Genomic DNA, 70,286 nt, shown 5'->3' on the forward strand with positions numbered 1-70,286 from the left:
TCCTTCCTGAGCCCCAGGGATGAGCACCTGCGAGCGCCGACAGGCCAGCGTTTGGCCGGCCCCCAGGAGCTGGAGGGTGGAGGCTCCATTACAGCTCGGGGTTTCCTCCGGGTGGTCCTCGTCCAGTCTGCCTGCCGCTCCTTCCGACCTGTCCCTCGTCTCCCCATGTCCAGCGATGCCTGCCTCCCTCTGTGCCCACCGCCCCTCCTGAACCCCTCCAGCTGCCTCCTCTGCAGGCCGAGCCACAGTGGGCTGTGCAGCACAGCTTCTGAGCCAGTCCAGCCGAAGTCCTGTGGAGGCGTCCTTGGCACCCACCTGGCCCTGGGGACGCTCTGGCGGGTGCGGCCCACCCTTCTCCCTGCCCCAGCCTGGCCTCTGGGAGTCCCTCTGACCCACCCCCCCCCGGCGGTGGTGACTGTCCCTCTGGCTGGAACGTGCTTCCCTCCTGCCTCCAGGAGCCGTCTGCTGCTGGATCAACCCGCAGCCCCGCGTCCACGCCTCAGGCCTGCCGGGGCGTCCACGCCGGCTCTCACCACAGTTTCTCTGAGCCTTTCTCGCAGGCCCACGTCTGTTTTTACTTGTCGGGCGACCCAGGCCAACCGAATGCCTGGGCACGTATTTCTTGAATGAAAACAGAGGCCAGGTCGCTCTGTGGTCGTGGCGGCTGGACAGAGGAGCACGGTGGTCCTGGCCCGGCTGCCGAGTCGCCGCCTGTGCTCGCCCTGTGTTCCCCTCACGAGGTTTGCGTTCTGCACACGTTCACCTCCGGGCACTGAGGTCAGACGCAAGCCAGCTCTCTACGTGGACACGGGAGATGTGACGGCACGATCTTACAAGACGCATACTTGAATATGATGCTGTTGACAAAAGGTCCAGTCTATGTGACAAGATGTAAAACAGTAGATTTTAAATTGAATGAAAACCTTAGCTGCTATTATCACATTCCAAATAACTGATAGAATAGTAAGCCAGCCGATCGGTTCTTTATTGTCTAGTTTTAGTCATGATATCAAAATGAAGACTTTTTTTTTTTTTTTGGTACCAGGGATTGAACTCGGGGGTACTCGCCCATTGAGCCACATCCCCAGTATTTTTCGTTCGGAGACAGGCTCTCTCTGAGTTGCTTAGGGTCTCACTAAGCTGCTGAGGCTGGCTTTGAACGCGGGCTCCTCCTACCTCGCTCCCCGAGTCACCGGGATTACAGGCGTGTGCTTGCCCGGCCCACTTTCTACACAGGCTGCCGTTACCCACTGACTTGTCCCTCCTAGCGAGGCTGTGATCGCTGGCCCTCTGCATCCACAGGACCTGCACCCATGGCAGAAGCTTCCGTGAGTCGAGAATATTCAGCATGACGATTGCTCCTGTGCTGAGCTCAGAGGCCTCTCCCTCTCACACCCTGCGCAGTGTAGTGTACGTCACTTCCACGGCGTCTGCATCGTCTGATGCTCTAGGTGGGCAGAGAAGAGCTGGACCCTGGGAGCGCGCGTAGCGTATGTGCCAGCGCCGTGCCCTCCTGCAGGAGGGTGGAGCATCTGCATGTTCTGGGAGCTGTGAGGCCCTGGACGCCGTCCTCCAGGCCTCCGAGGGCAGCCGTGCACTCCTGTAGCCAGAGAGCGGGCTCAGGGCTGGAGGAGCATGGAGGCCAAGCCCCTCCAGGAAACGTGCTGACTGCGTAAAGCCAGCAGACCGCACGCCACGATGGTCCTGACCCTGACTCGGCCCCTTTCAGGCATCCTCCGTCCTGAGTCCTTCCGATTAAATGCCGAAGTCTCCAACGAGCTAAGACCTTACATCTAGTAGTGTTGGATTTCTCTTCATTGTAGCTCTTGTAGGGGAGGGAATAACATTTTGGAAGATCGTATTTGTATTGATTTTTAGATATAAATGTAAAATAAGACCATGAGCAGAGGCCAGGTGATTTCCTGGAAGAATGCATCTCTATCTCACTTGGTAGACCCACACTTCATGTGCAGTCAGAGCATCACAGGAAGCAGGCCTTCAGGGCATTTGGCCGGTGCGCTGGGACGTAAGTTTGTCTAGCTAAGTCCTCAGCGGCCGTGGCATTTCATTTAGCACTTGGAAAAGCCGTCGACAGGTGATACAGTTCCCCAAGCTATCCTGACACTAGGACTGCTCTTTTTTCCAGTGATATGCCTCCTGAGTATAATCTGAAAGTTGTAAAACTTTGTTTCCTTTATTAATCAAGTCAGACACATTTCATGTCTGTTACGAACTGTGTGCACATAAAACCGCCCCTGGAGCTGGGCTGGCCTCCACGGTGGCTTGCTTTCTGGATGTCAGTTCTGATCCCACAGCATGGGAGGAACGCAGTCCCATAAAGGCAGCACAGTGACCTCCCTGGAGACACCAGCTGTGCAACCGAACGGTCTCCACTGTCCTTAAGCAGTTCACACACAGTAGCACTGAGACCCAGGAAGACGGAAAACACCATCATAATGTCTGTGGTAAGCCACCCGTGGGAATTTTATTTCCCACACAAATGTGGAAAGAGTTAGCAGTCAGCTGGAGATCTCAGTGGCCTTAGACGAAGACGAGAGGAGAAGGCCAGTTCCTGACCCGTCATCCTTCTCTGGTGGAAAAACTGGCCTTGAGTCCGTTCTCCCTCCAGAGCTTTCTGCATCCAAGGCAGGGGCAGCTACGCATCCTCTGGGAAGACACCACCCCGCCATCTTGCCGCTTCTCCTTTTCCTAGATTTAATTCGGGGTTTTCTGTGTTCCCCAGCTGAGTACGTCTCCCAGTGCAAGTTGTCTGTGCTGAGACTGGTAACAGCCTGCCGTGCGGTAGCTCCAAGCTGAGCTTTGGCCAGAGAAGTGAGTAATGTTGGATCTTTTCTAGTTTTCATGTTCTTGTTTTTAACCTCCCTGGCAAGGGTGAAGAGCTAATCTTCAGAGCAGTGATTTTCAACTCCCCATGTGGACAGTGTGGGCAGCATGTGAGCACACTTTACAGTCATCCCATGCTAGGTGGGCTGCTACCAGCATCTGTAAGTAGAGGCCAAGGAAGCCGCTCAGCATGCTGCAAGCACAGGTGGTCCACATCCAGGGATGCCCCTCAGCATGCTGCAAGCACAGGTGGTCCACATCCAGGGATGCCCCTCAGCATGCTGCAAGCACAGGTGGTCCACATCCAGGGTTCCCCTCAGCATGCTGCAAGCACAGGTGGTCCACATCCAGGGATGCCCCTCAGCATGCTGCAAGCACAGGTGGTCCACATCCAGGGATGCCCCTCAGCATGCTGCAAGCACAGGTGGTCCACATCCAGGGATGCCCCTCAGCATGCTGCAAGCACAGGTGGTCCACATCCAGGGATGCCCCTCAGCATGCTGCAAGCACAGGTGGTCCACATCCAGGGTTCCCCTCAGCATGCTGCAAGCACAGGTGGTCCACATCCAGGGTTCCCCTCAGCATGCTGCAAGCACAGGTGGTCCACATCCAGGGATGCCGCTCAGTTTGCTTCTGTGGTCCCCATAGTCACATGCTAAGCATCCTCTGCAGCACAGGGTGGTCCCCCGATGAACCCTACCTGTCTGATTCCAATGTAGTAGCGCCCAGGTGGAAAGATTGCTGTAGACAATACACTTTTTTTTCAGTCGTGTTTTATAAGCTTCCTACCTGAGATTTCTCACTTCATTTTATTCTTCAAAGTTTCTGTTAAGCAAAGCATATAAAGATTTCCACTCTTTCATATTGGAAGTCTCCAGGAGGGATGAGTCAAGAGTGGAAGTAACTCACGTGCTCTCTGCTTCAACCTCAGGAGCCTTCTGATTATGGTAACAGCATTGCCCCATGAGGCCACACTGGCAAGACCAGAGATTAAAGTGGAGCACTGTTGTCATTAACAAATCAAACTGGAAAAGGAACAGAGGTGACTGTTTTCAGCACACCCACCCCCACAACTATCATCACAGACACACAGTCCTGTCCACGTCTTCCTTGAATGGCTCTCTACTTCAGACCTGTGTCCCTAGGGCCGCACCCTGGCCATGGCCATGACCATAGATCGAGCACCTTGGGACTTGCTGACTCAGTCATGACCTGACCTCTAGGATGTGGTTGCATAGCAAGCCTGGGTGCACTTACGAAAGCACACTTCAGATCCCTTGTCCAGCTGGGCAGGTGGCCACGCCTGTGATCCCAGTCACTCTAGCTGAGGTAGGAGGGTCTCTACTTCAAGGCCAGCCTCAGCAACCTAGCAAGACCCTGTCTGAAAATAAAGAGGGCTGGGACGTAGCTCAGTGGTACAGCCTGTCCAACCCCAGCACCACAAAGCAGGGGCTCCCTGTCTGCTGTCCTCATTACATCTGTGACAAACAGGCACAGGAGGCAGGTGAGGGGCAGCTCAGCCAGTCGAGCCCCCACAGTGTCCCCAAGATGACTTGTGACCTGGCCCTCCTGCTGAGTCACCAACCATGGTCCCCACCAGTGGCTGACAGGGACATGAAGCTGCCCCTTCATGGCCCTGCTGCAGCCCCCCATCTCCCCTCTCAGCCTGGCCAGGACGACACCTCACCGTGAAGCCTCGTCTTCCCGGACCCCGGCAGTCAGGGCTGGAGATGCTCCGGATCTCCAGAGAGCAGGCCCCCGTCCCAGGGCCCCTTCTCCACTGAGGCCCTGCACCTGGATCTCTCTCCACAGCCACGGCACCTGCCCGCAGGCTACTGCTTAGTCCTGCCTCTTCTTGGGCAGCGAGGCGGCAAGCGTGGCCCCTGGACCACGTCAGCCTTGGGCCTGTTTCTACAAGGCCCGCAGACTAAGAGTGGGCTTACATTCTTAAATGTGGGAAGCCAAAGGGAGAATAATATTCAAACCACAGGAGAATCACGTGAAATTCAGACTTCAGCCTGCATCAGTGAGCTTCTGCTTACCTGTCACCCACGGCTGTGGCTCCAAGTGACCTCTGGGCGGAGCATGGCCTATGGCCATGCAGACGTGTGCTATGTTTGATCCTGTGCAGGACAGTCTTCCGGCTCCTGCTCTAGGTTGCAAGCTCATTAGGACAAGCTTTTTATCTGATTTGCTGCAGTATAAAATAAAATAGGAGCAACCGTGTTGAGTATATAAATGTACCAATGTCAGGGCCGAAGCCAGGGTTTAGACCAACAGCTGGGTGGACCTGAAGTCCAGGTGTGATGACCATACTCTCAAACACTGTGGTTTCCTTGAAGATGCTTCTGTGTATAGGCATGTCAAAATCTTATGCTTTTAGTTTTTTCCCCTTAGATGGTACATTATATAAAAATTGTGCAGGTTAGACAGATAATCAAACTAGAAACTGCTGTTCTCTTTTCTCAAGTCCTAAGTAATGAGCCCAGCTGCTTAAAGGTGAAAAACACACACTTCTTTCTTAGTGGATGTATGTTTCCATCAAACGTAGCAGCTTTATGAAATTCTTTTAAAACAGTAACTACATTAAAAAATAATAATGGCAAAAACCTCATCTCGACACACAGTCCTTTGAAGCAGGCTTCACGGGGAGAATCAGTGCCGTTAGCAAAGCGGGGTCCACGTGCACGATCCTCGGACGGTAGTGTTCCTCATCCCACCGCATCCTCACAAACCTCCCCAAATGCAGTGGGGCCCCAGTGGGTTTCTTAGTATCTGAAGCAGGAAATGCCACGCACATGACATGGAGAGCTGATCTGCGGAGGCTGTCGTGGAGAAAGGTTGTGCGGGGAGCCTGCTGCCTCGGGCCTGTGGCAGGAAGGTCATCTCTGCTGGGCACGGTGTCCAATGCGTACTGGTTCAATTTGTCCCAGGTGACGCGGACACAGGTGTGCCATCGTCCTGGAGGGGCGCCGGTGGAACTCCGTGCTGGCAGGAATGTTCTTGGATTCCAGCAGATTCACATGGGCAACACGTGTGCCCTGAGAAGTGACATTCGCCTTTGTCCTCTCTGCTCCGTGATTTCACTAAGTGGAAATCTAGCCACTGGCTCAGGGAACACACCTCCAAGGAGGCCCAGGAGCCGATCGCCGCACAGTGGTTTGGGGAAGAGAGGCGTGGTCTGCAGTTTCTTCCTGCCTCTCCCAAGGAGCGCGGACGGGGCTCCCCAGGGGCCTCCTTCTGTCCCTCCAGCCACTGAAGAAAGCTAGGACGCTCTGCAGAGGCGTGAGCTGCTGAAGACGCTGCCTATGCTGGGAGACGGCGGCACTCCACGGGTCTCTGTGTGCGCAGTGTACGTTCACTTCAGACGATCTGAGGTTCTTGCCTTTTAAGGTCCGTGGATGGGTCTGCAGAGCGGGGGCACTTTCACCTACGGACAGCCTTTTACTGAGTCTCGAGTAAGCCTACCGATTCCAGTATTTCATAACCAAGTTCTGTCATGTCATTGGCAAAAGAAATAAAGCACGTTGGGTTTTTTATGGCTTTTTTCAGTCACATGGGTAAATCCTTTAAAACACAAGGTGTTTCAAGAAGGTCTCTTACCTGCAGTTCATGCCAGTTTATGAAAGTGCTGTGTCAACCTCTGGACAGCGGTGTTTGGACGCTGCGTTTGTAAGACTCTACGTGGGTTTGTCTTGGGTTGATTCTTCCCTTACTTGTTGGCCGTCTTCAAGTGTAAGTGGAACCCTGATCGCCTTTCCTTGGTTCAGTGGTTTTGCAGTAGACGTGTCTCCCTCTGCTCGGCTGCAGTCCTGCAGAAGTGTGAGAAGACAGGCTGGCCCCGCTGGGAACGCCCGCGTTCCCCACTGCAGACCTCTGTACCGGCGTGGACGGACTGCGCTTGTGAAGGAGCAGCCAGGAGACAGTGTTCGGTAGTTACCCCGCCTCCACAACCATGGAGGACCAATTCCACAGGGCAGGGCTATCTATGGTGGTGACGTCACTGCATTCCATTCTTGCACAAGGACCATACGTTGGTGATACCCACGTGTTTGCTAGATTTTGTTTGCACTTGGCTGGCTCGTCCACCAGAATTTTTACTATTAAGTAAACTGTTCATTCTGCTGGGGACAGAAAATAACATTTTTGTTATCAAGGCTATCATTGTTCTCTAGGTATAGTACCCATCGCTACAATTCACTCCCAGTTACAGGCAGTCCTTCCTCTTTTATACTATGTTTAGAATTTTCATCAAGTCATGAAAAGCAGAATTACCATACTAGGTTCATATCTGGCTTACAGGAACTAGGTTTTTTCTTTGACAGAGAAGGTTTTTTGTTTCTTTTTTTTTTTTTTCTGAAGGAATTTATTGACTTAGACAAGTCTGACAAAAACTCATCAATCAAGGTGGCTTTTTATTTTCGGTACTTTTACAAAGCTAAGTATTGTTCAAATCTGACTATATTACCCATCAATGTGGAATAAATATGAGAAAACATTTTAGATCCATTTTATAGGCACTTAAATAAAACTAGAAGTTTGTTTCTGGTCATCTGGGCATGGCTGACCTTAGAAGTTGATTGTGTCCTATGATTGAAGTCTGTCAGAACTTGACATCTCTTGATAAGAAGTGAATGCCAAATTGCTAAGTAAGCTATTATTATTTAACATTTTCCAGGAAGAAATACAGATATTTGCTCTGAGCTATTTGAGGTCTTAGATTTGTATATAATTTAGTTCATTACTGATACAAAAAAAAAAAAAAAGACTGGGTTAACAGCCAAACTTGCAGATTTTTAGACATAAGCATGTAAAATGACTCACTTTAAACGTGCCAATTAATCAAAGGATGTGACCATATGGCAAAATTGATGCCTGTGTTTGGGTCACTACTTTTCTGCAAACCAATGCACCCGAGATCTTGCACCCAAAGAGGGTCAAGCAACAAAGACACTGCCCGCCTTGGGTTCGTCTCCAGGGAGCCAGCAACTTCCAGGGGGTCCGCGGTGCACCTGAGGAATAGCTCAGAGCTGCACTGTGGCTTCCGAGTGGGCCTCCCACCTAGTTCAGAGGTGAGCCTGGCGGGGCCTCCGTGGAGACGCCCTTCAGGTTATCATCCTGTTCCTTGCCTGGAGGACAGCAGGTAGGTGACTTCTCTGCATTTTTACAGAGTCTATTCAAGATGCCCAGGGAGTTGAGGATGGCTGTCCTGTCAGCTGTGGGTGCACAGTGGCACCGTGTCTGCACTCCCAAGAGCCCTTTGAGACCAACCTCTGAGAGCACCGAGCTGCCCGCGGGACCCGGCAGAGGGGCCAGTACGCAGGCAGACTTCAGACCCGCCCAGGCCCGGAAGCTCTAAGCCGCACACCCGTCCTCCCGTGCCCTTGGAGAAGAGGAACCCCTCACACCTTGAGCAAGGGCTCACCCTCCCAGGCTCCCCCGACCATTCGCAAAATTCTCTCCTTCCACCAACAAATCCGTTTCTCTACTCCGCGTGGACGGTCTCCGTGTGTATTCCCATCCCATGGAGCACGGCTTCAAGGCCAGCCCAGTTAAGCCAGCCCAGACTCTCAGGGCTGGTCATCACCGGGAAGTCCACTCGGGGTGGCGACGGAACACGATCGCAGGCTGACCTCGCTTTGAGAACTCTAAAGGTAACCCGTCGCGTCCTGTGCCCACGTGCCCTGGGAAGGGCCAGCCTGGGAACCTGGCAGTGTCAGAGCCTGCTCTTCCAGGCGGGGATCTGATGTGCCCAGCATCCGCACCCTGCTGCCGTCCCAGAATGTGCCCGGGAACTGGTGAAGAGCACGAGCCGCCGACATCTGGAACAAGTGGGTGGGATGTTTGTGACTGTTTCTAGTTGAGTTCAAGTACCTGACTTACCTGAGGAGACGGTTGGCCTGGGGTGGTACTTTAAAACATGGGACTGCTCTGGGGTTGGACTTGGACTACTTGCTTTCTGTCGCCACTCTCGTCCCGGGCAGGCCACTGGCCCTGCGCACATCAGAGGCGCTGGCCAGAGCTGGAGGAGGGCAGCTGCACCCCAGCACAGGCGCGTGGTTCCCACGGTGCCAGAACAAGGTGACTGGGCCCTAGACTGATGGAGGAAGGGCCCAGCCCGACCTGCCCTACTGGGCTGCTCCCCTCATTTGAATTTTTGCCTGTGGGCTCAGAGTTCGTCTCGGTTGGAGAATTGGCTCCTGGAAGCGGACGGCCTGACCAAGCGTGCCTGTCTCGTGGGCGTGCGGTCCGGACTGCAGAATGCTTCTGTGCACGGTTTCTGGGGCTATTAGGGACTCAGTGGTCAAGGATGGATCCAGTGCTACTCTGGTGACCGACTCTCCATGTCGGGGCCCTCGAGACGGCCAAGCAGTCTCAAACCACGTACCTAAAGCACGCAGATTCTCTAGGGCGTGGGAAGCCGAGGCCCGTAGGTCTGATCTGGGACGCCTCATTTTGTAGCTGGAGATGAGTTGGAGCCCAGGCCTGCCATTCGTTTGTGAATTATCTCTGGCTGCTTTTGTACAAGAACAAAATGACGGACCAGCTGCGACAGGGCGTACGGCCCACAAAGGCTGGAAGGGCCCTTTGCAGGGAGTTTGCTGGTCCTTGTCCTGCAGGACGGAAGTGGGTGACCTTGAAGGTGCTCCTCGGGAGGGCGAGAGAGCGGGTGCTGAGACCTGGAGGCCAGCGGGCCTGAGTCGGGGCCTCCAGAGCTCTGCACTCACCTGCAAGGGGGGCGGCCACATGGGCAGCCTGTCGCAGCCCGAGCTCTGTGGCGGAACAGAGCGCCCCAGATCGGGCCCCTACAGAGAAGCCTACTGCGGCTCGTGGTTCCAGGGGCTGCACCGTCCCAGGCCACAGCCACGGTCCTGGCGAGGGACAGGGAGCTGCGCAAACAGCCCCGCTCACAAAAGTGCTAACCCAGTCCTGGCGGGGGCTGGCCAGGGATGCCTGAATCCCTCAGCCACCTCCAGCGTCCCAGGGGCTCCTCCCAACACCACAGAGATCCCAGCCTGCGTTTTCACAAGGACGAGCCACATCCCAAACCCAGCACAGCAGTCAGGGAAACACGTGCCCTTAACGAGCCGTGTGGTCACTTCGTATGAAAAGAACCAGGCGCCCTTCCTCACCCTGGGGCTTCAGGAGAGGAGGGAGCCACAGGGTGGAGCTCTGGGCCAGCCACCCTCCCCGGATCAATGTCCAGGAGGTGCAGACAATTCCAAGTGACAACCAACCAGTCAACGGGCAAAAGAAGAAACACACGTGCCCAAAAACACATGCAGCTCTAGCAATCAGAAAAACGCAAATGGAACCCACATCAAGGCTGCAGCTCACTCCAACAGACGGCAATGACTGGGACACAATCATAACCGAAGCTGGTGAGGCTGTGGGGAGGTTCACTCATGCACTGCTGGTGCTGCAAATCAAGCAGTCACTCTGGAAAGCAGCATGGAGCTTCCTCAGAAGCCTAGGAATGGGACCACTACACCACCCAGCTGTCCCTCTCCTTGGTAGTTACACAAGGGAATGAAAATCAGCATACTGTAGCGACAGAGCCACATCCACGTTGGCAGCAGTGCATCTCACAACAGCCAAGCTACAGACCAACCTGGGTGCCCATCAGCAGATGAGCAGATCAAGGAACGCGGCACGTATACACCAGGGAGCGCTATGCAGCCATGAAGAAGAATGAAGAGATGGCATCTGCTGGTAAATGGATGGAACTGGAGAACAGTGTGCCAAGCGAAAGAAGCCAGACCCAGGATGTTCTCTATCATACGCAGGAGCCAGAGCAGAGTCATGAGAAAAGGTGTTACCATGAAACAGAAGCGGGATCAGCGGAGGAGAGGTGGGTGGGGAGGAGGGTGAGGGGGACTGTGGAGTGAAATCGACCAAAGTATGTGGACGCACCACAGCAAACCTCACTTCCGTGTGTCTCTATAAAGCACTCATTAAAAAATAAACAGCAAATAGGAAGAAGACCAGTGGATCAGAGGAGGGAACTGGGAGGGGAGGAGGGAGGGGAGGAGGAGGGGAGAAGGGGAAGAAGGCAGGAGGGGAGGAAGGCAGGAAGGGAGGAGGGAGGGGGAGAGGGGAGGAGGGAAGGGAGGCAGGAGGGGAGGAGGGGGGAAGGGGAGTGGGGAGGGAGACAGGAGGGGAGGAGGGGAAGGAGGGGAGGAGGGAGGGGAGGAGGAGGGGAGAAGGGGAAGAAGGCAGGAGGGGAGGAAGTCAGCAAGGGAGGAGGGAGGGGAGGAGGGAGGGGAGGAGGAGGGGAGAAGGGGAAGAAGGCAGGAGGGGAGGAAGGCAGGAAGGGAGGGAGTCAGCAAGGGAGGAGGGAGGGGAGGAGGAGGGGGAGGGAGGAGGCGGCCTGGGGTCTGAGGTGGAGCCAGTCACCTCCCAGGCAGGCACACGTGTGTCCAGATGGACCACTGTCGTCGGCACCATGATGCACTCACAAAAGCATCTTTAAAGACCTGGGGCTCCGTTTAAGTGGATGCAGGCCATGGAAGCTGAGGACACATTGCTCCACGCTTCCGACCTCAGGCAGGACTTCAGGAAAGTGAAGATGGGCTTGGAGGCAGCTCAGGAGCACAGCCTGTGACCTTGGCGTCCAGTCTGCAGAGTGCTGGAAACCCTGGTAGGCGGCCGTCTCAGGGACCGGGAGTGCGTGGGAGGGGACGCCCTGCTGGGAAGGACGCCCAGCGTGGGTTCCTGACCTGGGGCAGAGGCTGCAAGGTGCACGGATGCAGCACCCCATCCCGCAGCCGCGCGGGGGGAAGCCAGCCATCCAAGTCACAAAGCAATCTTGTAAACAAACTCTGAACAAAAGCGCCTGTAAATAATTGATGGACGGTTACTGAAGCGTGTGGGGCAGCCGCGGCTGTATTGATTTTTGGCTGTGAACAAAGCAGGCCCAGGAGCCTCCCTTCAGTCCTCCCTCCTGCTCCGCAGCATCAATATTCAAAAGACCACTAACCTGCGGGGAATGTCAAGTGAGCCAACGTGGACGCTTGCACTTCGTCTCTGCGCTCTGTGGAAAAGTGCTCTGACCCTTCCTTTCACTATCGGCTTTGATTCTCTTAATGAGGAGTTAGCAGAGTAGCTCAGGACAGGATTATTAATTGAATGACTGTAATTAATGATCAAGACATGGACGCAAGTAGGTGAACTCTGCCCTCTACTTCCGAACGGGGACCTGCTCTCGGGGGTTCAGCTTCTGTCTCTGAACTTCCCAGACCACTTTGAATTTCCTCCTCACTTTGCTTTGCCACATGTGCAGAGCTGAACCTTCAGTGTTTTGTGGCCCATTCACAGACGTCATGGGAGATCCCAGAAATCCCCTCAATGGATGTTTCAGCATCGCAGTAACTGAAACGCGAAACCATGGGAAGTGATGGCAGGTTCTCTCCCACGGAGCGACAGTGTGGAGTGCTCTGTCAGCTCATGGGGCGCAGGCAGAAACGGGCATCAGGACCATGCTTTGGAACGTTTAAATATTTACGAGAACCGTGTGTCTGACAGGACTAAAACTGATTCTTAATGGCAGAGTAAGGGAACTACAGACCACCCTCTCTCAACTTGAGAAAAAGTTAGGGACAACTCTTGAAACTGCCCGTCAGAAAATTGGTACCTGAAGCTGCCGAGTGCTATTCTTTCCTGATTCTCAACCATACACAGACCCGGGGGCCGCATCTTTTGACTGTGCTATGTGATGTTCCCAGAGCCAAGCACCGCGCCCGTGAGAGCCAGCGTGCAGGGCTCTGCAGGGCCCATGTCCCTCGGGCCCAGTCAGGAGGGGCCTGTGTGTTGTAGGACTGTTCCCTTCTGATTAGGCAAAGCGTGACCCAGGAGACCCCCAGGCTGGGCCGTCTTCCTGTGGTTTAGACACAGCTGTGTGGGTTTCAATCTTCCCTCCTGGAATATCAACTATAAAAGGCGGCAAAAGCGAGGGGACCAGCTTGGACCTGGAGCCGGGCCTGGAACACAGATCCACCCAAGAGGAAGACATGAATACAAACCGACAGACGTGACTACATAAAAAACTGGACCTGGTGCGTAACAAACCCACACAGATCCAACTAAAGGTCACACTGAGAATAGTGCTCGCGGCCTGCGTGGCAGTCAGCATGTTAATACCCTGTACACAAAGCTCTTACAAACCAGCAGCCTGCGATGAGCACCTCAGTAGGAAAGGAAGTGATGATTCACTAAAGAAATACAAAAAGGCCAACGGCTTGCAATTTTTAAACAGTAGCTGAGATTGAATAGTCTTTCATGTATTCATCTGTCCAGTATTAAAAAGAAAAACCATTTAACAAGAATCGCAGAGATGCAGCTGTACAGGAGCACGTCCTGACTTGAGATTTCCACTTGTGGGAATTTACCCTAAGAAACCAAGAGGCCAGTGGCATAAGTCAGAATATGACTCGGTATTGTCCATAAAAAATTTAGAAATCCTGGGTAAGCATCAAAAGGATGTACTGCCACTTGTGGGTAAAGTTCATGTTTTACTCCTGCTGACCACAATAAAAATCTTTGGGTAAAACACGAAAGTCACCCAGCAGAGGACAAGTGAGGACCTTTGTGTCTTTTATACCCTCGGCCTGGGTGCTTGAGACCCCTGCAGCCGGGCAACGTCAGAAGACGCCGGCAGGAATAAGCCCAGGGAAACTGCTTTCTCTTGCCCAGAGAACTGGGAACAGTGCACCCCAACAGTGCAGAGACCACTGGTGGACACCTGCCTGCTCTCGGGGTGGATGCCACGAAAGCGGGGGCACCACCCTGCTAGGCATCCCCTGCTCCTGGGTGGAGACTGTCTCTACATGTGGGAGGAGCCAGGGTGCCACCCTGTCACAGGAACACGGAGGTGTGCCACCCCCGGGGACAGAACCGACTCCAGGCACAAGGGCAGGACTGTGACTCCACAGCCCCTTCAGGAAGAGTGGCTCCTCCCCGGCTGTGACTGTGCCTGAGACCCTGGGTGACCCTCACCCAGCCACACGGAGGAGTCACTGCGGTGGAACCTGGTCGTCTACGCAGCACACAAGTGGAGATGAGGAGATCTGAGGGTTTACAGACTGAACGTCATTGGACCACGACCCCGCAGAGCCAGCCAGACGTGCATTTGAAACCTAAAATAGACTACATTATTCAGAAGGTCCAGAACACAGTCCAAACTCGTCACCTCAAGAGACAGGACCATTCCACTCAAATCAGAACATGTGATTGACAGATACACCAAGATGACACCGAGGTTATGGCTTTCAAATATTTAAAAACAGCTACTATAAAGATACTCCAACAAGTAATCATGAATCCTCTTGAAACAAAAAGCAGACTATCTCAGCAACAAAATATAAGATCTAGAGAAGATCTGAAATTTTATATCTGAAAAAAAAAATTTAAATACCCTCATTGGATAGCAGAAGTGAAATGAGATAGGAAAGAACCAGTCAACTTGAAGATAGATGAATGGACAGCATCCAGTGCAGATAACAGGAAGAAAAGCAGATTGAAACACAATGAACTGAGTCCAAAGGACTCAGGAGGCCATGACAAGATCTGACCTTCATTTCCCTTGGATCCCAGGAGGAGAGGAAATAGAATATAGGCCCCAATGCTTTGTTTTTTTGAAAAAGAGGCTGAAAACTTCCCAAATTCAGCAAGAGACATGACCCTACCATTTTGAGAGTGCACGTAGGAACTTTAGTTTCATTCATGGGGAATCGATGCCAGGAGTGCAGTGGGCATGACTGTCGGTCATGTTTGCCCTTGGGGAAAGCTGTCTGGGTGTCCAGAGGCGCTCTCCATTCCACACTCCCAGCGGCCACGCTCGAGAGGTCCAGTCGCTCTGCCTCTCACTGGGGTTGTGTGGCTGATTCTTGTTATTCACGATCGTTAGGTTCTGTAATGCCACAAACACTGAACCAGGACCCTGAATCGGGCTCCCGGGGAGAGAGGGCTCAGCCTCTAGTGACACACCCCATTCTCACCAGCCAGAGCCCATGTGGTCCTGTCAGAGCTGCATTACTGTCTGAAGGCACCTTATTTAGTACACGATTCTTGATTCACTGACCCTGGACTCAGCCGAGAGCCCTGGACTCACGCCTGAACCAGGCCTTCGACGCCCACATCTCCTCACACGCCCTCTCTCTATCACTCATGCCAGCCAGTTCCTAGCACTTCCCCCTGCCCTGCCTCCCTCGGAGGAGAGCTCTCGCCTGGTTTCCCCAACTCCTGCTCCTGCTTCCCGACCCAAACCCGGTGCTCCGTCTGTGGCCCTGTGGGGCAGGGCATGCCCGCCTCTCTCAGGAAGTGAAGTAATAAATTCCTCCTCCAGGCACTTCCCTCCCTGTGTGGCTGCTTAGGCACCTCTGTCAGTCACGGTCCCTCTGTTGTGAATGAGACAGGCCAAATGACCCTCTTCACACCGCCCCTCCTTGAGATGGACTCCGCAGGACCTTCACCTTCCGGCTGGTCTCCTGACTTAGACAGCGGCGCTCCTCCAGAGCGCGGGACAATCCCACTAGCTAGAAATGGCGTCATGCTGACTATCACAGCTCTGAGGCGGTTGTTTCTGTCTTGCGGTTCTGAGAATGCACAGGTCAGAACATTTGGAAGGAGGTTTGTGTAGCCATGAGAACGCTCTGCTTCCTCTGACCTCCCACACTGCAGATTTTGAAGCAAGCCTGAGGCTACCTTTGCTCCACGTCAGACGTCGCTAGAGAGGCGGCTCACAGGTCCTGAGCACCCACGATGCATGGACACCACAGAACAGGTCCCTGCATTTTGGAAAAACCCAACAGCCTCTTGAAGACTCAGCTCCCGCGCTGGCCCTGCCCTCTGGTCATGCTCCTACCTGCTCTCCCAACACCTGCAATCTTCAGAGAAAGGTCAGTAAACTGCAGCCATCCAAGGCCTTAGAGGAGTGGGAAAAAAATTATTTTCAGAGAAAAATAAAACCTCCTCAGGGTGGTGAGTAGAAACCAAAACGGGATTTGGAACCTTATGCTACCATAAGATCTGTGATCCCTTAAGACTGTCCAGAACTGGGAATAGGGTTCGTAGAAAGCGAATAGATTTAATGAGAATTACTTAACTAAGAATTTGATGTTAATTGATTCCAGCCTCAAGACATGATATGAAGTGTCGTCAGCAGGACTGTTCACAAGAGGAGGGACGTGTCCTACGGTTTAATGGAACAGCTGCCAAGAGGCTGCCTCAGTGGACACGGGAGCCCCGGGAGGCTCAGGTGGGAAGAGGCTGATACCAGGGGCGGAGGAGGGTCCGGCACAGCTGGGACCAATTCTTCTCTGTGCAGCTGGGGCGGTCAGGACCCCCGTTCTGCGATCTGATCTCCCAGACTGCAGGATTTTCTGCCTTGATCCAAAGGAAGCACTAGCGAAAGGGGCCCCTCAGACAGCCCACCACCCCTGCCGGGCAGAGAGGACCACCAGCCCTCTGATCTCTGAGGAGACAGGAAGCCACCGCGTTTTCCCGCTCGGCGTCCCTCACGCCTCTCTCCAGAGACCCCCTCAGGGTCCTGTCTCCACGGTCTTGTCAGAGGCGGCGTCATTGTCCTGAGCCATAGCCGGTCAGTTTAAGGAACTTCGGAATGAAACAGAGAGAAAGGGCAAAGCACAAACCACGCCCTGTGCCGCGGCCTCCCGAGGCCGGCCAGCGCCAGGTGCTCACTGGACCACAGGGAGGCTTGGCGGTGAGATGCCGCGGACGCAGGCAGACGCACCATCGGGGACATTCTGGGCTTTCAGGGAACATGGAAAGGCCCGTCAGCTTGTGGGTCTCGGTTCAGAGGCAGGAAGGTCAGGAAGCAGGAAGCACTTCCCTCCCGCTCCGATCCCTGGCGCAGTGGCCCCGGCCGGATCCGTGTCTGGAGCTGCCTCCGAGTCGGAAGGACGCAGCGGGCGCCACGCTCAGAGGCTCTGCTGGCCGGGAGGTCGGATGCACCACCCCCTCCATCTTCCCGCAGGTCCACCCCCAGCCACGTCTGGCGTGCGGTTGCCCAGAGGGGCCCCGGTGCGGAGGACCAGCCGGTCAGAACCTCCAGCATCTGGCGGAGAGGCAGTGGTTCTCAGAAGCTGGCTTCTCGACGACGGGGAGTGGCTGGCGGTGGCGTGCTGTGTGTCTGAGCGCTTCCTCCCGGTCCTGGTCCTTTCCCTGGGACGTCTTCCTTTCAGTCTTTTTTAATCACAGAAGTTGCAGAGGACAGAGGGATCCCACGCCTCTCCCTCCACCGCGCTGGTCACATCTGAGCAGACGTGGCCTGTCCCTCAGGAGTGGTTTGGACAGCGGGCGGCTCTGTGGCTGGACCACCCTGGTGAACCCAGAGCCCCTCCGCGCCCGGCCCTCCTTGGCAGAGGCGCTGCGCGTCCCCAGGCCTGCTGCTTCCCGGGCCCTCTTCCGTGACATGTCTGCCTCCGTGCGGCCGGGGGCTCTCCCTCCTTGGGATTTTGGGGAGAGCGCTGACTTTGCCTTCCCCACGCCCTTGTTTGCTCCTGCCGCCCTTCACTCGTCCTTCCTGCGTGCGCTGGGCCGGGTCAGCTCCTTCGCCGAGACCTCGGTCGCTCAGCTGCTGGGCTCTGACCGCCCTCTCAGCACTGCCGGCTGCTCCCACACCTGTTATGCTGGGTTCATCTTCACTTACCTGCAGCCGTCTTCCGATTTCTCTCGAGACGTTCTTCTTCGACCTCGTGTTTATTTCGGACTCTGACGCCCGCGCACTTGTGAATTCCCCACATCTCTCCCTGTTGAGTTTCCGGTTTCATTCCACTGTGGTCAGGAAGCACGCTTTGGATGAGGGGACTTCAGTGAGACTGTGCTTCCCAACACACGGGCTCCACCAGAGGTTGTCCCAGGAGCCCCGGGGAGGTCTGCTCTGCTGCTGTGGATGCACGGCCTGCAGGTGCAGGCGGGATGCTGCTCCATATGCCTCCCAGCCTCTGGGTTCTCATTCATTAGTCTAGTGGCTGATTGACAGTCGGCGCTGACGCGCGGCTTGATGTGGAATCACCTCTCCCACTTTGGTTTCATCCATTTGTGCTTTGTGTATTTTGAGTCTCTTGGTAGTCCGCTGTGTCCACTCCTGAGAAACATCCTTCCCTATTTCATTCGGGTGTGACCTAAATATAGCTACAGCAATATTCTAAATTTATTTCACATTTATGTCTTTAAAAAGTTAATTTACTAACTGCTATTCTATACCAGAGTCCATACGCCATTAGGGGTAAGGGACGAAGTGATAAATACCTCAGGCTCTGTGGGCCATTGCTCCCTGTCAACCATGGAACTCTGCGGAGACAGCACAGAGACACCATGTAACAAAAGCACATAACAGCATTCAGTAAAACGTGATTTACAGAAGCAGGCAGTGGACTGGACACATGCACCAGGTCCTGCTCTCCAGGAACATTTTTCTTCAGGGGATTTATTAACAGGTTCTTTTATCAATGTTATTCTCCGTGTTCTTTGGGGCTATTTCCTCTGCATAACTTCAACATGTAACTGGATTTTACGAACTTTGCTTTGATTATAGGGACTCTAACAGAGCAACTCATGATGAGTTTATTTGCAAGAAGCAATTCTTTGTTCAATGCTATTAGTTCTTAAGTATGAACCCAGGGCCCTCGACCACTGAGCCACATCCCTAACCCTTTTTAGGATCTTGCTAAGTTGCCGGGGCTGGTCCCATACTTTCCATCCTCCTGCCTCAGCCTCATATGTTGCTAAGATTACAGAGAGATGCCACTGTGCCCAGCCATTTCACCTTCTTGACCAGTCACGTCATGGCAACCTGAATGTTGACATGTGGCATACAACAAACCCAAGACCACATAATATTCTCATCCCACAGCAAACAAGCCACACCTGTGTTGGGCCAGTCCCTGCACATCAGTTAGGGACGACCACACTGGCCCACGCCACCCTGGGCTGAGACTGCATGAGACTGGTAGAGAACCTGAGGCGAGGACCCAGCCTTCCGTGTCCCAAGGATACTCCGGAGACATCCGAGGTGCAGGCCCGGGAAACTGCCCGTCGCAACCCCAGGCGTGACAGCAGGAAGCAGCACTAACTGGTTGCTGGCTGCTTGGTGGCACTAAGCCGTCTGTGGCGGTCTGAACGAATAAGTAACCGAGTCCCCGTTGCAGGGCCGTGGGATGACAGAGTGCCCTGAGGGTTCTGCCACCCTCCGCGTCAGCGGGGGCCGCAGGAAGCCTTCCTGCTCAGGGAGGGCAGAGGAGCGGCAGCGAGGGGTTTATGGCTGTGTCTTTGTCCCAGGGCACGCCCCTCTCGAGCCTGGAACTGCTGCCACAGACTCCTTGGCAGGGAACAGAGGGGCGGTTATCTCAGCTGAACAGGCGCAGAAACGATGGCCCAGGGTGGCTTAGTGACATGCCGGTGAGCCCGGGGGCCTCCGCTCTGGAGCCCCTCTCAGGACAGAACCTGGACCCCTTGCCAAGCCGCCCGCATTACCAGCCGCCACAGGGTCTGGCAAGAAGGATGGGCCGGTGACAGCAGCTGCTGGTGGCCTCTCAGGTCCTGGGCCTCGTGCCAAGGGTTTGACACAGGCTGTCTGTGGGATGCTCAAGCTGATTCCCGTTCTGGAGACGCCGAGGCACTGAGGCCACTGGCCTGGCTGTCCTGGAGTCCCGTGCTCAGCCCCACGCCTGCGGCCTCTGCCCAAAGCTCTGCTCTGAGCTAAGGTGCCCGATGCCACGCCCACTTACTGACCCGTGTCTGACCCGGGCAGCCTGAGTCAGGCTCTCAGAGCCGAATGGATGCAGATGATCGAGTGGCTTATTACTGCACAGGTCAGTGAGCTGCTTCTTGGGGACAACAGCTGCCTGCATCAGCTCCCGTTGGAGCGGCAGGGAGGCCCCCTGCTGCATGAGCTGGGAAAGCCCAAAGCATGAGAGGTGGGCTTCAAAGCTGCCCTGTCCTGGTATCTGCCTGGTCCACCCTTCCCCCTGGACGGGTGGGGTGGACCCTTGCCCCCTGGACGGGTGGGGTGGACCCTTGCCCCCTGGACGGGTGGGGTGGACCCTTGCCCCCTGGACAGGTGAGGCACCTGAAATAACACGAGTCCCATCGTCAGTTTGCTGTGTGGTCAAGAGGAAGGGATGGTGCAGGTGTGATTAACACCCCAGTTCAGTTGTTTGAAGTTCATGGAGGGAGATGATCATGGTGGGTCTGGCTCAGTCAGGAGACAGCCCTAGCAGAGCCGCAACCCATTCTGAAGGGAGCGGTGCCCCCGCTGGCCTGGAAGAAGCCACCTCCGAGCTGTGACGCAGGCCCAGGGAGCACCCCAACCCCACAGCTACTCAGAGAAGGGGGACCTGGATCCCACTGTCACCAGGAACTGGACTTGCCCAAAGCACGTGGCTGGGGAGGGACCCCGGACTGACTCCAGGGCCAAATCAGCTCCGCCATCGCCCGGGGGCCCCGAGAGGACGGTGACCCTGGCTGGGAGCCCACCTCCCACACCTGTGGATCGGTGACCGTTTCTCGCCTTCTGACTTGTGGTGAAGTAGGGTGCCCAGGCAGTGACAGACCACCGGGCCTCTCCAAACTCACCGTCCAGGCGGTGACCTTCCGACACCTCCCTGAGGTCACGGCCCTCCTGCAGAAGACTTCTAGCCGCTCCCCCTGCCTGGGGGACTCTGAGCTCCACCCGTGCTGTGCAGCGTGGGTGCTGTCCCCGCCCTGCCCCACCCTCAGGCCCCGCCCTCCCTGCCTCCCTGGAGAAGGACACCTGCACCTCCCCAACCCAGCCTGCCCCACACAGGCTCTGCTGCTGGAAGACCCTCCGCCCGCCTCTGCAATCACGCCCTGTCCTCCGCCCGCCAGCCTGTGAGCATGAGGACAGGGCGCTCAGGGGTATTCCTCCCTGCACGGGGCTGTGCTGTGGTGCAGATGCAAGGCGTCCCCGAAAGCTCACGAGTGCGGCAATGCAAGGAGGTTGAGAGGTGAGGCTGGGCCGCGAGCCCTCGGCTGGTCAGTGCGTCACTGCACTGAGATGGTCAGCTGGTGGTAGCTGCAGGCCGGTGGGCGGGCCAGAGGAGGTGGTCCCGGGGGTGTCCCTGGTGAGCGGAGCTCTCTGCCTCCTGTTGGCTGTGTCCTGAGCCACCATGATGCCCTGCCTCACCCAGGCCCAGAGCTGGGGAGTCAGCCGTCGGTGGATGAGGCCTCCGAGACTGTAGAGGCTCGTACTATCCCGTCAGGTCTCCAGTCACAGCCGTGACAAAGCTGACTGAGGCAGGCCGACCGGGGTCCCCTCCATCAGAGCCACCCGTTGATGCTCTGCCTCTCCTGTGACCTCAAGGTAGGCCCACTCTGACCCCTAGAAACCAGGGCAGGACGTGTGACTTGCTCCAGCCATGAAACGTGAGTGGGCGTGCGCTCACTGGCTGCCTGCTGTGCTCAGCTGTCCCTCTCTGTGCTGCCACAATGGCCCCGAGACGTGGAGCTGCAGACGTGATTCTGAGGGTGGAGGATGGGCAGCTGGGCAGCCGGGCAGGCGGGTGTCGCTCTGTGGCCGGCCGCCCTGACTGACAGTGCAGTCAGTAGGTACCTCTGAGCAACTTGATGGCTGACTCTCGCACGGGGAGCTGGGACGAAGAGGGGAAGGCGGGGACTTCACGGGAGGCAAGCGACACAGCCAAGGGTGGACCTGGCGAGCCTGGGGCTCAGACACCCCCGCCCGGGTCTGCAGAGCCAGCTCACGCCACGCGCCAGCACCGCCGGCCAGCTCCTTAGACGGCTCTCTATCAGGTGAGGACGACAGACCCATCCCAGACCCTCACAGACCTGCCACCGGAGGGATCTGGCTGGTTCCCGGTCCTCAGGGAGCCGTCCACTTCCCAGAACTGGGCCTGGGCTACAGCCGAGGACACAGCTGGACACGCACCGTGTACTAGAGCCAGAGCGCAGTAGCGCCACCAGAGGCCTGCCCAGCTTGACCGAGAGACCTGCAGCAGGAAGAGCCAGCTCTGCCTCCCCCGGGGCAGGCACCCGGCCCCAGTCTGCACACGCCCCTCGGCTAAGTTGCTTCTAAAGGTCAGGGGGACACAGCCGCCACCCGCCGGGCCTGCCGCAGCAGGGCCTGGAGGTGGTCTCTCCTCCTGGGGGGACGGAACCCAGACGCTGAGCCACGGAGCTACATCCCCGGCCTTCTGTACGTCTCCTTTGATTCTGACGCAGTCTCAGTGAGCTGCCCAGGCTGCCCTGCACGGGGAATCCTCCTGCGTCAGCCGCTGGGTCCCTGAGATCACAGAGGTACACCTCCAGGACTGGCGCCCTTTACTCCTGATGGTGGCGTGACTCAGGACTGGCCACCCTCGTGCCAGGGAGGCAAAAAGGTGAGAAAGATGTCTACAAGCAAACAGAACTGAACCTCGAAATCCGAACGCGCCCCTCGGAATGAGCAGAGTACATCTGAGACTCGGGGCTGGGACACAGGAGCAGCTCCTCGGCTGGTGGACAGGAAGCTGTGACAGGCGCTTTGAAGGTAGTGTCATCCGTCCCCAGAGCCCAGACTCGGCGTTGGGCTGCCCAGGACTGGCTGGGACAGGGTCAGCCCCCAGGGCTCCATGCGGCAGCTGGGGAACGCTTCCGGCACGGCTCTCGAACGCTCTCCAGCTCCATCCTTTAAGCTCCAAGTCGATGAGACATTAAGCAGGCATTAAAAGAAAGTGGAGGGACCCAATTTGATATTGGCAGAGTGTTTCTAGTTTTATAATTGTTTCATGGATGAGGGAGTCATTATCTGATAGCACCCAGAAATGGGAAAATTATTCATTTCAGACAAGCAACCCTGGTCCCATTATAGTTTTTGATTAAAATGAAAACTTACCAAGTTTTCTTCCTCAAAATATGGAAACTTCACGGGCAGTTGACGCCAGCCGGTTCCGTCACTGGGTTTCTAATTCTAGGGCTTATGATAATATTTCCTGGGGTCAGATGTGACACGATGCTAGAACTCCTGGTGCTCAGAGATGATGAGGGGTCTCATGGCAGCAGGTGCGCCACAGAATCCGTCACTGAAGAGAGCCGCCACTCACACACTCAGAGCGAGAGGGATCGTGCAGAAATTAACACGTGACGAACTTGCAGCCCTAAATCTTTCCCTCCAAACAGACTGGCTGCGGCTGGACCGGAGTGGTTGTAGCCCCCGCACCCCACAGGACACGCTCCTGGCCCTGTCTCTCACACGAGAGGGCCCCAGGTAAATCAGCAGCTGACCACTAACGGGACTCTCTTCTGGGATACCGTGACTTCCCTTTCCAGCTGGACGCGTGGGCATCTTCCTTGCTTCCCTTTCAGTGAGTAACGAGACTTGGTAACGTGGGCGTCCTCTTGACAGAGAGTCCCCGACAGCTGGTGGCTTCCAGGCCGAAGGGTCCTGACGTGGCTCCGTGTGGTGGTGGGACTGGGAACGTCCGGCCAGCGGCGCCCACTCGCTCCGCGACTGCTGTGGACAGTGCCGCAGGCCTTGGCGTTCCTGGCCTGCTTCCTCCTGCGCGGGGAGCTAACGGAGCGTCTGTCTACACCTGCACTGGGGGCAGAGGTCATGCTTTGAACACCTTGGGAAGAGAAAGGACGTGTGGCCCCGTCCTCAGGACAGGAGGGTCACGGTGCAACGGTGTCTGCACAGTGCCAACAGCCTGTGCCACACAGGGACTGTCCCTGTTCCCAGCCAGGTCCTGCCCACGCTGGCCCGCACAGCTGCACCCAAGTGTCTCTTCACCCCAGCCAGGTCACTGCAGAGGACGGGACCGGGTCAGCACACACGTCCTCTGCGCCCCTGCTGGGCTCTCGCCTCTCACTCTCCTTCAAGGCCCCCTGTGCCCCTGGTCCCAGCACACCACATACGCTGGCTCGCTTCTCTGGAGATGGACGTTGGAGACGGGCAAGTCCCCAGCTTCCCCGAGTGATCTGGGGCCAGTTCTGTAGCCAGGTCTGCTTGGCAGGAGGCTGGTGAACAGCGCTGCCCTGGTGGGGAGGTTCTGAGGCTGCAGGGGTGCTGCATGCCGCCTGGGGAGCACCTGCGAACGGTGCGTGTGAGCCTTCCCCTCACTACGCTGTCATCAGTGAGCCAGGACCTGCGCCACCCAGGCCGGGTAAACACCGGGCTCGCCGACGCCGAGACTGGCACTAGCCTGTGAAGCCTTAAGGGGTGGCCAGCAGACCTCCCCAGGAAGGCAAGGAGGGACCTCCTGGTTCTCAGGCTCCTCAGCAGGCTCAGTGCTGGGGACAGGCGGTCAGGGTCAGAAAAGGAGGGGGAAGGTGAGGACGTGACAGTTGAGAACAGGAAGGGGGAAGATTCCAGAACGTGGGGAGTGAGGAGACGAGGACCCACTTCTGGAACCACGCTCTCGTGTCCCCACCCCAGCCGCAGCTCCTCTGACCCCTCACTGCCACTCACGGGCTCAGAAGGTCTCCTCTGCAGGCTACCCTATGGCTGTGGTTGTAGCCACGTCCCTGCCGAGGTGGATGCAGCTCCTGCTATGGAACTCGCCAGTCCCCCAGCCGGCTTGGACTGCTGCGACCCCAGGCCCCACGGTCCCGGGAGGGAGAACAGAATTCCCCTTGGACCTGCTTCCTGATGGCCAAGGCCACTTGCCCTGATCCATGGAAAGATCCCCATGTCCGTGCAGAGGGAAGGGGCAGCTCAGCACCCTGTGTCTGTCCCTCTGTGTCCTTTACCTCCCAGGTCACTGTCACGTCAGCCTCAGGGGGAAGGGGGTGGCGGCTCGGGAGCAGACGGTGCCTCCCCACAGGAAGTGTGCTGAAGCGGGGCTGGAAGCCGGCCTCCCCGGGCTCCACTGGACACGTGGCAGCTGCCCCTCCCCGTCGCTCCTCTCACTGGGCTGCTGATAAAGCCAGGGGGAAGGCGGGCTGTCCAGAGTCACCCAGCGATGGGCTGCAGGGGGAGACAGCATGGTGCTGGGCGCTGAGGGGCGTGTGCACGTCTGCAGGGCAGGTGGGGCCAGCTTGGCCACTGGATTTCCCAGGAGTCTTGCTGATGCAGATCAAGCCAGAGCAGAACCGACTTCCACCCACCCAGCAGGCTCCTGTGTCGCCTGGGTGGCTCTGACAGGGCTGGCAGGGGGACGTGGAGGTCACTCTGGAGGACGTGGGCGATTCACATTCATCGAGGAGACCGAGTTTCTACCTCGGGCGCTCGACACTTCAGGCCAGGTGAGTCTTTCAGTGGGAGGCTGTCCTTAGAGGCAGGGAGTCCAGCAGCACCAGCCTCTGCCTGCGACACCGCAGCACACGCTCTGCTGGACAGACGGGGCTCCAGCTACGCCCACTGTCTGCTGGGTCGGAACCGCCTCGTGTCAAGGATCGCCGGGTGAGGCCTTTCTCCTCCTGTTGCCTGAGGCTGAAGGAGACTTCAGACCCCGGACCCTAGCGCACCAGGCCGCAGGCTGCCCCTGCCTCCTGTCTGGCCACTCAGCACAGCTGCGGAGGAATCCGTACCCGCCCCAGGCCGCAGCTGGTCAGGAGCGTCCTTCTCCATTAGCACCTGCTTAGAAGACAGCGTTTCAACTGGACCGTGTCGGCCTCTGTGAACCAGTTGTTCTATGCAAGGGTCTCTCCAAACGCCAGTCGTAAGCGTAAGTCATGGCAGGGCCACCAGGACACCGGCGCTGGAAAGAGTCCCCTACAGGTGGAAAGGCAGACAACCGTGAGGAGGTCCCGCCCCACCGTCCTCCGTTAAAAGCTGGGACGCAGGGAAGCACACGCAGCTCCCGCCACGGTGTAGGTGCCCAAGGGCCCGGGCGCCAGGCGGGCAGCAGAGCGCCACTGTCCTGCTATGCAGACTCGCAGGCACCTCCATCCCCACAGAAGAGGTGAAGGGAATCCTGGCCACGTGGAGTGCCAGGGCGGGTGCCCCGCTCCAGCCCCTCACGCCCTCTGCCTCCTCCTCTGGCGCTCCTTCGTTTGTTTTGGCGACTACTCATGAAACTCTGGGACCCGGCGGGAGGAGGGGTGGACTGCATCAGGGATTAGCAGAGCAGGATGGAGCCGCAGCAGGGGCTGTTTGAACCGCGGTTGTCACTGTGTGGAGAGCCGCGGCTGCCTGGCTCCCGTCCTGCCGCTGCCCGCTGCCCTCTCCCGTGCTGAAGGTGGCGCATCTCTCTCTCCGGTGCTTGGCAGCTCCAGTGGTTGCGGCTGGAGTCTTGGGTTCTCAGCACCGTGAAGAGCGTCTTCCTGCCTCATCTGATAGAGCGTGGCCCCTTATTCTGCAGGTGTTGGGCGGCTGGTGTGACCACCAGTCACCTGTCCGGCTGCTGCCCTGTCTGCACCTGTGAGAGCAGATCCTCCTCTGTGGAGTCTCTCCTGGGCCCCTGCTGCAGGCGCTGTCCACCCTGTCCCTCAGTGTGTGAGGAGGTGCAGGACACCCCAGTCTGAGGTTGTGCAAGTCCCTTCTGTGATGCCGGGTGCCGCTGCAGGCCACCTGCAGGCAAGCAGGCTCCCGTGGTCTTCAGCCGCGTCTGAGCCCCTGCGGCTGCGACCACAACGCGCATGGGCACCCTGCTGGTTAGTGATCGACACCGAGAAGCAGCCGTCTGTCCGTGTTCACAGACAAACTCTCTTAACAGCCCTGGTCCTGAGGTGGCTGACCCGGTGCAGAGCCTGGCTGCCTGTCTGTGTGTGACGCTGAGGGGTCTGCCCTGTGTCCAGCTCAGCTGCAGGGATGCCTGTGAAAGCGCCAGGCCTGTGTGCCGCTGCCAAGAGGTCCTGCAGGAATGGACACAAGCAACCCAGTGATGAGGGCTGAAGGCGGAGGCCAGTCCCCTGACCCTCCCTCCCACCCGGGCAGGAGGTCCCTCCCCAGTCTGCATGGCCAGTTCTGACACCCAGGCCAGGGTGCTGGGGTGTCTTCTCACGTCCTCCCCATCGGCCGCAGAGCACTTGAGGGCCATGGATGCAGCGGCTCCCTGGTCCGTCCGAGGGACGCTGCCCCTGCTGCTCTGGGCAGTCACAGCGACTCTTCTAGCGCACCATCGGCTGCACTGCTGGTCGGTGCTGATGACGACTCGCGCCCACACGGAACGTGAAATGCACACGTTCAAATGTGCCTGTGAGGCAAAGCCATTCTAGACGTAGGCGGAGCCGCCGACATCCCCAACACCACGCTGTCCCCAGGAAAGAGGCAAGGGGAGGCCCGCCCACCCTCCAATGGGCTCAGAGCTGCCGTCCTCCAGGCAGCACCATGACACAGCCTGAAAAGGAAAGCCCGCCTGGCGTTGGCTTGCCCTCGGGCCAGGGTCCAGAGCCCAGGAGCAACCCACACAGCTGGCGCCAGGGTCCAGAGTCCAGAAGCAACCCACGCAGCTGGCGCCAGGGTCCAGAGCCCAGAAGAAACCCACACAGCTGGCAGCCGACTTTTGACAGGAGAGCTCAGAGCAGGCTGGGAGGAAGGAGCGTCTCCTCTGTGAACAGCACTGGGAACCACCGGCCTCACCAGCCACAGCGGAAGCTCAGCTGGACTCCAGATGCAAATGTAAGCCGGAACTACCAGAGGCAACAGGGGCCCGCTGCAGGGCGCGGAAGTGGGCGAGGGGTTTTTGATTTTTTCATAAGATTCCAAGAGCACAAAATACAAAGGCGAAAATAGACAAATGGGATTCTTTGTCTGCTTTTTTTTTTTTACTTTAGTCTATCAAACTAAAAAGCTTCTGCACAGCAGGAAACAAGAATAGAGAGACAACCTACCAAGTGGTGCGAACCGTCTGCAGCCTGCAGGTCAGCGCGTCTGCGGAACTCCAGAACCCAAGAGCGAAGATCCGCACGGCCCAACCAGCAGGCACACGGCAGAGGGGGCCGCGCCCCGCGTCCAGAGAGGGACCAGGAGCCACACCCAGGACTGAGCGTGCCCAGGGAGCTTCTACACCGAGAATCACGAGCATGGAAGAACACCCAGAAGACACCAGGAGACGGGAGGGTCTCCCACAGGCAAGGCGCGGTCAGCAGATCCACTCCCACCAAAATGCCAACCACACCCCCACGGGACTAGAGAAGCGGTTCTGAAGTTCACGTGGAAGAACAAGGGCCCAGAATCGCAAAGCAATCCTAAGCAGGAAAAGCCATGCAGGGGGCAGCCTGAGGCCTGACCTCAGATGGCGCTCCAGGGAGACGGACTCAGGAGCAGCCTGGGCTGGCGTCAGGACCCACAGGACCAGGGGACAGAAGACGGGCCAACACACATCTGGCCTCTCCTGAAGGTGCCCGAAACATACGCTGAAGAACAGCCTCCAAGTTGTGCTGGGCAAAGTGGATGTCCACCTGCGGAGGAAGGAAGGGGGTCCCTCTCGCTCTCCCCGCATGAGGAACACGCTCGGAGACGAGAATAAGACGGGCTGGCGGAAGGAAACACGGGTGCAGATGGCGACTTCCTCACTGGACTCCTGCAGCCCAGGGGACAGCGCCAAGAGTCAGCAATGGGACGTCTTGCATCAGAAAGCTGCACAGCGACCACGGACAGCCTGCAGAGCAGGAGAGAAGCACTGCCTGCTGCCCAATGGAGGACTGATATCCACCACGTATAAAGAGCTGAAAAACCTCAACACTGAACACAGTAACCACAGGAGGCAACCCACCAAGACACGGTAAACAAGCTGAACAGGCCCTTCCCGCAGAGGCACACGTGGCCAACACTCACGAAGAAATAGTCGCTCCCCTGCGTCCTCAGGAAAATGCAGACCAAAACTCACTCTAGGCACATGCCTGTCATCCCAGTGATGTGGGAGGCTGAGGCAGGAGGACGGGAAGTTTGAGTAGCCTCAACAACTTAGCAAGACCTTGTCTCAAAATAAAATCAGTAACAAATAAACAAGAACTAGGAATGTGGCTCAGTGGTTCAGTGCCCTGGGTTTGAGCCCTAGTCCAAAAAAAAAAAATTCTACAAAACTCATTCCAGTCAAAGTGGCGATCGTCAAAAACACAGATCACAATGAATGTTGGCGAGGATGTGGGAGAAGAGAACACTTACGCGCCGTTGGTGAGGATGTCAGTGAGTCCAGCCACTGTGCAGATCTGCATGGATGTTCCTCAGGGAACTGAAAATGGAAGCACCTCATGTCCAGCTGCACCACTCCTTGGAATTTACCCAATTCCAAGATGCGCGCACAGCCCTGTTTACAGCAGCGCCATCCCAGGAGCCAATTTATGACCCAGCCTCCGAGCCCATCAACGGATGGATGGGTGAAGAAAATGTGGTGCGTATACACATAATGGAGTTGTATTCAGCCAAGAAGAAGGATGAGATGATGTCATCGCAGGAGAACGAGTGGAAGAGCACCGCGTGAAATGAGCCAGGCACGGAGGGACAGTGCCGCAGGGTCTCCTGCAGAGTAGCTGGTGGGGACGGGAGGCTGGGCTGGGGTGGTCAGGGACAGAAGTCCTGTGTGCGCAGTGCACAGAGATGCCCCGTGAGGCCCACAGCCTGCAGGGAGGAGCGTGCACACGCACACGGTGAAGGAGGGGCCCCTGGGCAAGTCACGTGCAATCCCATCTAGGATCAGAGTGAGGCAGGGCCTCACGGGGTGGCGGGTGCCCCACTGATTTTCAGGTTTCATCTCTGTGCTTCAGGTGTCCATTGAAAAGGAGGAGACTCAGCCTGCAACCTGAGGTGGGGCGAGCCCGGCACACCCACCCGAGGCCGAGACCCGGCTCAGCGAGCCGCCCAGCGACAGGTGGGGTTTGAAGCTAGGTGGTCCAGCTGTGTGAGGACCCTTCAGCATGGCGTCACGAGGGAGAGAGTGGACCATCGGGGACAGGAGCAGGGCCTGCAGTCTGCTGGTGCCTCGCAGCACCCGGCGAGCATGAGGCACCTGGGTGTCCTGAGCTAGAGGCCATAAGCTTGTCCCTCAGGGGATTGATTCCTGTCCTGAGCTGGAGGCCACAGGCTTATCCCTCAGGGGTTCCCTGTCCTGAGCTGGAGGCCACAGGCTTATCCCTCAGGGGATTGATTCCTGTCCTGAGCTGGAGGCCATAGGCTTGTCCCTCAGGGGTTCCCTGTCCTGAGCTGGAGGCCATAGGCTTGTCCCTCAGGGGATTGATTCCTGTCCTGAGCTGGAGGCCACAGGCTTATCCCTCAGGGGTCCCCTGTCCTGAGCTGGAGGCCATAAGCTTGTCCCTCAGTGGATTGATTCCTGTCCTGAGCTGGAGGCCACAGGCTTATCCCTCAGGGGTTCCCTGTCCTGAGCTGGAGGCCATAGGTTTGTCCCTCAGGGGCTCCCTGTCCTCAGCTGGGGGCCATAGGCTTGTCCCTTAGGGGCTCCCTGTCCTCAGCTGGGGCCATGGGCGTGTCCCTTAGGGGCTCCCTGTCCTCAGCTGGGGGCCATAGGCTTGTCCCTCAGGGGCTCCCTGTCCTGAGCTGGGGGGCCATAGGCTTGTCCCTCAGGGGTTCCCTGTCCTCAGCTGGGGGCCATAGGTTTGTCCCTCAGGGGTTCCCTGTCCTCAGCTGGAGGCCATAGGTTTGTCCCTTAGGGGCTCCCTGTCCTCAGCTGGGGGCCATGGGCGTGTCCCTCAGGGGCTCCCTGAGGCCCACACACAGGTAGGACAGCAGTGCCCGTGCTAATGATTTTCAGATCAGGGACCGTGGAACCCAGAGCAGAGCTGTCCAACAGCAGGGCGACCCAGGTAAGCCAGGCAGGTGGCAGGAGTTCCACAGGTAAGGCTGATGGCAACAATTAACCAGATGTAGCCAAATTTCATCATTCAACTTGTGACTACCAACCATAAATGAGATACCTTCCCTGCAGGTGGAGAAGGAGAGCCCGGGGACATCCTTCCCTGTAGGTGGAGAGGGAGAGCCCGGGGACGTCCTTCTTTGCAAGTGGAGGAGAGCCCGGGGACGTCCTTTTCCGCAGGTGGAGATGCGGGCACCTCTCTTAAAGAAGTTCCAGGTGTCACTTCAAGGACCAGGAAAACAACATCAAAGGTCACCGTCTCTTCTCCCTGGGAGAGCAGATGCTGTGCAGAGACTTCACTGACCCTGGGCTTGTCCCATGCTCTGCGGGCAGGGAGGGAGGAGGGGCCACCAGGCCCTCCTAATGCAGGACTGCCTTGCACACAGCTCTCTGCGTCACAGCCTTAAACACAGCTCTAGGGCTGTTTCACCCCAAGCCCGGTTTCCAGAGCCAGCATCTTTGCACCGTAGCTGTGAGTCATTCTGTCCACGAGGACTGAATTTCCCTCCTGAGTTGGAGCGACCTGCACCTGGTGAAGCGGAGCCGCTTCCCTGCTATGGATTTTCACGTCTTGAGGGAACATGAGCAGGGCGTGGCCTGGCCTGGGCCCACCTAGCCCGCCACTCTGCATAGGAACTGAGTGCTGAAGACTAGGCAGGGCAGAGGTGGTTCCGGGTACTGGAACTTTCTGCAACTCCTAACTGGCACCAGGAGACAGCCGCCCTTCCTGTCTCCCAATCCAAAGGGAGTCCGGAAAACCACTGGGCAGCATCGTGGGCAAGGAAGGAGAGCGAGGGGATCCTGGGAACAGTACGTGGGCGGCCGCTGCTGCCTCCCGCTGCCCTGGAGCGCCCCCTTCCACCACGCCCAGCAGACCCAGGAGAGCTGGGCAGGACCCGCCCTGCCCACAGGTGCCCTCCAGGAGTGGGCAGAGGACGTTCCTCACAGGGAGCGCAGGCGAGGGGAGGCCCCGGAGAATCAGGAAGCCGCCCGGAAAGGGCAGGACCCAGGCCCACTGCACACGAGAGACTGTCCCCCGTGGGTGGTGTGGGTCAGGTGTAGGAGGCTGAAGCCAAGTCGCAGCACCGTCGGATCCCACAGAGACCGGAAGTCCCGGCACCGTCGGTCCCACAGGGACCGGAAGTCCGGGCACCGTCGGGTCCCACAGACCGGAAGTCCCGGCACCGTCGGTCCCACAGAGAGGATTTAAGGTGGGCGGCGGCAGACCTGGAGTCGGGCGAGTTCGCAGTGCGCTTGCGCTGGTAGAACGCCTTCCCTCACCGCGAGACCGCGCTCACAGCCCACACGCAGGGCGCGCTCAAGGCACCAGCTGGATGAGGCCGGGTGAGGACGTGATGCAGAGTGAGGGGAGATGGAGCAGGAGACGCTCAGCGGTGACGGCCGGGACGTGCATGGCCTGCGTACAGGAAGAGACACACCGCGCGACTGCGTGTTTATTGAACTCACGTCAGGCTCGGTCACGGGGGAGGCTGCAGTCCAGGGATGGAAAAGAAGCAGCATGAAAACCATGATGACAACCAGGCGGTGCAGCAGCGTCTGATGGCGGACCGAGAGCGCGCCCGCCGCCGAGCCCCATCCCGAACGTGCACAGGCCCCGCGGGCGCTGAGTGGCCGGGCGCGGGGAGGGTGCTGGCTGTGGCCAGGACCTCGGGAGGACGCAGCGCGGGCGCGGGAGCTCGCCGAGGGGCATGGGCGGGTCAGCGCGCTCGCTGGCTCGCACGTCCAGTCGCATGTCCAGCCACATGCTGCAGTTAGGGGACGGCTCACGCGTGCCCCTGACCACCAGGGCACGTGGACCCGGCAACAGAGAGGCCACTGCCAGACCTCCAGACGGAAATCGTGACATGGGCTGAAAAGGAATCCGCAGGACTGTGGAAACCCGCGCACGGTGCGCATGGGTGCAGGCCTGCGAGCCTGCAGAGGGAGGCAGCAGGGGAGGCCGTGATCAGCCTCACACCCAGAGGCTCCCGAGGGCAGAGAAGCCGCAAGGAGGCGATGATGAATAGGGGAATGAGGGAGACGAAGTGCTTTGGAGGAAAAAGATCACTAAAACGGATGAGCCTCTGCTTAGACTGCGGAACACAAGGACACAGAGGAGGCTAGAAAGGCAGTAGGAGACGGCGCCGCAGGTCCTGCAAAAACAGGAAGGTGCGAAGCTTCCTGCCCATGAAGTTGACAAATTAGAAGAAACAACAGTTCTGCAGAAACCACAAGCCACAGACTCAACCGAGATGAGATGGAGACTGAATAAATCCATCACCACTAAGCAGATGGAATTTACAGTCTAGAAACCCAAAAATGGCATTTCCAGGCATGGATGGCTTCACTGGAGTGTTTATAAAGAATTCATATGATTTTATGCAGTCTCTCAGCAAATTCATGAGAGGACACTTTCCAACTCGGGAGGTCAGCATTATTATGATACCTAAACCAGCAAGAGTAAAACAAAGAGCTACAGACCATCATCTCTCAAAGGTTTAGAAGTAAAAATCCTCCGGAAATATTAGCATTCTGTGTGTCATTTCTTACAATGTCTAGTGAATCTATCATGGTACCCAAATAAAATGCTTAATTCAAAATACATAGGAAACCTCTACTTAATGTAGCCCTACTCAGAACAATGAGGCAAGGAAAGGAAATAGAGACATCCAGCCCGGAAAGGAAGACGCTCAACTGTCTGCGGGTGACGTGCTCTCACCTGCAGAAAACCCCAAGGCCACCAGGCTGTTAGAACGAAGAAGCAGACTCAGTAGGGTTGCAGGGTACAGCACCAACAGAGTCACGTCTCTGTCCGCTGCAAGTGGACCACCTGAACAAGAAGTCAAGAACACAGACCTGTTGAGTTAGCTCGGCAAAGAAATAAGACTCTTAGGAGCAAAGACAACAGTGGGTGGAGGAGCCGCGTACACCAGACTATAAGGAAGGAGGAGATGACACGGATAAATGAGAGGTGTCCCAAGTGCAATCAAAAGACTGAACACGCTGAAAACGCCGTCTTGCCCACGGCAGCCCGAGGGGTCACTGCCATCCTCCTTGACTTCCAGCAATATTTCCCACAGAAAAAACAAGGCTGAAATTCAGATGGAGTGGAAGTGCGGACCCCCCCAAAGAGCTGGAGCAGTCTGGAGCAGAAAGGAGGAGGAGCCACCCCACTGTCCACCTTCCCAGCAGCCTGGTGCAGGCATGGGGCAGACTCAAGACCACGGGGACAAACGGAGAGCCCAGAAATGAGCACACACAGAGACACCACCCTCCCCAGAGACACAACCGGGAAGGGCAGACCCTCCAGCAGGGGTGTCCACGTGTGGGGCCTGGGGAGACAGAGAGACTGGAAGCTTCTCTTACTCTGTACATGAAAATGAACTCGGTGGGCTAAACCTCCAGCGTGAGATCCGAATCCACGCACTCCTAGAAGAGCCACAGGGGGTCCTGACCTTGGTCCTGGCAGTGAGTTTCTGATTCGCCACCAGAAGCCAAAAGAAGTGACTTGGACCAGGGTGACCCCAAATCTTCCCGCTTGGCCATGGAAACCACTGGAACACACTGATCAGCTGCAGGATGGAGGCGTGTTGCAGTCTTGTGACAAGGGGCTCTCGTCCACACATCCAAGGGGACACAAGGTTTCCTGAGACACACCAGTGGCCAACAGGCCTGTGAGACACACTCAAGGTCACTGAGCGGGGAGCACAAGTCAAACCACAGCGAGCTGCCACCTGGTGGGCACGGCTGCTGTCAGAGACTCCACACAGCACAAGTGTTGGCAGTTGCAGAGAGACGCCCCCACCTGACCCCTGGGAGGGGAGACAGCAGGGGGCCTCGGAAATCGAAATGGGGGGGTTCTAGACAGCGTGGCCGAGGTGCCCGGTGCTCTCCTCCTCCTCCACGTGGAGCCAGGGTCCCAGTGCATCACCGCAGGGCGAGGTGAGTGAGGAAGAAGACACTGGCCTCAGCAGGACAGGCTGGAACCTGGACCTGTGGCCTCCTCCTGAATGCCTCGTTTCTCTCCCTCCTGAGATGACGGCACAGAGGACAGTAGATGGCCCTCTGTAGTGGTGGTGGTCAGCCTTGGCGTGGACACAGGCTTCCTGGGGTAGAGTTGCACAGTCCCGTGGGCTCGCAGCTCAGTTAGGTAGCAACCTGGAATCTGCATTGCCAAAGGACCTCACATCACCCCCAGGGAGCCCAGGCTGCTGTGGCCAGGAGCCACCTTGAGAAGCGAGCCGTGCTCCGAGTGCAGACTGCTCTGGGCTCAGAACCCCCACCCATCCCCACTATGGATTTTAGAAATTATATGAAACCATGAGGACTGGACAACACACTTATGAATGTTCAATAGATTATCCAGGAAATCAAAAAAGACAAATTTAAAAGTTTCTCAAAAAAAAAAAAAAAATGGGACCCCAATTTTATGGGGTAAAGAGAAAGCAGCATGAAGTGGGAAGTTTGTGGCATAAGTGACCATATCAAAATAGAGAAAGATTTCAGACAGACAATCCAACGGCCCATCTCAGGGAACAAAAAAGCAAGAACACACCCAAGCCAAAATGAGAAGAAATAACTAAGGTCAGAAATAACTCCCACACACTAAATGCACAAAGCAGGGTTGCTTTTTGAAAAGACAAAATTGATAAATTTTTAGAAAGAGGAAAAACAGAAGACCCAAATGAGTGAAATCAGAGGTGAAAAACCCCAACCCACAGAAAGACGAAGGGTCATAAAGGATCTTCACGAAAACTGCACGGTCAAGAACTGGAGAGCTTAGCAGAAGTCCATTGCTGGACACACGTGACCTGCCAAGATGGAACTTGTTATGGCTCATTCAGGTTAAAAGTAATGCGAATCAGGATAACAAGACTCCTGATGAAGAAAATTCCAGAAACTGATGGACTCACTGCTGAATGTTCCTTAACTTTTAAAAAAGACCTGTTCTTTACCTTCAAACTGAAATGGAGGCGTCCTTTCAAAGCCTGTGATCTGCAGCAACAGTATGGACTTGGTGACCAGCTCAGTGAATAAGCCAGGTGTGGAAAGAGGGGTGCAGCACGGTCTCCCACACACGTGACCCCTGGCAGAGAGAGGCCAGAGGGCAGAACAGGACTGGGATGGGAGCAGGGACGCTGGCTGGGGGTACGAGCTCTGGGCCACAGAGGAATGACCGCTAGACAGCAGGCACGTGGGGGCCCATGGTTAGGAACAGTACAATGACTCTGTGATCTGCGGACAGATTCCACACTGAATCACTAACAAAGTGATGCCGTGAGGCGATGGGCACGCCCGATGGTGGGGATGGGCTCTCCATGCGTCTGTCCATCAAAATATTGTGTGTGAACCTTCAGTAGATGCAATTTTTACCTGTCATTTATGTCTCAGAAATGTGGGGAAAGTAAGTGGCAGTCTCACGAAGAGGAGAGATAGAGGTCAGGGTGAGGACTGGAACTTCGGTGTTGGGAAGGGGCAGGAGCCCAGGACAGCTGGACAGCGGGAGCACCTCCATGTCCATGCCTGAGGGGAGCCCGTCACAGGGCCCTGCTCCCTGACACAACCACCGCAAAGAACTCCACGGGCGCGTGCATAGGAGGCCATCAAAGCTGCGGGGATCAGGTCCTCACTGCCAGTGCTGGAGGCCAAGGGACCCGGTGGCACCACACCGTGGGTTGTCAGGGAGGCGATGGGCTGCCGACGAGGGAGAACTGGAGTTCAGGACGGTCCTACCAAGACCATGCCTGAGATTTCCTGGTATTTCACCTATGGGTTTCCCCACGGTGCAAGCTCACCAGAGACAAAGGCCAAGAGCTGTGCAACCGCTCTGCTGGGACTATGAGGTCGCTGTTGCGGGAAGTTCTCGGGGCAGCGAGGGAAGACTCCCTGCCCTGGGGCTGTGTCCACCTGCCCTCACTTCTGCACAGAGCAAAAGGGGGACTCGCATCAGGAGGCCCACAGTAGGAGGGCACAGGACCACTTAACCAGGCCAGTTGGAACTTCTCATGGTCCTCAGGTTAGACCGTCCTCCGCATGGAGACGGGGAGGCCACCGTTCCTATGGGGAAAGCGCAGACTTCCAGAGTGCATCCTGAGTGAGATCTGGATGTACTCAGTGTTAGGCTGCAGGCATGAAAACCTCAGAAGAGAGAATCTCAGTCATCGATGGTTCCACAGAGAAGCAAAAAACAACATCAGATAAGCCTGCAGTTCAATAAATGGAAACAGCAAAACGGTTCTCGAGAAGTTTGAGAGGATCAGGGTTAAAGTAGAAGGGAATCAACTAGAATGCAGAGAGACCCACGAGGAATGGCAGAGCCGAGGGAGAGGACCAGGAAGACAGGCCAGGCTCCCCTGGTCTGACCTAAAGCCAGGCAACCTCAGATCAGGAAGAGCCTGAACCCACAGCCGAGAGACTCCTGAATCACAAAAGCAGTGCTCTGTCTAAAACTCAGGTCCAGTGAATGATCATCCCAAGAAAAATCATTTAACAAAATTAGCTCTCCATCAGCGTTCCCACAAAGGTAGCTGAAGGGCGTGCCAAAAAGTCTTCCTTCTGCAAAGGAAGCAGGCGGACAATCCTGCACTGCAGAGTGTACACTTGAATGTTTCTGAGCACACACGAGGCGGCCCTAACCACGTCCCCCTCGCATTCACCTACTCCCCAACACAACTCGAAGCTCTGACTTTGGGCGGTCAAGACAGTGGGAGGAGGTCAGGAGGGTGGTGGCTGTCCCTCCCTGCTCCCTCCCCCATCTCTCCCACCACGTCCTGTGGGAAGGCAGCTGTCTCAAGCGCCCATCAGAGACAGGATGTCCCGACCAGGGTCTTAGAGTTCCGGCCCCCAGAAATGTGAGAAATGACCTCACCACTTCAGCCACCCGGGCCTGCCATGTGAGCCAGTCCATGCATGTGGGAACCTCCCCGATTTATTCTTACAAAGTAACACAATCCCCAAATCCAGTAGAAAGTAGCACCCAAAACTTACAGAATAATTCTCTGTACATTGAAAACCCAAATTACCACCAAATGAATCAGGCAAAGGGTCCAAAGAACTGCCAACAGGACCTGCCAGTGTTCCTGTTGAAGCATGTAAACATGGGCACAGTGCTGATGTCATCGATCCAACACTCGCACACAGGCTACAGCAAGGACAGGGAGACCCTCTGCATGGGGCCACGTCAGCCGCAGGGAAGCCTGCTACGGGGGCACAGAAGCAACCCTAGGTAACGCGTGACCGAATGGGTGTGGCTGGCTCTGAGAAACTCTAACAACAGCAGAAGTGAGTTTGGCCAACCTCGGGGTCAAGAAGAAAAAAGATTTCATATGCCTGGACGCTAAAAATGGATTTGATAATACATAACATGCAATACCGTAAGGAGTCTCAGTCCAACCACGAATGAAATCACCTTCATACTTACAGAGTCAGCTTTTACAGGGAAGCATGATCAGTGTGGTCCCTGAAGTCAGGAGGACAGTTACAGCTGCCATTATCTGAGTTGCACTGAATGTCTTAGTCAATGCACAGGGTGAATAAATAACAGACAAGTGCTGTAATAAAAAATTTAATTCTTATGTGATAGATTTTTTTCTATTCCAAAATGCAAGAAAATCAACTGAAAAATCATTAGAACACAAATTTGAATTGTGCAGTTAGATAAAAGATAAATATACAGAAAATCAATTGTGTTCCTCTTCATGAATATTGAAATAAAAGGCTTGTGAGCTGCATGTTGTTCTCCTAAGGCAAGACCCATCCCCCCAGTGACCGACCCAGGTGGGGAACACTGCTGTCCTCAGCCAGCACCAGGGACAGGAGTGGGGTGTCTTCCAGGGGGATTTGTAAAGCAGCAGCTGCTGAACTTCACTAAGAATATAAAGGAGCCACATCAAGGAAACCTATCTGGCTTCCCCGGCTGAAAGCACTGGTGGTTGTAAGAATATTTAGTCTCCAATAAAGTCAGAAAGCATGAAATTGAACTAGAAGAATCATTCATTGTTCAACAAGTAATTAGTCGGCTACTCTCCTGGATGCCTGGCCTCGGCTGAGCGTGAAATGGGGGCTGGGATGTGGCTGGAGGTGGACCCCTTGCCCAGCAGGCATGAAGCCCTGGGCTCAGTCCCCAGCAGAGGGAGTCCACAGGCCAGGCTTCCCGCCTGGGAATTCCAGTCCACCAGGCGAGACAGGCAGTGGGCAGCAAGCCCAACGACACACCTTGGGAGTCCGGGAGAGGGTCGGCATCTAGGAGCAGTGACAGGAGGGGGGTCAGGCGTGCCCACCCTGCGGAGGTGGCACCCAGAGCTGGAGGCGAAGGGACCATGGGGACCTCTGGGGAGGGACGCCCAAGGTGGCCGTGAGTGCCCGCTCTCAGTGAGCGGGCCAGCCAGGCTGGAGAGGAGGGAGAATGTGGGGAAGAAAAGTGAGACCATGTCCCAGAGGTCACAGGAGGAGGGCACGCAGGCCTAGTGGTCACTCAACAGTGTGATGACAGTGATGATAACCGACAGATGGAGAAGAGCCGTGGATGTGTGGACATGAACTTCATACGCAAAGGGAGCATGACTCAGCCTCAGGAAGGAGACCCTGTCACCTGCCACCACCTGGGTGATGCTGGGAGATGCTGCTCAGTGAACGCACCTGTTAACCTACAGAAGTGACTCAGGCAGGGCAGAGAGCGGCCTCGGGGGCCACGTGAGGCAGGTGTGGGAAGGCCTCTGCCTAGGGCAGGAACGTCCAGCCGTGAGGGGAGCTGGGTCTGGGAGCCCTGCCCAGCATGGCTGCCATTTTGTTCACATGATACTTGGGTAGGTGCTAATATCACCCACGCTGTGGGTGCTGACAGCCAAGTTCCCTAGGCTGGTGATCAGCATGCAGTACATATGAGGACGCACATCAAACGACGTCGCATGACCGCGGACACAGACGCTTTTGTGTCATTTAAAATAATAAACTTGTGTTGTCTTAAAGAAGAATATTGATTCTGTCTGTGCTGAAGAACTAAATAAAAATAAAATAGATTCTAGAGACGATAGATGTGTTTATAATGTTGGGAAAGAAAGACGTTTCTGGCCATAAAAATAAGTCCAGAAACTGTAGGAAGAGGAATTTTAGTTGAAACACACACATAGGTTAAAATTCTCCAACATGCAAATGATAATGAACACAGTTAGGAGAGAAACCAAGAAGTTCTGCAGTGTGCTACTGTTCTTGAAACAGGACAGGGCAGTCAAGACCAAGACGGCCATCCAGTCAGGAAATGGGAGAAGGTGAGTAGGTGCACCGTTTCCTGAGGTCCTGGTGGCGAGGGCCTCGAGATGCCAGCAGGCTGGTGCAGAAACCCCACGTCTCCCTGTGCATCCGGAGGACCGAGGTCTAACTCTGCAGTGAAAGGCAACGCAGAGGGTGTGTCCCTGAGACAAACACAAGAAGAGCGACGTCGGTACCCAGAACTCAGGCAAGACCGTCAGGGGCACGTAGTCGGGGGAGCGTGCAGAGGACACCGGGAGGAGAACGAACTGCCAGTCAGACTGTGCGACGCAGACGACAGGAGGGGACTCTGCTGACCCTCAGAAAGCCTGTGGGGACCCAGGGTCCATATTCACCCCACAGCACCGTGTGAATTCTGTGGGTTTTTAAAAACATAACTTCCAAGGAAAAGCGTCACCTAGAAAGGAACAAAATCCCAGCTGAAGGTCAACTGTGATGCTGAAGCTGCAAGACCCCAGCAGCCCCTGAGAGGCACTGTTGGGAGACCCGCCTCCAGCCATGTTGTCCATCCTCTGTGGGCAGCAGCCAGGCCGCCCGAGGCCCAGAGGTGCAGGAGGACTGGGGCACACGCTTCCTGAACACTGTGCAGGGTGTGTGCACATCACCGGTGTGCACCCCACGGCCAGGTGGGTCACGCAGTGGCTGCATCCACACCACCACCCGTATGCACACACACACACAGAGACACCAGGAATGTCACAGTGTGAGTGACCAGCACCCAGTGAGAATTCTGTGAGTACTGTCAATGTGGTCACCAAAGAAAGAAGAACTGCAAACACATCTTGAAAGAAAAGATTCACAGTCCTTCAGAACATCCGTGCAGTTACCAGCACGGAAGTCAAATATCCTTCAGACTGGGCGGAATGAAGCACATTTAAGGACCGTCCACAGATGGCCAGGTGTTACCTTCCGGGCTGACGTAGTCATGGCAACGGGCTTTTCTCCTTCCCTGTGGGAACCCACCAGGGAGTAGGCTAGCAGAATGGGCAGGTACATGTGTCTGAACACAGAGAGAACCAGTCACTTCCTACTTTCCTAAGCAACCAGGACCGTACGCAGACTCCATCCGACTGGGCTGAACGTTCTCCTTTCGCCTCCACTGCTCATACGGTGACGGTGTGCTGAGTGCTCACTGCCGCCTCCCACAGAGGACAGAGTGCTCCTCATTTCGTCGTGGTCTATGACCAGGGAGGACGGAGAAGTGGAGGTGGCGGGACGGCTGCCGCTGCTGTCCTAGGTCGCCCTCCTCAAGGTGCCCCTGGGCAACAGACTGCCGGAATCATCAGCACAGCCGTTGTGAGGACGCAGGGACCCCAGCTCCAGGAGCTGGCTGGCCTTCCAGACTCGTGAGGCCAAAGAGCAGGCATTTCCCAACAGTGGCAGGTCAGAGTCCCAGGGAAGGGTTTTCAGGCCATCCTCCCAAACTGTTTCTCCAAGCGGCAGCTCCTGGGACGGGTTCCGTCTCCAGATGTGAGCTTCGGCGTCGCTTCAGAACACACAGACCTGCTGTGCCGCGATCACCAAAGAGAGGTCGTCCCTTGGGAAACAGCTCCGGACAGCCTCTGGCATCTGAGGGGACTGGTTCCAGGACCCTGTGGCCACCTGGGTCCTCGGGCTCCTACACACAGTGACAGGGTCTGGGCTGGGCCTTCTCCAGATCATCCCAGGCGACTCCCCACGATGGCCAGACTGGTGGTGTGCCCACTGCTCGCTCCTGGGCAGCAGCGTTGCGGAGGAACGTGCCCCTGCACACGCTGCGTCAGGTGGGGCATGTTTTTAGTATCCTCCATCTGTGGAACCCTCTGGAAGACAGGCCACCCAGCGGTGCTTCAGAGTAAAGGCCACTCCTCATTCTACGAGGGCCAAATTAGTTAAAAGCCTGGCAGCGGAAAGCGCTGAGAAATCTGGACCTGAAAACACCTGTATTCAGAGTTTCATGAGCCCCAAGATGCATCCCAGGAGCTCAGAGAGCCCATGGCAGGACCCAGAGGCCTGGCTCAGTCCAGGTGAACTTGCCCAGGTGGACTGTGAGGCTGCGGAGCCCCGGGGGCCCTGGCTGCCTCTGTTCTGCTCCTGTCCTGTGTCCTGTCTGGACACCCCAGAGAGCACCACCAGACGCCCACCAACGCACAGCTCTGGGCACGACCCTGAGTCCAAATCCTGACAGGCGCCCATGGCTGCTCTCAGACATTCCTTGTCCTCCTCTGCAGACAGGGACAGCACCCTGGTTCACAGGCACAGAGGGGACAGAGGGACATGAGCTGTACCCCATACGTGGAGGTTCTGAGCTTAGCTCCCCTCTGCCTTCCTGGTCAGGACGAAAATATTCTGGAAGTGACAGACCATAGCAATGAAAGCTTTCTTGCTGGCCTGCCAGGAACTAACCATTCCTCCCGTCACCGCAGCGACGACTGAGACTGGAGGGGAAGAGAGACTCCCTCCAACAGCGGATGAAGCACAGCGCTCGTGCACCTGGTCTGACTCATTCCAGAACCCGACCTGTCCACACGGGACGGCGCCTGCACACCTTACCTTACATGCCTCCCCTAAAAGCACCCTGAGACATAAATCCGCAGTGGGTCCTCCCCATCCCAACCGAGGTGACTAGCCTGCCGGCACCCAGAGCTGGCTCCTCGGAGAGTCAGAACAATTGCAAACCTCTCAGGAGTCAGCAAACGGTGTGGTCTGTCAAAAAGTGAAGTATCGCAAAGGCAGGTGCGATTAATTTTTAAATAATTGCTGGATCCTAGTTCCATCAGCAGGAAGCCACATGTATATTCTGCCTAATTTGATGGGGATGAACTTCAAAAACAGATTAAGCCTTTTTAGTTTTTCACCTCGAACAAAGATAATTAGCTTGAAATATGGGCGATGAGAATAAATCACCAATACTGTTATCTCAAGACACTTCCTCTCCCTGGCTCTGGGTTTGCCTGCGTTGTGATTCCTGAAGCAGCACCCATCCATGTGCAAGTCTCCCTCCCTCTCAGAAACACCGCTCCGTATTTCAGCCTGGATGGCCACTTCCAAGGTTCCCTCTCCTCTCAGCCGGCAGCTCCTCAGTGATGGCCTGGAGCCTCCGGGCCACAACCAGGAGAGAAGGAAGCGTGGGGAGGCTGCAAAAGACCCAGGGCTCAGGTCAAAGCCCAGAGAAGCAGTGGGTGGGCACCCGCTGCAGCGGGCACCAGGAGCACCCTGGTCTCTTCCAGTGCCTGGTGATGGAAGCCCGGCTCCCCCTGTGCAGCTCTGGGCGAGGTTTCGTTCAACGCAGCAGCACAGATGTCCAGGCATCTGTCGACAGTCCAGAGCTGCCTTGGAGGGCCAGGGTTCTACTCATCCTGTCCAGCAAGGTCGCCGTGCAGGAGCACGTCCCCTTTCCTAGCCCGTCAATAAACTCAGGCCTGTCACTCTGAGCGGTGCGTCTGAAATCCGAGTGGACCCTGAGAGTGCAGGGGGTCTTCCGCTGCCTCGGTTTCCTGAAAGGCCGCAGCCCTGTGACCCAAGGCATGTGCGTGGACACGCATCCCGGCGGCCCCATCTGCCTGTGCGTGGGGTTCGGTGTGAAGAGTCGCAGCTCGAGAGCGCATCAGGAAGGGCTCCGAGGACCCAGGCTCGGCCCAGCCAGGACCGCAGCTGCCCTGTCAGCCACCGGACGCCAGCTCTGTGCGCCAGAAGCCCTGCTGCCTCTCCTCAGAGTCCACAGCCCTGCCACCATCCACCTCCCTGCTTCTGGAGAAGGGGCCGTGCGTGGACGGCGTGCAAGGCCAGCCGTCCAGGTGGGCGTCACACCGAGGCCGGGAGCTCGACTGTCGTGCTCCCTGAAGGTGGTCTCTGGGTCCCCGGTCCACTCACGGGGTCACTGGGTCTCGCGTTCAGTGTGGGCTGCGTTAGGACCTGCCCTCCTGCCCAGAAGGCGGCCGCCTTGCCTGTGGAAGGGAGGGTGGAGGAGATGGCGTGGCCCAGACCCTGCACCTGCTCAGGGCAGCCGGCCACCCAGACGCGGGACTGAGTGTGCTCCAGGTTCCCACGGGGCCCGAGGCTGCAGCTCTGCCGGCAACAGTGACCACTGGATTTGTCCTCTCCTGGCCAACAGGACCAAGTGAGACCTGGGTCTCTGGCCTCCAGGGTGAGGCTGGCCCTGAAGCAGAAGGTTCTCCTTGAACTTGGGGCTTTTCTGAGGTTCAACGAGTGATGACCACAAAACCCCTAAGTTACACGTCCTTCAAACACTTTGACCAAGATAAAAGCCCAGAGGGAGGGTCACGAACTGGAAGGCAGCCGCTCGGGCCGCTGGTGAAAAACAACCGTGAGTGGCCTCTGTCACATGGAGCCGGGCGACTCAGGACCCGCACAGGTGAGGCGCATCTTACAGAGACGCAGACGACCACACAGCATCACGCACGGGAACACACCCTCCACGTCCCCAATTCCGAGAGTACAGGAAATTCTTAAAACATACACAGATGCACAAAACTGCAAATCCCAGGCACTCTTGCCAGTGGGATTGAACCTGGTTTTTACTTTTGTCTGCATGAATGTAAAATAAATAATGGGAAATTAGCAGAGAGCTACTTGTAAGCTGGAGAATATTCTAGAGGCAGGGGCCACTCCAGGTACAGGGCCTTCCCTGGAGGTATTTCCCATCACAACTCTGCAAACTCCCTACAGAACCAATGGGAGGCCCAGCAGAAATGAGGCCTCCTTTTTTAAGAACCCACACCTGCCCTCTGGTCGGCCGCGTTACCTGTTAGCTCTGATTCTGAACAACCGTGGCGTCTCACTGAAGCAGAGTCCTCCAGAGGGCGTCGGACAGCAACCCCTGAGTGCCACCTGGGCGGAGCCCGTGGTGGCGAAGGACACGGCTCACTTGGAGACGCACGTTATGAAGCAGGACGAGAAGGAACACGCAGAACCAGGCCACCAGCACCCTCTTTGGCGTGTCTGTATCATTTTCAAATCATGTCCCTCTGCTCTCAAGCCCTGCCTCTCGGACCCGATTTGGTCTCCATCAGCTCTGTCTGTAGCACGGAGCTCGGGCCTCACCTCTTCTGGAGGCCTGAGGCCCTTCGCCAGGGTGAGTCAACTAACGAGTTTACTTGATCATGTTGGGCCCCCATTGTCATCGGCTGGCTCGTGCGGTCTTGGAAAGCTGCGTTTCCACGGAGTCCGTCTGCTGGAAGCATGTTGGCCTTTGAGATATTCCAGGTACACTGGTCGCAGGGTTTGAGGCTGCCCAGGGCAAGGCGGGTCCCGGCTCGGGGCCAACACCACTCAGTCCTTAGTAGCAGCGGCTCCCCATCCAGGGTCAAGGCCAAGTCCTTCTCACGGCAGAGCCCCAGACGTCCGGTGGTGCCAGGGGAGAGAACAAGCCTACCCAGCCTGGAGCGAGCCCTGGGTCGGCTTCCACCCGGCGGCTCTGGGTGCTCGGGATGCCCCCTGCCACTGCCCTCCCACACTCAGGGACCCCGACCTGGCTGGTCTGCGGGCTGGGGATGGCCCCGTGCCCCTCGGGGTTGTTCCCTGGGGTGCTGGTGGGGCCGGGGTCCTGCAGCCTGCACCCGGAGCCGCCCCCTCGCCGGACACACGCACAACCCGGGTCAGTTCCCTCCTCCGCCGCCTCCTTCTGGGGTCGGTGCACGCGCGCCAGCCTCCCCCTCCAACGCCGCCTCTGCGCGAGGCTCTTTGGGTGCCTCGCTGGGCCCCTCTCGGAGAGCACGAGGGCTGTGACCAGCCCGGGACTCACCCTTTGGCCTGTGGGCACCGGGGGGCTGCTGCTCCTCCTCTCCCTCCTCCTCAACCCTCCCTCTCCCCCTCGGCACTGCCTGAACCGGCTGCGCTCCTCCCCTGGCGCCCGTGCACGCGGCCCGCTCCTCCCCTCGTGCACGTGCACGTGGCCTGCTCCTCCCCTAGCGCCCGTGCACGCGGCCCGCTCCTCCCCTGGCGCCCGTGCACGTGGCCCGCTCCTTCCCTCGCGCACGTGGCCCCCTCCTCCCCTGCTGCCCGTGCACGCGGCCCGCTCCTTCCCTCGCGCACCAGCCGGGGCTGTCAGCGACTCTTAGGGAGATGCATGAGGTCCAGCCAGGCCAGCGAGGAGGTCGGGGCAGGGCCGGAGCAAAGGAGCGTGGCGGGGTCCTCCAGGGCGGGTCAGGGCGGGCCTGGCTGGGGAAGGCGCTGGCGGGCAGGCGGGGGACGTGCTATCCTGCCCTCAGCAGGGATGCAGCCGAAAAGCTGCCGCCGCGGACAGAGCGCACCAGTGAGCAGCGTCGTGCTCGTGGGCTGCCCGCCCCGGACGCAGCGCTGTCCCCGTGAACCCGTCGGTGCCCCCTGGCCGCAGCAGGCAGCAGGGCACTGGCTTTACCCTGCAGTCCTGGCCTGGCCTGGGGCCTTGGGCTGCGTAGGACCCACCCTCCGACCTGGCGGGGCTCCTTCCTGGGCGGCGGGTGCAGGACAGCCTGCGGGAAGGCCAGGGGCAGCACCCCATGCCCAGCCGTCAGTCTGCCTCCCGGCCAGCCACTGGTCCACCTCAGCCTGGGCTCGCAGCCATCGGCCCGACCGGAGCCCGCGAATTCTACTGCCCATCAGCTGCCCACGGTCCTTCGCCGGGAAGTTCAGCTGCTGAGGCGAGGGTCCCTGCCGGCTCTCAGGGCTCCCGCCCTTCAGGGCAGACGCTGTCCCTCTGCCTAACAAAATCTCTCCCGTGAGTCCCGCGTCTGAGCGGCTTGGCTGGGCGCCTTTCACCTCAGACAGCAGCGTGGAGACGGTGGACGGGCGGAGACAAGACGAGCGACTTTAGAGACCAGAGCCGAGCTCCCCAGCGCCCGCTCGGGACCCTCGCAGGGAAGTCCGTCCCTGTGGCTCTCGCTTTGCCGCAGGCCGGCTGCTGGCTGCCAGCTCTGTTCCCCAGACAGGGTGGTGGAGCCCACGGACCCTGGGCAGCAGCACCGCCTGGACAGCCCGGGACCCCGCTGCTCCCCAGCTGAGGGTGTCACCGCCCAGGACCTGCGAAGCCCTCTCCAGGCCTTGATCTGGCCCTTGTGCTGAAGCGACTCCCAGCAAGGCCACCAGTGCCCTCCGCGTGGCGCTTCTAGGAACCGCCTTCTCTTCCCCACTTGCCTCCCGGATGTCAATCAAATCAAGTCATGCCTCTGCTGAAAACCCTTCCGGGCTCCCGGCTGTGGGGAGGGTCATTTTACACCAGCTCGTAGCCCCTTGGCTCCCCACCACCTCTGAGCTCTCTCGGGATCCTAGCCTTTGTTTCCTTGGCCTCACCTGGCCACACTCTCTCCTTTGTACTTCTTTAAGCAGCCAGATGCAGCCACCCCAGGACCTTTGCAGCAACCATTGTCTCTCTGAGCAGCCCTTCCCCTCATTCCGTGCACAGTCCACTAGAGTAGGGTAGGGTAGGGTAGGGGTAAGGTGGGGTAGGGATAGGGTAGAGTAGGGGTTAAGGTTAGGGGTAGGGTAGGGGTAGGGATAGGGGTAGGGCTAGGGTTAGGGCTAGGGTAGGGTTAGGGTTTAGGGCTTAGGGTTAGGGATAGGGTTAGGGTTAGGGTTAGGGTTAGGGTTAGAGCTAGGATTAGGGTTTAGGGTTAGGGTGAGTGAGCGTGAGGGTTAGGGTTAGGGGTAGGGTTAGGGTTAGGGTTAGGGTTAGAGCTAGGATTAGGGTTTAGGGTTAGGGTGAGTGATCGTGAGGGTTAGGGGTAGGGTTAGGGGTAGGGGTAGGGGTAGGGTTAGGGTTAGGGTTCGGGTTTAGGGTTTAGTGTTAGGGTTAGGGTTAGAGCTAGGGTTAGAGTTTAGGGTGTAGGGTTAGGGTTAGTGTTAGGGTTTAGGTTTAGGGTGAGGGTGAGAGTGAGGCTGAGAGTTAGGGGTAGGGTTAGGGTTAGGGTTAGCGTAGGCTGTCCGGAGTCTAGAGCCTCCCTGGGAACTCGTGCCCAGCTCTGCACAGGCACCCGAGCAGGATTCGGGAGGCAGATAGTGGGGTGCGGAAGGAGAGCACTGTTTCAGGAGCATCCGGGGTTAGGGTTAGGTTTAGGGTTAGGGTGAGTGAGCGTGAGAGTTAGGGGTAGGGGTAGGGGTAGGGTTAGGGTTAGGGTTAGGGTTAGAGCTAGGGTTAGGGTTTAGGGTTAGGGTGAGTGAGCGTGAGGGTTATGGGTAGGGTTAGAGCTAGGGTTAGGGTTTAGGGTTTAGTGTTAGGGTTGGGGTTAGAGCTAGGGTTAGAGTTTATGGTGTAGGGTTAGGGTTAGTGTTAGAGCTAGGGTTAGGGTTTAGGGTTTAGTGTTAGGGTTGGGGTTAGAGCTAGGGTTAGAGTTTATGGTGTAGGGTTAGGGTTAGTGTTAGAGCTAGGGTTAGGGTTTAGGGTTTAGTGTTAGGGTTGGGGTTAGAGCTAGGGTTAGAGTTTATGGTGTAGGGTTAGGGTTAGTGTTAGAGCTAGGGTTAGGGTTAGGGTTCGGGTTTAGGGTTTAGGTTTAGGGTTTAGGTTTAGGGTGAGGGTTAGGGTTAGAGCTAGGGTTAGAGTTTAGGGTGTAGGGTTAGGGTTAGTGTTAGAGCTAGGGTTTAGGGTTTAGGTTTAGGGTGAGGGTGAGCGTGAGGCTGAGAGTTAGGAGTAGGGTTAGGGTTAGGGTTAGCGTAGGCTATCCGGAGTCTGGAGCCTCCCTGGGAACTCGTGCCCAGCTCTGCACAGGCACCCGAGCAGGATTCGGGAGGCAGACAGAGGGGTACAGAAGGAGAGCACTATTTCAGGAGCATCCGGGGCCTCCGTTGCGGCTCTGCCCTGGGCGGCGTGGCCTTGCTGGTGCCCCGACTCCTCCTCAGGACTATGGAGTTAGTGCTCCCTCCTGGCTGAAGCCCTGACCCGAGACGCGGCTGTGTGGAGGTGGGTCTTTAAAGGGCCCTTGGCTGGTCAGCTCTTCCCTCGAGCACCGCGGTGACCACAGCCCACCAGCAGGGCTTCTGGGTCTGCCCTGCTCTGTCCGACCAGCGGACGGTGCCTTCTGCTGGCTTGGAGATGGAGAGCGAGGTCCGATGCTGCCCGGGGCCGTCACAGGCCGCTGTCCACGGAAGGAAGCAGAGCTGGGCGCGAGTCCTCATGGCCTGAGCCCTCCACCTGGCCTCTCGTGATGGGTGGCCGGGCGCCGACTCCCACGCGCGGTGGGCACTCGTTCCCTCCCACCTGAGTCTGCCCGAGTTGCTTTATCTTTCGTTTGACTGGCGACCAAGCCTGCTCCCTATTTCCCGGGGTGTAAAATGAAGAGGTGTGCACAGCAGCCGGGCGATCTTTTCAAAAAATTCCCTTTTCTTCGTTGTAGTTAGAATAACAACATATGCACAAGGGCAGAATTAGGCCACATAGAAGGGGGTTCGTGGAAAATCAGAATTCCTCCTTCGGGCGTCTCCCTTAGCTGTCCTCCTCAAAGGTTAACTTCTTTTGATCTTTTCTGCCATGTTTCTATTACTTCAACCTTATGATGCCAAATAAAAAGATAATGTTTCTATTTCAAAAAATAAATTAATTAATAAAAGATAAAGAGGTGGGCTCGCCCTACAGCTAAATGCTGTGGGACACACTGCACTGGGGGGAGCCGACTTTTTACATCTGATAAACCGAGAATGACGATCACCTGCAAAAGGAGCCTCTGCCTTGAAGCGAGGCCAAACCAGGTGTGCGGGAGGCAGTGGGGAGCAGGGCCAGGACTCCCCCTTTGTGAGCTGTGGGCTGGAAACAGGGGCCCCCACCAAACTGGGGGACCTGGACTCTCCCAGGGTGCCAGGGGCTGATGTCCACTCAGTGGAGGGCCGAAGGACCAGGGGACACACAGCCGGGCCCCTGCCTGGGCCGCGTGCAGACGGCCAGCTTCCCTGGTGGGCAGCGGGTGTTACCTGTACTGCACGTGGTGCCCAGTAGGAAATAGGGGCTCCGGGTCCTGGAATCCAATTGTACCTCAGGGCTCTGAGCGGCGGGGACAGGGCCTGCCCGGGACCTTCCTCCCCTGGCCTGGTGAGTGAGGCCCCCGTCAGGACACACAGGGCATTTGAACGGGAGGCCTCCCGGCCCAGGAGAACCTCCTGCTAAGCAACGGTGCTTCCTTTTTATTTTTTTTTAATATTTTTTTAGTTATTGATGGGTTTTTATTTGATTTACTTATATGTGGTGCTGAGAATCGATCCTAGTTCCTCACACATGCCAGGCAAGCGCTCCACCACTGAGCCACCACCCCAGCCCGACAGTGCTTCGTAGTGGTGTTGAAAGGTCCTTTTAAGTTTTGGGTCCTGTTGGAATGAAATTCACACTGGAAAAAGCCGTTGGGCTGAGTGCCGTCTGAACAGGGTCCCGCTTTCTCCAGGATCCAGGGGGCAGGCCCGCTGGCGGTGCCGAGGAGCATTCTGAAACGGGCTTGGTTTGGATTCGGAGCTGGAGCGTCTTCTCCAAGGAACCATCTGGGACTCCGGGCGACCTGCCCAGTGACCTCCAGGTTCTTCAGGACAAGGTCTGCCGAGCATGGTGACCCTCCTCTGGCTGAGCCCGTGGGTGGACACCTGCCCCAACAAAGGCCATCAGAGTCCCCTGGGATTTGGAAACGGGATGCAGAGGGCGTCTGTGGGTTTGTGGCTGCTCTTTTCCTTGGACTCGAGACGTGAACTCAAGAATCTCAGTCTTGCGCTCTCCTGGGTTGGGAGCCCTTGGAGGAAGGGAGACTAAGAGGGGCCTGGTACCCTCCAGCCCGTAATCTGACTTCCCGCACATTCTCAGCCGCGTGGAGATCTCGACACCATCGGAACCCAGGGAAGGAGCAGAGCCTCCTCATTCCACTTCAAAGCCGCATTCCAGGCTCCTTCCTTTGAGTCCCTCCTGCTGAACTGTGACCGTGACATGCCCCCGAGGCAGGTAAGTGGGGAACTATCCAGCGCCTTGTTTTCACGCGCCTTTAAATTCTTTCTTCCAACCCAGACCTTTTCAGATAATGCTGGGAAACGCTTTTCCGCTGGAACGTGGAGAGGTGAGCACAGCCGGACCCACTCAGAGACACGGCCGCTGGCCCAGCAGGGGCTCCTGCACAGCACACAGAGGACCTCTGCCCGCGGGACGTCAGCGCTGGCTGCAGACACAGCGGGGACCGCGTGGTGGGCCCGCGGGCAGCCGGGATCCCAGCCCCTAACTGCACTCCGCTCGATGTCTTGGGCCGGCCTTGCCGAGCCTTGGTGGCAGATCCTGGGACCTTGTGCTGGACGCGTCCTCCCACGTTCCCGCCCTCACTTCCTGTTGTCTCCAGCACCCCCTGATGAGCATGGACGAATGCTGTCTTAGTAAAGGTGAGACTGTGGGAAGGGGAGGCGGCCAGGCAGGAGGGAGAAGCAGCCCTGAGGCCTGACGTTGGCGGCAGGGAACAGCTGGAGCTTTGTGACTGGACGATACAGGTCCCTCTCCTCCCCCGCCAGCGAGATACCAGGAGGAGCAACGCCCGGCTGTTGGACAGGCAGGCTCAGCCCTGGGTGCCAGGAGGACTGGGCATCTCTGATGGACAGCATGACACCATTACAACCGGTCACTGTGGCCGTGGGCGTCCCCCTAGGTGCATGCAGATGGAGGAGCAGCTTGGTCCCCATGCCCACGCCTGGCGGCCCCGCCCGGGCTAGCTCCGAGGGCACGCAACTGCAGCCAGTCTGTTTGGCTGGAAGTCCACCAGGGACCCGGTCATCCCACCCCAGGTGATCTTCAGACACAGGAGTTTCTTTGTTGAGACTGAGAGACACCAGTGCCTGCTGACACGCAGGGGATTGTGACGCGGGCCTGGCGAGCAAGGAGGCCACCACCCTCGGGAGCCGGGGCCCAGGGGTCCGCGGTCCTGTGCTGCCCCACCTCTCCCCGCTGCTGCAGTGGCCTGCAAGCTTCGTGCAGGACTTTCTGTCGGTGGCTCCCGAGGGCCCCAGGCCGACCCTACGGTCGCAGCGGGCGGGAGGCCACCTTCCTGGAATCCCGACAGCATTCCCAGGTCCCCTCGCTCCGTCGATACAGTCAGTGTCCGGAACCCAGAGCGGATCTCTCCTGGAGTCAGGGGGCTGAGGCTCAGCGTCGCTGCCTGGAGGGAAGGACAGCTGACTCCTCCAGCCAGAAGCTCAGGGGCAAGGAGGGGCTCCAAGCTGGGTGTTTGCAGGTGTTGACCACAGGGCCCTGCAAACTCTTCCCGCTCGGGCAGAGCAGCGCTGTGGACCTTCCAGAAGAGGGACACCTTCCTTCCTGCCACAGGCCAGCCAAACTGGGCTCATCCAGGGCCGACCATTTAAAATTGGCCAGGACAAGGCTGGACTGGGAAGGGAAGGGACCGGCTTACCTGTAGTGAGCACCTTTGTGTATTTTCATACGGGTGATTCACTCCCGTGATGCTCCTTCAAGACACGTGTAATTGCCACATGCAGGGGCACACGCCTATAATCCCAGCAACTGAGAGGGCAAAGCAGGAGGATTGGAAGTTCAAGGCCAGCCCCAGCAACTCAGCGAGGTCCTAAGCAACTTAGCAAGACCCTGTCTCAAAATAAAAGAATTAAAAGTGCCAGGGATGTGACTCAGTGGTTAAGCAACCCTGGGTTCCATCACTGGTGCCAAAACAAAAACAAAGCCCAGAAAGACAAGTGTTATTCTGAGATCAATACGGAAACCAAAAATAAAGAATAAAGCAACCAAGAAAAGTGCCCATGGCCAATGGCTGGTGAGAATGCACGCTCGTCTTTACCCAGCTCACCGTTGTGATGTTTGTGTAACTCAGAACTCCAGGGGGTCAGCAGTCTGGTGTTTGGTGCTGGTGACGGGCGGGGGTAGCACCCCGAGACGGAAGGTGCTGTGGAGCTCCCGGCCTCTCCGTGGTTTGCTGGTCTCCCTGGTTTCCCTGGTCTGCTCAGGCTGCTGTCCACGCCCCGGGACTGTGTGGCTGGACCAGATGGTTACGGCCACAGTTCAAGGTCAAGGCTGCCAGGTCGGGTCCTTGGTGAACGCCCTTCCTGTCCCTTTTCTTATCAGCACGCTGACACATCACAGGAGCGAGCTCCCCCGTGACCTGATCACCCACACGTTGGTGGCTGGCGCGTCAGGGCCTGGGGAGGGCCTGCCCCATGCACAGTCCAGACCTCTGGCCTTCCTGCCAGTCCCGACTCCAGGCCTCCACCCCCGAACTTCCCCAGCTTTGCCCTCCTGCTTATCTCGCGTGGCCAGAGCACAGGGGCGTTTCCTCTGGGAAACAAGCCCAGGCTCTGTCTCTGTGCTCTGAGTCCGGCCTCCTGCACGGTCAGCTTGCCTGGGCGTCGGGGGAGCCTCTGGCGGGGCTGCTGCCCGCTCCTGAGACGCCTCAGGGCCTCGGGGCGGCCGTGCGGGTGCAGACTCGCCCTTGCTCAGGCTCCGCCATGCTTCATCCTAATACATCTCAGGATTTTTCAAATGAGTAGGATCCACAATTAACTTCCCCAAATAAGGAAGGGGCACACAGCCACCTGACTCAATTTGATAGGAAGCTTTATTTGGCATCTGCTGAGAGTAACAGGCTTAAGGTGTTAGCCGGCGCCGCTGAGCGGATTAATCACTTGCCCAGGGTTATCAGCCCAACTCCGTCCAGAAATAAATCCTGTCTGATCTCTCGTACAAGCCAGGAGATTACCCCATCTAGTCTGGAGGCGAGGATTCTTCGCCTTGTAATTGAGCCGCAAAATGACTCTGGCTGAAGCATATTTTGTGTGTCTCGGGGTCTGGCCCGTTTCTGAGTCAGGACCAGGCAGGAGGAGGGCGAGCTGTGTCGACAGACTTGCATAATTAAGGAGCGCGGACCCAGCGGTTCTCAGTCCCAGATCACCTCTGCTGGCCCTCCTGCCCGGGCATTTGCAGACAGTTCCGTTGCCTCAGCTGGCAGGGAGGAGCGCCTCCTCACCCACACCCAGTGGGGTGCTGCTGACGTCCAGTGCACAGGGCAGAGGGCCGCTCTGGCCCACAGCATCCGCACTGCTGAGCCCAAGGTGGATCACAAGGACCAGGATGCGCTCCGGCCTTCGCGGGCTCAGCGCCCCACAGGCCGCGCACCTGGGTCCTGCCTCTCTTCCCAGGAGTGCAGGGCGAAGCTGGTTCTCGTGGTAGTTTTCTAGTGCTGCTGTAACAAATCCCAAGCGGCTGAACGGAAGCCCATCAGCCTGGGCAACCAGGAGCCTCTGGAGGTCGGAAGTCACTGCGTCCAGGCTCGTGGAGAAGGTGGTGTGCCTTTCTCAGCTTCTGGGGGTTGCCCCAGCCCGGGCTCTGGGCCTCTGCACCCTCGGTGAGCCGTCTCTTCATGCTCTTCTCTGTCGACACAGCCCTGCCTCCTTCCCGTGGGGGACTCGTGATTTCGGTGAGCCTGCCTGGAGGGCCCGGGTCTGGCACCACCAGACCCCACTTGCCACATGACCACAGGCTTCCCACAGGACAGGGGCATCGTTGGGGGCCATTATCCGCCTGCCTCACACGGTCCCCTTCCTCCACCAGAGGAGCTGACAGCCTGCCTGGGCTTTCTGCAACTCCCCTGCGACACTGTGACTGTGACCACTTCTAGAGAAACAGATCCAAACATCGTCCCACCCCAAAGACAGACATTCTCTTCAAGAAGTTGCTGGAAGTTTCCCGGAGCAACACTGACATTGTGGGTCTAGATCTGAGTCGATATCCAGCTCAGTCTTGCGTAAGGCCCAGGACGCAGACACTGCCGTTCCAACGGCCCTACCTGCTGACTCTGTTCACCCCATTTTGCAGATGGAGTCACTGAGGCAAGGATGGTAAGCACCTTGCTCAGGGTCACAGGGTACGTGGTGGTGAGGCCGGTGGGAACCCAGCAGGTAGAAGCGCAGCACCGTCCATGTTTCATGTGGGCAGAAGGGCGGCACCGTCCATGTTTCATGTGGGCAGAAGGGCGGCACCGTCCATATTTCTTTTGGCACAGTTGGATGCATACCTTTATTTTTAGCCCATGTTTAGTCAAACATTACTTTGTTAAAAAGCAAAATAAATCCAAATAAATAACAAAATAAGTAACAAAACAAAATAACAAACAGACCCCCAAAACAATTGTTCCACTTGAGTCTAACCTCTACCCATTACTAAAAAAGCAAGCTAGAATTAGAATCTGATATTGCTTCTTTTCTCCCCTCAGACTAATAACTGGCTATGAGTCGCGGGACTGTCCGCATCCTGTGCATAAGTACTCTCCCCAAGCAGAGGCTTACTGGGAGTTAATGTCTCCGTGGTGATGCACAGAGATTTGGAATGCAGGAAAAGACGTGGTGTCATCAATAGCAAATGTGTTCAGTAGGCAGAAATAACAAAGAAACATAATGAACTCCATATTTCACTTTTAGAAGAACAGCGTCTTTGATGTCACCAAAGGCATTTAAAATGCTCCTAATTGATATGGTTCTTGCCTTGAAACAAAGCAGCCTGTGATGGTAGAATGTCAGGGTTGTTTGCAAGCAAGGAACAAGCTCAGTTCCCCGGAATGTAGCTCTGAAAGTTTAGACTGTGTTCTTTAAAAGTGAGATTTTTAATTAGCCAAGACAATTACTTAGCAGAAAGGACAGTCACCATTTAGGATCGCAGGTTAGCGTGTTGAACTGGGTTTATGTGAGTAACGGGGAAGTGAGCTGGTCGGGCACGTGGGTGCTGAGCCCAGTCTTCAAACTCCCCAGTCTGCTGTGACCAAGCTACAGCTCACGCCACCTGTGACCAAAGGCAGCACCCGACCAGCCCTTTCCCTTTTAATCAGCAAGCCCGTTGACCGGCGCCGGGATTTCACGGGTGTCCGGCTGCCACGGAGGTTTCTACAACCTGCTTTCCCGTCCCCTTCCTGCACCCTGGGTTGCTGAGCACCTGCCACTGGGCCAGACTGTCGGGGCGGCAGAACAGACAGGTGGGGCCTGACAGAGCCAGGCGGCCCAACCACGGGGAAGGGCCCGGGAGGGAGGGGCGGCCAGCAGGCTCTGGGGGCAGCGGGTCCAGGCTTCTGTTTTCTCCTGGGGCCTCCCTGGTCCCAGGGCTCACACCGTCGAGCCCTGTCCTCGCCTGTGGACGTGCCTGAAGCCGGGACCCCGCGCCGCGTCCGACCACGTGCAGAGGGGAGCCCCTCCCTCCCGCTCTCCTCCTCCTCCAGCCCCGTAGAGGCCCAGCCGGCGCGGAGCCTCTGCGACTGTGGGGTCAGGAGCAAACAGCCTCCGCAGAGACGGGAGTCCAGTGTGCAAGACCGCGCCGTGCGGGGCCGCGAGCATCTGTGCCGCGACGAACCGCGATTTGGAAACGCGCCCACCTCACTCCCATCATGAGAGAAGGAAGGCCTGGCGGAAACCGAGGGACCCGTGCAGGGGTCCAGGGAGCCAGGCCTGGTGGACCCAGGCCGGCCGCAGAGAGCCCACCCTCAGGGAGCCTGCCCTCCGCCCACTCCGCTCCTGGGACCAGCCCCTCGCGGCAGGAGTGACCGGCTGAGACCCAGGCACACTCTTGGTGCCCCGTTCCACGTGGGCTCAGGAAACCAATTCCATGTTTCGTGACCTCTTTTAGAAACTCTGGCCTGCCCCCCTTCTGGGGCTGGCTTCCCAACCAGGACCCGCGGGCCGTCTCTCAAATGGAGAAATAACGAGCGAGCCGGCGACTCTGCTGTCCCCACCGGGTCTGCTGTCCCCGCCGGCCTCTGAAGCCCACGCGCAGCTGGCGTGGGTGCCTGGGTGTGCGGTGGCTCGCGCCGCACGGTTTCCCGAGACCTCGGAAACGGCGCGGGCGTGTCTGAGAGGCCAGCAGGCGGAGCAGACGGGCTCGCCATCAGGAAGTTTCATTTTTAAAGCCTTCAACAAACTTTCAAGCTAGACCTCACTTCTTAAAAAAAAAGGAACTCGCTTACGGATCTGCCACGGCCCTTTCTGAGATTCCTCCCGCTCTGCCATTTTCAAACACAACATGGAACTTGGCTGGGGGTCTCTGAGGGCCAGGAAGGGGCCACCGGCCCAGGCAGGTGTGGACCCCGTCCTCCTTCGTCTCCCAAGCACTCTGCCTTGGCCTTCTTAGGGAAAGAAGCCCACGGAAAAACCAGTCAGAATGGAGGATTTTCTGTCCGTAATCTTTACGTTCCTCCCCTTCCCACCTCCACGCTAAAAAGGAAAAAGAAAAAAGAGAATTAAGACCTGGTTATAGAAAAAGCCTGGGCAGGAACACCCAGAATGCGATTGCGTCATAAATCACAGCGACTCCTACGTGGGTTCAGAGCCATGCCGCACGTCCTCCCTCCTGAGGTCCCTGTCCAGTTTAGTTTTCGTGACTTGTCTATGTGGCAATGCTGAGAGCTAACATTGACGAGGAGGCCCTGACAACCGGGGCCATGTCCTGTGGAGGTCAAGACACAGGGACAGGAGTTTTCAGTCAACACGTCCACCTTAGAGTGAAGCACTGTCCTGTGGATGAGCCACGGCTTGCCTGAGGCCGTTGGCTGGTCCTGGGACTGCAGCCAGGTCTTTCTGCCTGTCCCCCGGGCTCCTCCGACAACAGGACAAACCGGACACACTGTGGAGGCCGCCAGGCATCGTCCACAGCCCCGGTCATTCCGGGGTCCAGCCTGGCAGTCTCTTGAGCAGGTCTATGTCCCCCAACAGTCCTCCAAGTCAAGGGGCCTCCGGCGTGCCCGGCGGCTGAGCCCACAGCCACGCAGCTCTCCGCCCGGAGCAGAAGACCCTGCAGGGGCTCCCCCAGGCTCCTCTGGCGCCTTCCGGAACACGCCACCCCATCACGATGTCGTCCTTCTTCCAGGGCAGCTTGTGAGACCCACCCTGTGCCCAGTGAGGGCTGAGGCCCCTTTCACAGTGCCACCCTGCTGCACAGGTGCCCCTCTCAGTCCACTCAGACCCCACGGGCTCACAGAGGCCCCTGCGCCCAGCCGGGGCACACGGGCGTCACAGGGAACGGGCTGGCGGGCCCTCCTCAGGGTTTTCTCATATGCACAGGGAGCCTGTCCGCGCGCGTGCTCTGGATGGGGAGGTCGGCCATGCTGCTTGAAGGGATCCTTTTGGTCAAGATGATCAAACGCGGCTGGCGCTTGTCAAGAACAGGGCTCTGCGTCTTTCTACACCAAGAAGAAACAGCACCCGAGGGAGCGAAGGGGCTCATTGCAGGGGTGGGAGAGCAGGTTCTGGTTGTCTGAAGTACTGACTCAGCTCTGCCCCGACTCTACCCTGCACCACCCGAAGCACCCCTTGACCAGGGGTGGCTGTCCAGCCTTTCTGTCCTACAGCAGCCTTGGATGCCACCTCTGCTTGGCTGAGACGCCAGGGGGGCGGGTGGCCAGCAGCTCGGCCAGCAGCCTGCGCAGATCCCAAGGCCCCCCGGACGCTGGCTGGCAGGTCCAGGCGGGCGCAGGGGTGGCTGAGTCCACCCCCAGGAGTCCACTCCCACCCCACTCCCCGCGCTCCTTTGGAAGGTGAGGAGGACGGAGTCGCCGACGTCCTGAGGTGTGTCGCATGCTGCGCCCGGTTGCTGACCACTCGAGGAGGCCCGGAGCCTTTGCCCCTGAGCTTCAGTTCTCTAATAATCTGCAGCTACATCTGTATTTCTGTGACGCTCAGACGAGGAGGAGATTTGTACACCAAACCAGGATCGCTGCGATGACCGCCGGTCTCACGGGCCAGGGGCCGGCTTCCTGCACACTCGGATGCGACTGGTTTCGCTGGATTTTGCTGAAGCATGGAGCGAATCTCAAACCTCTCCAGAGGTGGAGTGCCCACCCGCGTTAGCAAGACCGACATCAGCGAGATTAACAGGGACACCGGCTCCATGTAGCCGTGGCAACGGCCCAGAACTCGATCTGCAGATTCTTCCCACACTTCGCCCGCTGGAGTCCCAATTCTTATTTGCCATGGAATGAATGCAGACGATTTTCCATGGATGAAAAGAAACGACTGTGTTGAAGAATGATCTGCCACCTCTGGTGGGCAGAACTGTGGCCATGAACCATGCATCAGGACAGGGCTGCCGCTGGCAGCGGGCGGTCCTTAAGGGCTGGCGGGCCTGGTGGGTCCCGCCCGCTTTCCCTCCCTCGAGCAAGGATCGCTTGCCGTTTCAAACTTGGAACAAGAGAAATTCGGTGGAGAGAGCGACATTTTGTTTCAAAAATCTGCAGTGGCTCAGTAGACAGCAAAGAAAATCGCGCTCTCTCCAGCCCATTTACGTCCCCAGGGACGCACAATTTGGAGGCTGGAGGCTGGAACACGCCTTCTCGGTGTGAGACGAGATGTTCTGTCATCCCGGGAGGATCCAGCGCGTTCTCCTCTCGGGTTTGGGGGGGACGGTGGGGACCGGGTGCCGCCAGCCCGGGCCGTTTCTCCAGCTCGCTCCACACCCTCTCCATGGGTCCTGGGATCAGCGTCCTCCTTCAGAGCCAGGCCACCCCCGACCACCTGGGGGGTCATCTGCCAACGTCCCTCTCTGCCGCCCCAAGGGCCCTGTGCATCCCCAGAGCCTGCAGCAGCAGGGGCCCCAGCCTGCCTCGCCCCTAACTCCACCCCGCTGCCCAGCGGCCATCACGAGCAGCTCCCACTGCGTCCACACACAGGAAAAGCCAGTTCACAGGTGCAGCAGCGCACGCGGACGCAGGATCCACATCCTCCTCCAGCCAGCTCACCAGCCGCTTCAGGGGCCGTGGGACAGCGGCTCCTGCCCTGGGTGGGCTCCAGACCACCATTAAAGGCACGGGCCCAAAGGCCTGTGCCCGTCCTTGAGCCAGGCAGGACCCTCAGACCACAGGAATGACCCTCTGGACAGACAGGCTGGCCTGGGGACTTGGCCTTGAAGAAGAGCCGCGGTGCCCTCTCCCCAGCCGCTGGCCGGCCGTGACCCAGGCCTCCAACCTCCTCCTGAACCAGCGCCCGCGGCCTGGCCCGGGGCTCTAATTGGGGTCCGTGCGTAGAACTGGGGTCCCCGAGCTTGTGTGGAAAAGGTCTGCGTCTTCGCTGGCTGCTGACTGAGGGTGAGCCGGTCCTTCAGTCGGGCCTGCGACGGTCACCGGTGGAAGTCAGGACACTCCCGTGCCCGGCGGGGTGGAGGGCGCTGCTCGGTACGCCTGCCCTCCTCTCCTGTTTGGATCAGGCCGTCACCCCAGACCCTGCTGTTTGGCGGCTTCACTAAGAGCATGAGGCCCTGCAGGCGGCGCTCTCGACGGGTGCCAATCGCGGCTCAGGTAGCCGGCTCCTTTCCTAGTGTGTGTGACGCATCAGAGGCGAGTGGACGTGCTCCCCAGACAGCCGGGAACACCCGCGTCCACACCCCGCATCGTGTCCCCCCCGAGGAAGGGCCAGGGCAGGGCCACGGCAGTTTACCTCAGGGGTCCCTGCGCTCCCTGCATGTCCCACTCCACGGCCGTCTGGCGATGCCCCCACAGGTCGACTGCCCAGCTCCTCGCGGGGCAGAGGCTCCCCAGCCCGGCGCGGCCTCGATCTCTGCCAGACTGCCTCCTCGGATCCCGGCGGCACTTTCGCCCTCGCTGACTGCTCTGCGTGGGTCCCCTAGGGCCCCTGGTTCTTCCTCCTGTGACTCCCTGAGGGCCCGAGTGCCCTGTGGCCAGGGGGACGTTCCCTCTGAATCTCATGGCTGGTTTTCCTCAGCCAGCAGCCTTCGTCTGCTGTGTGGCCCTCCTTACAGGACGAGAGGGACTCAAGCTTGTGCGACGCACCACAAGGCCTCACAATCAAGCAGGCTGTGGACCAGGAGCGGGCGAGCGGGACACGGAGACCAGGGTCTCGCCACAGCGCCGAGCCGCGGCTCTTCCACCAGCTCTGCTCCTCCTCGGGGAGCACGGAGGCCACCCGAGCCTTCACATGGGCAGGCGATTCCGCCTGGTGTCCATGCGGGGAGGTCTGGAGGCCTGAGTGAGGCCGGCACAGGCCAGGGAGGGCGCCTGGGGGGACCCGGCTGGGCCGGCTTCCAGCCCTGCAGGACCCCTCGTCCTCAGACGCAGAGCGGAGGCAGGACACTACCCCAGGCACAGGCGGACAGAGCAAGGCCAGGGAGCCCGCGGGGCCTGGAGCCTGGTGAGGCCCAGCAAGGTCGGCCTGGCTGCTCTGGCTGTTCGCTTTTCTTTTTTGGTACCGGGATTGAACCCGGGGAGGCTCGGCCACCGAGCCACATCCACGGCCCTTTTAAATACTTTATCTAGAGGCAGAGTCTCGCTGAGTCGCTCAAGGCCTTGCTGAGTTGCTGAGGCTGGCTTTGAACTGGCGACCCTCCTGCCTCAGCCTCCTGAGCGGCTGGGACTCTGGTTGTTCCCACTGTGGAAACGCTGCTTCTGTCTGCTGCTTAGCCTTTGAGCGGGGCTTTGCAGGAGGAACTGCCATATTGAAGGCATGATATCTGGATCTCCCTGGAGTGAGGGGCAGGCGTGGGGACTCTCACGGGGAGTGAAGGGTGGCGTGGGAAGTGGTGCCCGGGAGCTGCCGGCTCGGCAGAGCAGGGTCCTCAGGTGACCCGAGGCAGGCACTCCCATCCCCATGGGACACAGAGGAACAGCAGGGCAGAGGGCTCTCGCGGTGGAGGACGAGGCCCGGGATCTCCCGCACAGGGCGCGGCCTCTGCTAGGGATGGCATGAGGGCCTGGACACCTGACCCACTTGCACACATGGAAATGTCCCGTTATCACGCCCAGATGTGGGCCTGGCGTGTGAGCAGGGAGACCCACAGCCTGCCTTTGTGATGAGCCCCTCCAGAACTCCGATGCAGGTGGTCGGCTCTCAGCGGGACAGGTAGAAGGATGGACATTGAAAGACCTGGCCGCAGGCCCCACAGGGCAGCCCTGCGGACTCCTGGGCACGAGGCCCTGCTGCACCTCAGGTGTTGGGGACGGTGCTGCTCACGGGCCTCGGGTGTGGCCTGGCACCTGCCTGGGCTCCCGGCAGGTGCAGAAAAGCCACCGTTGGCAAATTCCACGCTGAAGCTGGAGACTGTGTACAGCACGTTCCACATGTACCTGCGTAAAATATCGAAGCTCCAGGTTCTGATTTCCAGCCCATTTTAACGCACCTGAGTCAATTTCATTGATAGGTTTATAGACTATTTCACACCTGCAGTGACCTTAGTCGAGGTCATGAATCAATACTCGACCCTCTAGGTACTGTTTTTCTGTGTTGCTGTGTTAGATTACTTCAGGTTGGATCATTTTAAAAACTATTAAGGGCTGGGACTGGGGCTCAGTGGTAGAGCACTTGCCTAGCTTGTGTGAGGCACTGGCTTCAATTCTCAGCACCACATATAGATAAATGAATAAAATACAGGTCCACCAACAACTAAAACATGAAAAAAAGACGTAATCCTTTAAAAAAACTGGTAAATCCCTTGTCCCTAATAAAAACTTAAATGGAGCAATGAATATTCCACTTAAGGTAATCAATAAATATTACCTTCTGAAATAAATATCATGCTTTTAGAGTTCCACTATTGAACGAAAATAGGGAATTGATCACAGCATTTGAAAAAATATATATTTCATTTATCCGTACATGGAAACACAGGTAAAGGATCTACAAGCTCTCGATTTTGATTTCCAACCTACTTTATTGCACTTGCGTCAATTTCACTGAAACAGTCACAGAATCGGCAGCTTGGGTCTTGATGGATTTTCAAAGACAGAAATGCTCTGGTTGCTCCGGAGGCCAGAACTCTGGCAGCGAGGTTTCCGCGGGCTGCGCTCCGGAGTCTCCACGGACAGCGAAGAGCGGTGACTGTTCTGGGAACTGTCGGGGAGGCTGGTCTTGGATTCTGACAGCAGATGACCTCCCTTGGCGGCGGCTTGAGAAGGTGGATTCTGCGCAGCGCTCACACACAACGGTGGAACCCAGTCTGGAGACCATTGGGGAGGGGAAGGGACACGGGCATGCCTTACTCCCTGGCTCCTCGATGAAGCATCTTGGAGGCAAACGGCCGTAAGGCTCCTTAGGGTCGTTTGCACTTTTCTTTACAGCAAAAATCGACGTTTTGGAGTCAGATGGAACGAATCTTGCTGCAGAGCATTTCGGCTGAACGTGCACCCGCCTGGCTCAGCCACGAGATCAGGAGGGTGACGGCTGAGTCTGTGAGGGACGGCTTTGCCCCCAGCAGGCAGAGGGCATGCAGGGGTGGGCTGGGCTCTCGCGGGGGACGAATCACAGCCCACTCGCTCCCGGCCCACGGTCCTGGCCCACGGCTGGGTTACACAGGACGCCCTCTCTTTTCCGCAGCAGCCAGCTCTGCAGAGTCTGTGAGCTAAGACGGGACCACGCTTTGCTGGCCTCCCTGCCCCACTCCCCGGGTGGAGCTGACGGTAGTGGGAGCTCCGCGAGGCTCGCTTCACGGCACCTGGGCCCAGAGCTGGCCTCTTCCGTGCAGGACAGGCCTCTGCCTGAAACCCTCCAGTGGCTCTCGCCTTACCCAGAGAGCGGCTGGGGCCTTACCGCCACTTTCAAAGTTCCGCAGGGCCGGCCTCAGCTCCCGCTGGCCTGCTCATCCGCGTCTGCTCCACAAGTCACTCTCGCAAGCACCGCCGTCCTCCTCCGTGTGCACGTCCCCCAGGCACCTCGTGCCCTTGGGACCCTGCTGCCCCGCCGTCCCCGGGGGCGGGTGCAGGGGCCAGGCAGGCTCTTGACTCACATGCGTCCCTGGTAGACCTCCCGTGGCCACCAGATGTGGACGGCAAAGCCCAGCCTCCCTCCACACACGCCGGCGTCCACTCACGGCTTTATTTAATTTCCTCCTTCGTGGACACTGCTATTTTTGTCTCTTCTATCTAAGTCGAAAGCGCTGCACAGGAGAGATTCTTGCGGCTCTTGTTCAGCCGCCAGGGCTTGTTGAGTCGGAAAGAGTGGCAGTCTGTGCCCCACCCAGATGACGCCAGGGACCCCAGCCGTCCACTCAGTGCTCACCTGGAAGGGACGCTCGTCTCCAGATGGACGGCAGGTGGCAGGGAACAGATCTAACAGTGCCACTGGGGCCCCAAGCTGACGTGTGGGGTGCAGGCGGCACGGCTCTAGCTGGATTCCACGGCCCAGCCCTGGGATCTGCCCGGTCAGTGGGAAGCGGGCAGAGGCACGTCTGGCTCAGGAAGCGTCCTCCGTAATTAAGATGAAGTAGTTGGCACATTAGTGCTTCCTCTGCCAGCTGCCTGGTCTCGGGGGAAGAGGCGCAGTGAGAATGGCCTCTCAGCTTCTGATGGACTGCAGGGGAGGGACTCGTGACAAGCTGGCTCTGTTCTGATGGAGACAAGTGGAGAGATCCCTGAAATCCTGGAGCAGATGGTGGCTGCATATTTGCCACCGTAACCAGTCATCAGAGCAAATCCCTAAAACCAATGCTGCCCTTGGGCTGGGCCTGGGATGGAAAGTACCAGGCCCAGGTGAATGGCTCAGGAGGACCATGGTCACGCCTTCTCCATACACAACCGTCCCGGGAAGGAGCCCAGGTGTCCCCCGGCGGTGATCCAGGTGGGGTCAGACACAGTGCCGAGGGGCTGGTTTCCTTCTCCTCGTCATCTTCCCGCCGCCCACACACCCAGACATCCTCAGAAGAGGCCTTCCTGCGTTTTGGTACATCCAGGAGGGCAGGAAGCGGGTCTCGAAGACCCTGTGGGCACGGTGATCCTGAAATGCTAACGAGAGTGTATGAAATGAACGGGGTGTTGTTTACGAAGGAGAAATCAATCCCAAGCCGTCACGTCCTGGAGCGTGGGCAGGGCTTGCCCTGGACCCAGGGCACTGAAGGGCTGTGTTGGGCAATGGGAAGTACGCAGACTGTTCAGTATGAGTCTCGTCACCGCCTCGTTGAGCGGATTACCTATCCCGATTTACTGATGAACGTGGCAGGGCTCGTACAGCTTAATGAACTAGGGACCGCACGTGTGTGTCTGCAAAGATCGAATATATGAAACCTATACACTTTGGTGCCCGGGATTGAACCCGGTGCTTCCCCACTGAGCTATATCCCTGGCAGCCCTTGTTATTGTTTATTCTGAGACAGTCTTGCTAAGTTGCCGAGGCCACCCTTGAACTTGCGATCCTCCTGCCTCAGCCTCCGCGTCACTGGGATTGTAGGAGAGCACCACCATGTCTGGCTAAGTTACCATACATTCTTAGCTCAGTAGGAAAAGGTCTCAGAGAACCAGGCAGCGTGGAAAAGCCAGGACTGGCAGGCGCAGAGCAGTGCTGGGAACCTGGTTCTTTCCCATCCCTCCAGGTCCTTGGCTCCTCACCAGGACGTCCCCTGGGGCATGTGAGAACCTGAAAGCACCTCGGGAAATCCCGCGTGCACAGAAAACACCTGCGGCACTACTCCTTCCCCAAGAGGCCTTCCCGGAAAGCTCGGGGCGCAGGGCGCTCCGGAACAGACCCGCCTCACCCACGTCTTCCACTCTGCCTCGCGTTTCACTTGATTCTCCTTCCAAATGATGCCCACGAGCCATTTCCTCGCTGCACGCCTGGGGATGGAGGTGCTGTTCACCGAGAGGCCAAGACGCCCGCAGGACACACCCCACATTCCCCAGACCCAGCGAGGTGTTTCCTTCTTTGAAGTCGTGCCATCTTTACTCAGAACTGCTTCACCACGTTGTGGGATGGGTAGCTTCCAATGTGTGTCTGGGTGCCACAGGACGTGTCCATCTTGGTGCCACAGTGCGTGTCCATCTGGGTGCCACAGTGCATGTCCATCTTGGTGCCACAGTGCGTGTCCATCTGGGTGCCACAGTGCGTGTCCATCTTGGGCCACAGTGCGTGTCCATCTGGGTGCCACAGTGCGTGTCCATCTTGGGCCACAGTGCGTGTCCATCTGGGTGCCACAGTGCGTGTCCATCTTGGGCCACAGTGCGTGTCCATCTGCGTGCCGTGGCATGTGTCTGACTGGGTGCCGCAGCACACACTGGGAACAGTCATAAGACGGGTGTGTGAAGGTGGGTCACCGCACCTGCCCGGAGAGCCAGGACCTGACCTCCTTCTGAGGAAAGGCATCTCCAGGGCCCCACATCAGCGTCCTGGTGGGCAGCCTGCCTCCAGGGGCCCATCAGGTGGGCACCACGGGCCACAGGTGTGGCATTCCTGGAACTCCCTCGCTTGCTGCTAAGTAGGCACGCGAGAAAGGCAGACAATCATTTTAAAAGCTGGGTTTCTTTTCTTTTTAACCTATTTGGAAACTTCACGTTCGCAGCCGTCTCTTGGTCTCCTGGCTCAGGTCGGCACACATCAAGGAATACAGAGGACAGTGCCCCTCCCAGGGAACCCGAGGCCCTGGCAGCGGGCACAGCGGGAGTCAGGAGACCTGGGTGACAGCCAGACATCCTACCGGCAAGCCAGTCTCACAAGCCTCCATTTCCTCATCTGCAAACCAGAGGAGCCATATCTCCTCTGGCTGCCTGGAGGTCATCCTGACAATCACAGAAGGACACAGACACCCGAACGCTGCAGGAGGAGGTTAAGGAAATGTAGAGCAACAAACGCCACCGCTTTTCCAAGAGGATCTTAGTCCCATAAACCCGACTGCCCGAGAACCCACCGGTCTCCCGGGACTGTGCCCGCGGCTCCTGAAGTCTGTCGCAGATCCACTTTCTTTCTAGATGAGTTACTGCCTCATTTATGAAGTTGCTCATGGACTAGCAATGCCAGGGGATTAGAATTTTCAAAAGTTCTGTTTTTGTCTTTTTCAGGATTTAAATATCTCGCAGGTGAGCTGAGAAGGAAAACAGCTCTGTGTTCAATGTGGTTATTGCTCCTTGGGGTTCCCAGTCAGCAGTTAAGACCCTGCCTTGAAAATGTTAGCAGAAGATAAAATCAGGCTAAGCAGGATAATGGGAATTTATGTGTCTAAGTGGAACACGCCTCGGTGTGTGTGGGCAGGGGGTGCTGCCCGGAGCGGCCGCACGCCGGGCAGGAAAAGGACCTGGGAAGGCAACGGAGATTCACTGCTCCAGGAAAACACTTAAAACCCACGACTTTCGCCGCTTGGGGAAAGAGGAGCTGTTCCGAGGACCCCGGGGGTTCCCAGGGCTCTGGAACCAACGGAGGCCCCTCCCGCTGGCCCTGGCCCTGTTCTGCACTGGCACACGCAGGCCCTCTGCGAGGCCAGCTGGGGCTCACTGCCCCTTCAGGCCACCCGTGAGGTCCGCCCTCCTCCACTGCCCTCCTGGTGGCTTCTCCCGAGACAGGGCAGCCCTGATGTCACTGGCCAGTTCTGGGATTCTTTGGGACCAGTGTCCAGTGGATTGGTCGTCACTGCCAATCACCGAGAGACAGTGACCCGGGGAAGGTCGTCAGTGTGGACGATCGATGGTCGGGTCAGGACAATGGGGCTGATTCAAAGGAAAGGAAGTGAAGTGCTGACACCAACCCGTCCCCAAGGTCACCTCCAGCCAGGGCGCGGCTCCTCCCAACACCAGGAGGGCTGAGGAGCAGCCTGGGCGGCCCCTGTCCTGCCTCTGGTCAGGTGAGAAGAGAGGAAGGGGCAGGAGAAGAAAGGCCCTGGAGCCTGAGGCGGCAGACACGCCCCTGCGGGTCTCGGGCTCCAGGGTGCCTCCTCTCCAGAGAGCTCTATCTTTCTACCCGCGCCTCGGCGTTTCTCCCGTGTTAGTGCTCAACACCGGGGAGCCAGGACCAGGTCCTGATTCCCAGGACTGGGTGCAGGGGATGCCCGGACGGCGCTCGGGTGTCGTGTTCGTCCGCTGACGTGGAAGCTGGAAGAGACCTGATGGACCAACGCGCACTCTGCACCTCCGACCCGCGGCTGCGGTCGTCTCTGGGAAAGCTCACTTCACCAGGACGACGTGTGGGGATTGCCTGTCCTCCGGATCCGTGAGCGATTTCCTCCTTGAGCCTCACCTTCACCTCCGGGATCGGCACGGCCTCTGTGAACAGGCCTGCGCGTACTTTTTCCCTGCCTAGGATTTACGCCTATGAAGCTTTATCGTGAGGCGCCCAAGCGTTTGCTCTCACCTCTGACCTTCGAAAGGCCGCTGCTCTCGGTTCTCCGCCCCCCATCCTGTCACAGAGCCGTGGCGCTTCTCGTCTCCACTCCGGGGACTCAGCCGTGAGCGCGTTCTCCTTTGGAAGTACCACCCTCAGGAAGGCCTTCCTCCGCGACCGCTGGGCCTCAGGCGAGGGGTACGCCCTGTGCGTGTGTGTGTGTGTGTGTGTGTGTGTGTGTGTGAGGTGCGGCCCCACCATCTGCCACCCTAACCCCTCTCCTAGGGGCGCAGAGGTTCCTTGCACTGCTGGCTGCTCTCCGCCCTGGCTCTTCTGCCCTCCTGACCTGGCTTCCAGCCTAGGTGTGCACACAGTGCCTGAGGGTCTGGCTACAGTGGAGGTCTGGAGGCCAGAGACTCTGCTTCTCTAACCAGCTCTCAGGTGACGCGGATGTCCTCGGGGACCACGTTCAGGGACAGTCCTGAGCTACCAAGCCTCTGCCCAGCTTGCCAGTGAGCTCAGTCCCTAGGGTAGCAGGCCACTGTCCCTGCGGTGGCTCCCTCGAGCCCTCTGGGTGCAGGGGCAACTGGAAGGCAGGGAGGTTCCCCCAGCACAGAGACTACACCAATTTCCAGTGGGTCACGCGATTCCCACCACCGTCCTACTTGACGTTCTAGACTTAAGGCTGCGATAGTGAAGTGGCCACCTTCCAGGGGACAGCGGCCGGCAGCCAGAAAGCCACCCCTGTCACTTTTATCACTGTTTCCTCCTTAGATTGAGTGTCTCAAGAGATCCAGTCTCCCCGGACCACCCGCCAGCTGGGCTGCTCTTCTGAAGACTCCTGTGCAGGCTTCGCAAGCCGATGGCAACTGAATTGAAATAACACTCACAGACACAAATGGAAACCAAACAAAACCGCAGCGGCACATTAGCCTGTGAGGAGGCAGGCCAGGAGACAGAGAGAGGCTCGCTGGGGTGAGGGATGCAGCAGCCTCTGTCGGACGTCCTTCCTCGGTATCAATAGGAACTCTGAGCTGTATTTCTTTATGGGATGGTTCTTTCCTAAGCACTACTGAAAAACTGCCCCGGGTTAGGGCCACACGCCTGTGGAACTACGGGAAGAACAAAGATAAGCAAGAGGTGGAGAGGCTGGAGGGTTGGAGAGGAGCTAGAGGATGGAGGACTAGAGGGGAGCTAGAGGCTGGAAGGCTAGAGGGGAGCTAGAGGCTGGAGGGTCAGAGGGGAGCTAGAGGCTGGAGGGTTAGAGGGGAGCTGGAGAGGCTGGAGGGTCAGAGGGGAGCTGGAGAAGTTGGAGGGCTAGAGGAGAGCCGGAGGCTGGAGGGTTAGAGGGGAGCTAGAGGCTGGAGGGCCAGAGGGGAGCTAGAGGCTGGAGGGTCAGAGGGGAGCTAGAGGCTGGAGGGCCAGAGGGGAGCTAGAGGCTGGAGAGTTAGAGGGGAAATAGAGGCTGGAGGGTTAGAGGGGAGCTGGAGGCTGGAGGGCTAGAGGGGAGCTGGAGGCTGGAGGGTTAGAGGGGAGCTAGAGGCTGGAGGGTTAGAGGGGAAATAGAGGCTGGAGGGTTAGAGGGGAGCTGGAGGCTGGAGGGCTAGAGGGGAGCTGGAGGCTGGAGGGTTAGAGGGGAGCTAGAGGCTGGAGGGCTAGAGGGGAGTTTGAGGCTGCAGGGCTAGAGGGGAGCTGGAGGCTGGAGGGCTAGAGGGGAGCCTCTGGAGTCTGCATTTTCTTCTGAGTACCGTGGGGACCCCATCCCACTGCATCTTGAAGCCTCTGCAAGGGCAACCAGGACCATGGAAAGGCCGAGCCCTGGGCCGGGCAGTGCTTTGGCAGGAGCAGGATCGCCATGTCCACCAGTGAGTCCCTGGACGGTCACTAAGGATCTCCTACATCTGGCCTCGGGTGAGACAGCAGGGAAGGAAGCCGAAGCCACTCCCTTTCTCCTTCCCTCCCCCCGGGAGTGCGAGGTGCTTCTCCAGGGAGGCCCTGAGACCAGGCCCCTGTGCCCGTCACTGCTGCTGATAACCAGCACTTCCTTGGCTCTCCTGTGTCCTGAGACCAGGTGCCCCAGGGGCACACAGGGCACAGCTGGAAGGACATTCAGAACGGCCTCAGAGGAGGGAGCGGCCCAGAGCAGAGACCCGCTGAGATTCGCATTTTCTTAAGTTTCCTTCAGGGTGAACGCGCTGGGCCAGGTGTTGGGGGATTTGAGTCCCACGCTCGCTTGTTTCGCTGCCTACGAATTGTGTCTTGGGGAGAATGCTTATTTTTCTCAGGTACAAAGTAAAAGCATTGAGTTATGTAACCGCTAAAGCCCAACTCGCCTCTAAGTTTACTTTGTGGAAATGAACGAGGGATTTGGAATGAGAGGAACAGGTACTTCTGATCATGTTGTGACTCAGGCAAGTCACTCTGCGCTCCGGAAATAGGCTCCTCGTCTGAAATCCAAGGGATAAATGATACCATCTAGAATTGCAAACCCACACTGAAACACAGCCGGTAGGA

General features: G+C 57.7%; 1 long non-coding RNA gene across 1 annotated transcript; it reads right to left on the bottom strand.

The window, feature by feature from the left end:
* Positions 1-827: 827 nt before the first annotated feature.
* LOC124970921 (uncharacterized) lies at positions 828-53,222 on the bottom strand. The gene is made up of 4 exons (XR_007106226.1): positions 52,574-53,222; positions 4,887-6,965; positions 3,545-3,585; positions 828-3,003 (listed from the first exon to the last, which is right to left on the bottom strand). It is a non-coding gene; the product is annotated as an uncharacterized LOC124970921 (long non-coding RNA).
* Between the last annotated feature and the right edge of the window lie 17,064 nt (positions 53,223-70,286).

The sequence above is a fragment of the Sciurus carolinensis genome, chromosome 19, assembly GCF_902686445.1.
Source record: "Sciurus carolinensis chromosome 19, mSciCar1.2, whole genome shotgun sequence".
NCBI classification, from domain to species: Eukaryota; Metazoa; Chordata; class Mammalia; order Rodentia; family Sciuridae; genus Sciurus; species Sciurus carolinensis.